Below are 72089 nucleotides of genomic sequence, written 5' to 3'. Positions count from 1 at the left end.
ACAGATCAAACCAACAACTAGCATTAAATCAATTTCTTTATTTACCTTTTCCTTGAATTGGGAATTGAGCTAATATGGTGGATGCTTAACTTGCTTGGCATCTAGATGAAGCTCTATATTCATCTCTCCCAACTCTCATATTCCATTCATTTTTGTGAAACTCTATGGGAATAAATCTTAATATTATTTGAACAGAGACTCAATTTATTTCATGTTTTGTTCATCCGTCACTTATGGAGGCCATCTTGGGCTTCTCCTTTGTTCCCAAATTCACTTTTTACAACTTCATTTATAGGTTGGAGATTGGATATGTATATAAAATTATTTTTTCGTTCAGTTGTATGATTATATAATGGATTTTGGTAATGTTTAGCTGAATTTACAAGTTTTGTTTTATGATTAGAGACATCACTGATTCGATACATCATCATTACCATTTTATAGATGAATCGAAAGCCAGTCTCCATACTACTTCTTCATGGATGGATGAGGAGAGATAATTTTTTATGTGGTTTATTAAATTTCAAATCTATCTCATTTTATTATAAAAAAAGATTATTACTTACTTTGGAATTTTTGTTTTTGATGGGGTTTATTAAATTTCAAATCTCTCTCATTTTATTATTAAGAATTTATTAGTTATTTATGGATTTGTTTAGGTCAATGTGTTTTTTCATTTCTCACTTCTTTACTTTGATTATATAGAAGAGAGTACAAACCACTGAGTGAACTCAATCACAAGGTAATACGTTTTTCCTTCTTAACCTTCCCTATGACACTCTCATATATAAGTGTAGTATTAGACTTGAAATATCTTTTCTTTCAAAACTAGTTGTTTATTTTAAATGTGCAGTAGGCGTAGTCAATGTATTTTTTAGATAAAGGTTTTATATTTATTGCAATTGTAAAAGGTAAAATGATCATGATGTGCCTGAATTTTGAGAGTTTCACTAAAAATCATAACATCCACATAAATAAAATAATATTTTATCCGTAAGAGTTTTTCTCGGTTGACAAACTAGTAATGTTTACGTCCACCTGCTCTTTGTTACCAAGAAAATCAGGAATTTATAGACTTTGCATATTCAATCAATTTAGCACACCTGATATCCTCCACAATAGTTAAGCATATACCTTATATTGCAATCCTAATATGTTTTACCTATGTCAAAGAAATGACTTGTTAATGATGTTATTCAAATTAAAAACCTCACAACAAATCTTAGCATCTGATAAATCCATAGATATGTTGTTATAAACTTCTTGACGAATTTTAAGTATTTTAACATTTATGAAGAAGGCGATGCCAGGTAGGCTTTAATTGCAATGGTGCAAGCTCTGAATCATGCCAAGAATGGAGTCGATATTCTCTTAGGAATCGGGGTACATGTATATTTTTTTTCTTTAACCCATTCAAAGTAGAGATGAATTGGATAGAGCCAAAGTTGAACAAGTATTAGGCTTTTGGGAATTTTAAGGTGGGAAAATTGAGTAGTAATGACATGCTTAATATTTTCTCTCAAATGTTCGAAATCAACCAAAGTCATTATCAAAATTTTACCGAGGAAATATGATGTTTGGGCTCTTTATAGGGAATGGGACTCTACTTGGGATGAGCACATTCCAGTAGAAGTTAGACACAATTATGATATGGTAGAGGTTCTAACAGATTTCACCGAGAAGTTTGGAGTGAGGGTGGTTCCATTAGTAAAGGTTGATGGACACAAGAACATTTTTCAGTGGCAACAAGTTGGTCCTTAGCTTGTTTCTGGATGAGTCGTGCCGAAGACAGAGATTCTTAGGTTTCACATTAGATTCCTGCAAGGAGACTTACAAAAGAGGAGATGCAAAACATTCATGATGTTTGTTGGTAGCTGGATCCTACAACAACCCTAGTTGGTCTTGTATTTAAAGGCATTTTGAAAGGAATTTTGTTTACTAATTTTTATCTTCAATGATTCTTTATATGTCACGATGCTTCTCGAATTTATGCATTACAACGTTTCCTTTTCAAAATCTAGTGCAATTTATAGTAATAAGTCATCTTAAATTGAAAATATGGAGAAAAAACTATAATTCATGAAAAGGGAAAAAATCAAAATAGAAAGGAAATAAAACTAAAAACAAAAAATTAGTAACTAATAGAAATGGAAGTTACTAAAAAACCTATAATAAGACCTCAACCAATCACCTTACAAATAAATCAATTTAAATAATAATAAAAAATTACGAAAATTGAATACCCAATGTTAAACTATGGATAAATAGCATAAATTTTTGGACAAAGACAAACCAATATGTAGTCAAAGGAAAAACTAATGCGTAATACCATGCTTGCGACAAGTATAATAATTCATTAATATAATTTATTATTAAGAAAAATAAAAATAAAAAAAATGATTTATAGAATTACTTCAATAAGCATGGAGATGTGGACTTCATTTAATTTTGCATGAATTTCATTTGTTATTGTCTGCGTTGTGTTTATTGTTGCATTGGGTTGGCATGGGCTTCATTCAATATCTCCATTTAATTTTGGTTGCGATGTGTTTGCTGTTGTGTTTCCATGGAGTTCCAATGCCAATATATACTCAAGAGGGGTCCCCTTTTTAGCAATGAATTTTTCTATGAGTTTATGAGAACATCAAACCTAAAGGATAATCAAAGCTTAAGGATGCCAAGGGTTTGCTTTCAGAAAATAACCGATAACTTACCTATGCTAGATCTTGATATAGATTTGTATATTCAAATATTGTAGTCCTTTATTGTTTACCTATTATTGTTTCAACAGGAAAATAGACAAATTTCAAAACATCAAAGATGAAAGGTTTCAATAGTTTGCTTTCAGAATACAACAAATAGGTTATTTGTGCTAAAATGCGAAGAAAGTATTGTTATGTGTCTTTCTACTAGAACTCCCTGTCATTGGAGACATGCCCACAAAAAAAACATAACCAATATGTTGTTAATAAGATTTAAACCTAGATAAAATCCTCTATTACACATTGTATAAATATTTGTAGGGAGACCAAAAACACCCACATAGGTCGAATAAAAAGCCAAAAAACCCTAAACCATCACAATTATTTAACCATTTATATTAGCGAGCAAATGATTAGTACTTTACCATTAATATTCATAGTTGCACTAAGCCATATATGCCTAACTAATTTAACAACTCTTTTTGAACTCCGTGCCATTGGAGACATGCCCACAAATAAAGATTAAAAAAAAAAAATCCACTATTATATATTGTATAAATATGTGTAGGGAAACCAGAAACACCCGTATAGGTTGAATAAAAATCCAAAAAATCCCTAAACCATCATTGGTATTTTAGCATTTATATTAGCGAGCAAATGATCAGTGCTTTACCATTAATCTTCTTAGTCGTGTTGAGCTATCTATGTACAACTTCTAGCAAGTCTTCTTGAGTCTTATTTAGGTCTATTGTTCGTTATTCCTGCTACTATTAGTATTGGGATTGTTACCACATAGAATTGTAGATTGTTATTGGACTTGCTTATTAGGCCATGCGGTTCACTATAGCTATTAGTCTTTATAGTAATAAATAAATATATATGATTGGCATGCTATTAATTGTACTAGTAGGACTAACATCAAACTTTATGGTGGAATGGTCTATCTAGTGCGAACAAATAATAGTCATAATCCTTGGCATTTCACTGATACTATGACTTCCAGACATACAGTCTTCAACCAGATTATGGACTACATGGTGCTACACTTCTATTCTCTTTCAATTGTAGACAAGCCCACTAGGAATCATCTCATCATGAATAACCATACAAATTATTACAAGAGACTCCAAGTTGCACAAATATAAGCCACAACACAATGAAATAGAATAAAGGCTTCATTATAGTATAATTTACCTACACTTATGACATGTTAGTAGGAAATATCCTATCTATTTGAGAGGTCGCATTCTCTTCGAACAACATCTTCACTACCCTGAAATTTTTCCTTCCTCAAAAAAAAGTCTATTGTAGCATTGAAAAACTCTAAATTAGTCTCCCCTCCAGACTGTTCGAAACCCTCTCCCTATGTCCTTTAAAACATTCGCCATCAATTGTTTCAACAAAATGGGATGATATCTTAATGTTTGCATGTATATATTTGATGGTCACCCTTGGTCTCCGATATGCATCTGCTTCGTTCCACTTGGAACCTCTACCAAACGCCAACTAAATCAAGTTATATGTTGTGTGCTTTGAACTGTATAGGGGTCATTTTTTTGGCTTTTTATCAACTTTCAATATGGAAATAGTTGGCTAGATTATTTCATATTACTCGCCCTTTCTGATGCCAAGTTTCTATTGTGGGACATACGTTTCTCTTGCAACAAATGTTTAGAACCATGAGTTAAAGGAAAGAGGAAACCCTTAGCAATTAATATTATGAATCGTAGTTATTAGAAGCTCAGGAAATACTGAGATTTGTCATAAACTTAGGAAATATTGAGCACCAGAGACAATGTAGTTATACCAGGCTAGCAAGAAAGGCAAAGGTATAATGTTTATGAGCATTTTGCATTCTTGCACCTACAATTCATTCCCATACCTGGAAAATTGATACAACAAAGCTCATGCATATACTTGCTTGTATGCATACAACCATGTTTGCATTCATACATGTATAGTTCATTTGAACTGACAAAGAAAACTTGCAACTGCAAGTATACATGTCTTACTTCTTTCTATCTGGTATGTCTTGCTACTTCTCTCATTTGTTAGTTTTGCTTCTTCTAGCTTATATTTTTCCTTTCATCATTTAGCTTATATAAGTGCTCTGGCACTCCTGCAGTTTGTTACCACTCACTGTAGTTTCAAGTCTGATTGATCTACCTTTAGGTCATTAAACATTAATAAAATTATCTTATCTAACTTTTTTTGCCATTTCAAAATTATACTAAGCTTTCTCTACCCCATATTATGTATGGTCCATGAGATGAACTTAATCACTGTAACTATCCATTAAAAATTCGTAATCTAATTAACAAATATTAAGACTAGAATTACTCTGCTATTTCGTAACGTAAATTGTCTATTCTTTATTTATTTTATCTAACTTTAATTTATTTATTTTTCACTTGAAAGTTCAAGTTCTGCCAAATACTTTCTATGTCAATAGTGTATGGTCCATGAGCTCCATCATTGGAACCGTGCTCTATAAATATGTTAGGCAAAACTAGAGACCTTGAAACTAGATTTGTTGTATTATTTACAGACTTTTTGGTTGTAAATGGAAGAGGTTTCGTGATAGAATAATCCACTTTGATGGTTGAAACCTCTTTTTTTTTGTAGATCCCATTTATTACAATAAATTAATCTTTCATGGAAAAAGGGACTAGATTATGGTAGTCTGTATACTTTAATACTTAGCCTTTTTACATTATTGAAAAGCCCCAGAAGAGTCTCTTTAGAAGTAAAATGACTCTATTAACTCAGAATAAATCCTAGAAGTCCTCAATGGGGACTTTGACCTAAAAAATGATCAGCCAATCATGAAACCCATGCTTTAATAAGTCATAATAATAATAATACTAATTCTTTTCTTTTCTGGATTTGAGCATATATATATATATATATATATATATATATATATATATATATATATATATATATATATATATATATATATATATATATATATATATATATATTCATTAGATTCTTGTATGTTAATATTTACATAACTTCAATTCTTATCTTTTCTCTTATCTAACTTTTCCTTTTTCTGCCATTTCAAAGTTTTGTTAGGTATTCTCTACTTCATGCTTGATATGGTCCACAAGCTCCACCATTTTTATCTATCAAATAAAACTAGTAATTGTCCCAAAAGGTACAAAGAGAGGCTCATAAGATTATTAAATTGGAATTGTTGAATTGGAAAAGTTTTAATTTGATTAAAATAATAATTTTTGTATAAATTCCTACTTAATTAAAAGTTTTCTTTTTGGATACTCCCAATATTTTTATATGGGAAGTTCTCTAGAAGAGATACTGATGAGCAATTTGAGTTGGCTATAGAGTTTTTTATACACTTTCTTGATATGATAAAGAAGGATTTACTTGGTATGGTAGAGGAATCAAGAACAATGGGCAAAATCCACCAGCACATCACATCTACTTATATTGCCCTCATTCCAAAAAACAGGGAAGCTTCCTCTTTCTTGGATTACAAACCTATTTCTATGTGCAATACCATTTATAAAATTTTCTCCAAGATCATAACTGGCAGAATTCAGGGTACATTATCTAAATTCTTGACTCAAGAAAAACATGGATTTCTCCTAGGAAGGAACATCCTAGAGGTGGTTGCAAATACACAGGAAAACCTGCACTCTCTACATTCGAAAAAGATTGAGGCCGCTATTATGAAAATAGACCTTAAGAAGGCCTATGACTGTCTTGACTGGGGCTTTCTAAGATGTCTTCTTATAAAAATCGGCCTAAATTGTCACTATAGAAATTGGATAATGGCCTGTGTTGAAAATGTAAACTATGTTACCTTAATAAATGGATTTCCATCTACTTTTTCCTTGGCTGCTAGGGGTTTGAGACAAGGGTGTTCATTGTCTCCTCTTTTGTTCATTCTAGCAATGGATTCTTTAAGTCTACATAATGAAAGAGCTGTCATGGAGAAAAGATGTCATCACATGACGATCAACAGGGGAAGTTACATTTCTCATAACTTTTTTGTGGATGATATCTTAATTTTTGGAATGTTCTGCCGGCTCTCCTCGATCTGTATACATGGAAAATTGGAAAAATTCCAAAGAGCTACAGGCCTCCTTATAAAAGATAGAAAATCTTCCTTCTATCATGGGGAAGCTAATTCGGAAATTATAGATTATCTGGTACAATTGTTCAATATTGAAGTGAAGCCCATAAAGGATGGTATGAAATACCTTGGTTTTCATCTTAAACCTTCTGGTTATTCAAAAGTCGACTGGTTGTGGATCTCTGATTGATATTTCAAAAGGATAGCTGGATGGGATTACAAATGCCTCTCTATGGCTGGTAGAGCGGTTTTAGCACAATCTGTGCTGGCCCAAATGTTTGTGTATTGGGCCCATCTATTTTACATCCCAGCTAGTATTATCATTTCGCTGAATAGAATGACAACAAACTTGATATGGAGAGGAAATAAAGAAAAAAAGAAATATCATCTGACAAAATTATCTAATATTACCCTTCCTAAGAATCTAGGGGGATGGGGAATCATGAACCTCCAGAAATTCGGGATGGCTTTGTTATGTAAGTCTCTATGGAAATGTGTTTTTGGGGACAACATATGGAGCAGATCCATAAGGAAGAAGTATATGGGCAATAGAGATATCTCCTTTTTTTATAGGAAAGGGACGATAGGGTCTTCCCATGGCTCTGCCATCTGGATGAGCTTACGTAAAATTGAATCGTTTTTCTCCAAAACCTTGCTTGGAGCTTTCAAATTAGTAATAATATAATCATAGGTTTTGACCCTATAATGGGTGGAGGAGATGATATCATCATATCAAGGAAAATAATAGAGTTTTTCCATCGAAGGGGGATTTCTAGCTGGAATCAAGTCATTGCAGATTGGAAGGGTCCCTTTCCCATCTGGAAAAATGCTTCGACTTTGGGCTTAAAAGGAAGTTTGGCTCATCAATGGTCACAGATTCTATTGATAATAAGAAACATGGGCATATGTCGTATTGAAGCTGAGGATGCTCTCATCTGGAAGGGAAATAGTCCCTAACCAGAATCTACTTTTCTCAGTCTCTTAACATTTTCCCTTGGTCATTATGGAAAACTGGGAGCCCCTATAAAATTATCATATTCTCCTAGCTAGTTTTCCACAACAAAAATCTCACATGGGAAAACCTGCAAAAGAGGAATTGGTCTGGTCCCGGAATATGCCTAATATGTAAAGTAGAGGGAGAAAATAACTTCCACATTTTCCTACAATTTAGTCACACCCTTCAGCTATGGGGGAACCTTGCATCCTTTTTTGGTTTTAGTTTTGTGTTGCATTCCTCACTAAAAGAAGAACTAGAATGGTGGAGTAATCAGAAAGCAATATGGAGACCCATTCCACAACTGGTTTTTTGGTCAATCTAGAAGTGGAGGAATAAGTATTTGTTCCAAAATAGGAAGGAAGATTATAAGACTATTTTTGAGAACATTATCACTCTTTAACTCTCTTCCTCCCAAGATTTCTTAGCAGAAAAAGTAAAAAAAGGGAACAAAAAAGAAGTCAGATTAAAATAGGAAGGAAGATTATAAGACTATTTTTGAGAATATTATCACTCTTTAACTCTCTTCCTCCCAAGATTTCTTAGCAGAAAAAGGAAAAAAAAAAGGAACAAAAAAGAAGTCAGATGAGCTTTCCAAGAGCTTTTTTTGATGGGGTTGCACAAAATGGAATGTGTGCCTGTGGGATCTACATATTCATGAAGGAAGATCAGCAGTTTGCCATTTATTGGAATGGTGGGAAAGGCACAAGAAACAAAGTGGAAGCAATGGCTCTATCAGGGCTCCTTCACTTCATCATTTTCCTAGATATTCAATCTCTTCAGATCTATGGTGATTCCAAAATTATAATTGATCATGTCACTGCCAAACATTCTATAAAAAACCAAAAGTTAACAGGATGGATGAACATAATTGATTCTTTCTGGAGGAGGAGGAAGAATTACACTATATATCATGTGGACAGATCTAAAAATACTCAAGCAGACGAGTTGTCCAAGAAAGGGCTCCTAACTCAAATGGGAAAGTGGAAAATGGATATAAAAATGGAAGCCGAAACGTACCAGATTCAGAACTTTTCTCTTCCTGGTACATAATATTGAAAAGTGTGCAACAAGAAATGCTTGTTGAGAATGCAACAAGATGATGGAGCTTAGTGGAAAGGATTCGCCTTCACTAAGTGGGCCTGCAGGCAAATTATGGCACAAGTTCTATTTTTGGATCCCAACAGGGATGATCACAACAGGAGTGACCACAGCAGGGATGATCACAGTAGGAATGACCACAACAAGAGTGATCACAGCAGGAGTGATAAAAGTCTATTTTTAGACTGGCTGTCCAAAATAGAAAAGTCAAATATTATTGTCTCATAATAATATTTGGACTATAAACTTGATCTTACACTCTTGGAGCACTTAAGTTTGAGCTACAGATGTGGCCCATGCAGCTTTCAAAAGGAAGTATGCTTTTCTTTGTGGTCAGTTGAGTTGTTGCATGCATGACTTCAGTTAGAACTCAATCAGTTGAGTTTGGTGGAGTTGATTGTGGAGTTGATGGAGTTGTGTTCAGTTTGACTTGGTTAAACTAGTTGTAATTAGTCTAATTACAAATAGACCAATGATGAGTTGTTAAACTAATTATTAACTCATAATGAAACTATAGAACACATCAGTTAACTCAGTTGCATGTCAGTGCATGTTCAGTTCAGCAGGGACAGGTGTTAGAGGATCGGATTGCGATCAGTTGTGACTATAGTTGTGCATGAGGATTTTCACAATCAAAGGGATTGAGTATGCCAATGAATTGGCCAACACCAAGTATTATATCCTCTGATCACATCTTTCCCAGTGTGAGTGATTCTTTGGAGGTTAAATACGAGTTTGGTAAACCATTCTCATTCATTCTTGAGCAGGTATTGAGTTGTGGAGGCAGGAAAGCAGCGGGGGAGATTTGGAGATCAGATCTGAGCTGTATTATGTGTAGCATGTGGAGATAGTACTGAGTACTTGTGAGGAGTATTTGTTACACTAAAAAATGTCACCATGGCTATTTACAGTTGGTATGGCTCTATCAACAGTCATACTACCCTCTTGAGCAAGTCTTATGCCTCTACTATTCATGTCAAACTCCAAGAAAGAGAGAAAGTCATTATAAACATGTTTATCTCTGGGTAAGCAGGTTCTCTCAAGCCTTGCCTACGGGTACGCACCTTTTGTTCATAAGGTCTGCATCCAAGGACGCTCTGTATCTAAAGGGGCAGGTGCGTCCCTCTGAAAAGGTTAAAATGCGCAAGTTTTATCTTCAAAAACTTACTTGTGGTCATTTCTAGAGCATTCTAGAAGGTTGTTTGATGTGTATTGAGCGCCTCCAGATGGTTCATGCACTCCTATCAAAGAGGAACTTATCCCATCAATAAGGGAGTGATCCCATCCAAAGAGGGGGACTATCCCATTGATGGTGGACCTGATTAACTTCCTCTTGAGCACTATAAAAAGAGGCATTGATCCAGAAGGAAAAAGGTTGAAAGCTATAGATTTCTAAGGGTAAATGCTGCAGGAATTAGGACTCCCATTTAGAAGCTTGTGAGGAGAGATTGTCACCCTTACTTGTTCTATTTGGAAGTGGGTGAGCTTTGTCAAAGTAGAGGAAGACTCTTGTGGACCCTGGAAGGAGCTTGCACAACACCAAGGCTCAGGTTGTAATGGTTCCTTTTGATTACCTTTAATGCAAATTGGTCCATTCTTCTCAATAGCTTGTTGTTAATGGGTTATTTCATGTACTCCTTGGTCTATATGTTGAATATGCTTTGTTTTATGTTATAATCAGGTGTTATTTAATTGTTTGACTGTTGGTGATTGCAGGTTTTGGAGAACGAGAGGAGCTCATCCGGATCAACAAAGCTTGGACATCTACAACAGCGTTTGGACAAAGGTAAGAACGAAACACTTGATTTCTCATATCATAATGTATGTTTAGAGAAGGATAGCTCCAGTTTGTTTTGTTTGTCATTAGAATGTCTTAGACTTCTAGGAAGGTCAGCTGTGTCCGCACCCTTGACTGATTCCGTGTGACAAATTGGTGACTCCACTGGGGATAGATTCCATTGATGAGAAGAGTCTTTTATTTTGTGTGAACTTTGCTTTGAGAAAATTGGTTTATTTTTCTGGTTTTAGCTCTGTGACCTTGTCTCTGGGTGGGTTAGCTTAGGATTAGTTTTATTTTGGTTTTTCTTGAGTTTTTCAGTAGGACGCACCCTCTGAGTGCTGCACAGTGCGTCCCTGGACGCACTGTCGCTGTGTGCACAGTGCGGGCCCGCACCTGTCTTAACGGGTTGCCTGCGTCCCCTGCTAAAATTTGAGAAAATTCCATTTTTTGCATTTTTGCTCTTAGATTTTCATTTTTCTTAGTTTTTACTGCCCAGATCCACTAGTTACCTGCCATAAATCTTCACCTAAGCTTGTTCCTGCTTTAAGCTTTCATCAATTGGGTGTTTTGAGTCTCTTTTTTGAGAAATTCTTAATTTGATTTCCTTTGGTCATTACTTGGAGGTTTGGCTCAGTCTTTTCACAATTTTGCATCTTTTTGCTAAATTGTGTATGAGTGTTAATCGCCTTTGAGTGTTTTTATTTTTTGATCTTTGGAACTCTCACCCAATTTTCTCAATTTGCACTTGATTGGTTCTTAGATCACATTAGAATCGTCTTGTGTTTGAGAATCCTCTTGCATAGATCACATTTGCATAATTAGAATTCTCATTTTCAGAATATTAATGAAAAATGTGCATAGATTACATTTGCATACTTTTCAAGTGAATTGTGCATAAATTACAATTGCATAGTTTACATTCTGAAAAAATCAATTGTAGATTTAGATCAGTTTTCTTTGATTTGAATTTACACAAAAATAAAATAAAAAAAATGGTTTGGAATTGATTTGCATTAGTTTTTCTTGATAAAATTAGTGCATTAGAGAATTTGTTATATTTTCTCTTGGTGATCAATTTTTTGCATTGTTGAAAGTGAATGGAAGCTCTCTCCTTACTTTAGTTAGGATTCATCGAATTGAAAAGATTACATTATCATATTCGATTGCATTCAGTTGAGTCGGGTCATAACACCATTGGTTTCATATCCATTTACCTCTTGAGTAATAACAGCCTTAATAACACAACGCTTAATTAAAATTCATCTAGTAATTTTTACATTTCTAGGGCTCTGAAGCACCAACATAGCTTAGGCTAGTGTCTTGGAGTAGGTGAGTACTTAACTCTCCAAGACAGTAAAACCAAACAAGTAGCTGATCTTGTGATAGAATCAAATCCAATTGTTACATTTACACTCTGGGAAAGCTCCTCTTAAAGGAGAAGCACGAGATCGTGTCCGAACCAGTGAGGGGATCCATCCTCCCTCGTTGGGAAAGACGCCAGACACGCACGTATTACAAACGGTAAACCTCGGATTAACCATTGTCGAGGAGCCAGGGGTCACTTATCGGTAAACCTTGGATTACTGTCAAGGAGCCGGTAAGGGGATTGAGCTTGCTACTCTGCCCTTGCGTGCTGTCGGAGTTTAGACTGTTCCCCCAGGTGTACTTGTGGCCGTTGGTAACCTTAGTGACCATAATCTTTAGGATTCTACCCAAGGTGACGGTGGAGGGAAGATCCCACTGTACCTGGAGCAGACGTCGGTTATACTCACTTGGATTTTCCGGGGGGTTCGCTTCACTTCGAGACGGTTAAAGTGGAGGAACTTGTGCCAGTCTATTCATTAAGCAGGTTGCAGGGGTAACTGTTTCACCCTCCACTTCTGTACTGAATTCGGCGATGTTGGATTTCATCACCAACTAGTGTTTTCGGTCCGGAAGGCTACTGTTTGTGTGTGGTTTGACTCCTAGATTTGATAGCGCGTGTTAATTTGTTTGTTTTTACTTTTAGAGACCATAGGTGTGAATTGTGAATTTTAATTGTTAGATGTGAATTGTGAATTGTTAATTTTAGTTTAAAATTGTTAATAAAATTCACTGAAGTTGAATATAATGGCAAATGTTCCGGAATTTATCAACCTAGGAACCCCTCCTAATGAGAATCCTAGTACTTTTCCTTACTTTGGAAATGTTGGTCCTCCTTATATGGCTACTTTGTCATTACCTGGATTTACAATAGGATTACCGATATGGTTATTTTCAACTTCGTTGGCCCAAAATACTCCAATTGTTCCATCTCAACCGGATGCTTCACCTCAACAGAGTTCACCATCTCAACATCACCAACCTTCTGTTGACCCTTTACCTTCTTCGCCTAATTTTTCTTCCTCCATTTCTTCCTCTTCGCCTTGTAAAAGCCTTGATGCTAGTAACCAGGAGGCTAAGAAGAAGAAGAAAGGGAAGAAGAAGAAGAAAAAGAAGAAGAAGCAAGATAAGAAAGAAGTCAACCAACCAACCATGGCTGTAAGTGTTAGTTGTGTTGAGGAAAATTCCGACATACATTGTAAACCCAAATACCCTTGTAGGCTTTGTAAGGGTGACCACTTCCTTGTCAATTGTCCTGGTATACCAAAGGTCTTGGAAGTATGGTCAGAAAAATCTCATCAACTTTCCGTTGATCCATCAACCAGTGATAGTCAGGTTCCTGGGAAAAAGGGTAAAGTTAGGTTTCCTTGTAAGTTATGCAAAGGGAGTCATCAAACTCATGTTTGCCCTCACATGGATGAAGCCTCAACATTGTTGGAAAACCTTACTGTTCCACAGCAAGAATTTCCAACTGGTTACCGTAAACTTTCTCCCAACCTACCGTCAACTGACGGAGTGATTGATCAAAATTCAAGTACGGTCGATCACACTCTTCCATTGGAGAGTGAAACTCATGTCACTCAGGTTTATGATCAATTAGTTGATCAAGTGGTCGATTCAATTTCACATTCGGTCGATCCCACTTTCCCTTTAGAGAGTGAACTTCATACCGCTCAGGTTCTTCTTGTTACATCAGATTCTTCTATGCCGGGGGGCATTTCACCTGTTTCTACAGAACCCCCTCCAAGTACTGAGGTCTTTTCCTTTGATTGGAGTAGACTGACAGAACCTCGTCTTCCTTCCTCCATCCCTTTCCAAATCATTGTCAAGGCTGGTGGTAGGGACATACATCGTACTCAGGTAGATGAAGGTGCTTCTGTTAGTATTTTATCCTCAACTGTTTGGAAAGCTTTGGGTTCCCCTCAGCTTGCGCCTATTACGCAGAATCTGAAAGCTTTTAACAGAACCATTAGCGAACCTTTAGTGATCCTTCCTAAGTTTTCTATTACCTTGGAAGGTAAAACTGTCTGTATTGATCTTATGGTAGTTCGAGGTCCCTTGGATTTCAATTTACTCCTTGGGCGAGACTATGTTTATGCAATGAAAGCTGTCGTATCGACACTCTTTCGCGTGATGTCTTTCCCTCACAATGGCAGTATTGTGACTGTAGACCACCTTTCGTTCCATAGTCTTGTTTCAACTACCAATAATATGACACCCCTAAATGTTCCTGATTCTAAAGTGGTATCTACCCTGCCACGGGTTAATTATGTGGCAACTGATCCCATGTTTTCAGTTACTGATGTAAGTGAGCCCCTCACTGTTGATTTAGATCCGGTAATTGACATGGAAAAATCTATGGGATTACTTGAACACGATGTTCTTATTCCTTTCGAGTCCCTTGACATGGATTCCTTCCAGAGAACTATTCTTCCTTCTGATGAAGACCTCTTGGAAGCCATGATCAAGGTGTGTCCATTGACATGTCATTCTTCCAGTTGGAAGCCATGATCAATGCAGTGAGGATAGTTCCTTCTAGTCTCAACCTCGTTAAAAAATGAAATTGGAAGTCATGAGCATAGTTCCTTGTCTTGTGTCAAGCTCATTAAAAAATGAAACAAGGAGTCACGAGGATAGTTTGTTCCTGTCTCAACCTCGTTAAAAAATGAAACTGGATGCGTGAGGAAAGTTCCTTTTACTGTGTCAACCTCGTTAAAAAATGAATCAGTGTGTTTGAGGATAGTTCCTGTTACTGAGTCAACCTCATTAAAAAATGAATCAGGTAGATTTTAGGTTAAGTAGGTAGATTGTAGATAGTAGTCATGAGCATAGTTCCTTGTCTTGTGTCAAGCTCGTTAAAAAAATGAAACAAGGGTTTAAGAGCATAGTTCCTTGTCTTGTGTCAAGCTCGTTAAAAAATGAAACAAGGAGTCATGAGCATAGTTCCTTGTCTTGTCTCAAGCTCATTAAAAAATGAATCAAGGATTTATGAGCATAGTTCCTTGTCTTGTGTCAAGCTCGTTAAAAAATGAATCAAGGTTTTTAGAGTAGAGTTTTTGTTAGGTAGATTGTAGAGAGTAGTCTTGAGCATAGTTCCTTATCTTGTGTCAAGCTCGTTAAAAAAATGAAACAAGGGTTTTGAGGATAGTTCTTTTCCTGTGTCAACCTCATTAAAAAATGAAACAACTCCCACAAGTCTTTCCATGATCTTGAAAGTAAAGATTCATTCCATCCACCTTATTGAATGCAATGAAGCTTGGGGGGCATGTACCTCGTTTTGCATCATTATGCTGGGGGCATGTGAACTTATAACAAGCACAGTTTTTCGTTTCAAGCTTGCGTAAACATGAAACCGAATCTGAGCATAGTTCTTTTCCTGTGTCAAGCTCGTTAAAAAATGAAACAAATCCTCCTCTACTTGAGTCGAGAGTTTGACTAGACCTCATAAATGTTAGGTTGTATATTTAGGTTAGTTAGTTTTGCATAATTTTCTTATAGTTTAGGTCGGGTCTTTCAAATGATCTCGTAACTGAACCTTCATTTCATCCAACTGGTTGAATGAAATGAAGCTGGGGGGCATGCGCTCTAGCAGTTACGCTTAGGGGCATCAAGCACAGTTTTATCTGTTTCAAGCTTGTAAAAAAATGAAACTACTTTGAAGCATAGTTTTTATCTGTTTCAAGATTTCGTAAAAATGAAACCTATCTCGAGTCAATTTCAGTTATTTTCAAGACTCGTTAAACTCATGAAAATCTCGAGAATATTTTGCTATCTTTCATTCTCGTAAAACAAATGAAAATGCCGAGTTCTTTCCGTCTTTTCCTGCTCGTAAATTAAATTGAAAGTCGGTCATATGAGTACATTTTTATCATTTTTTCGAACTCATTAAAACTTACGAAAAAGTGAAAACCATGAGTACATTTTTATCCCTTTTTCGAACTCGTTAAAACTTACGAAAAAGTGAAACCTCAGAGTCATCTTTTAAGCCCTTTTCTAACTCCTAAAACATGAAAAGATTGCCGAGCGTTTCTTTTACACTCGTTAAAACGGAATTAAAAGACGGTCCCCTTATAGCTCTTTTCTGACCGTAAAATCAGGAAAAGATTGCCGTGTTTTTGTCGTTTCAAACTCGATACGGAAATAAAACGACGTGTCCTTGATCGCTTTTACTTTTCAGGTCAATGACACTAACTATGAAAGTACTCCTTGGTCGCAAGATCAAGCGGTTCCCCCAGGTATTATTTTATACTTTTTCGGGCTTGAGGGACACAAATTTACGAAAAAGTTCAAACTTGGAGTTTCCTTAAGTTTTTCAGACTCTTTAAAATTGAAAAACGCCGAGTTTCTCCTATACTGGGCTCGTTAAACATTTCACAGTAAAGGACCTGTTCAATTACAAACAGGAACGAACCACTCCTTCCTAGGGTTCGAATCAAAACTGGGTTGGACTCATCTGAAGGATGAGCTTATAATCAAGCATATGTTATCCTCCTCAAGCTTGTTAAAAATAAAGAGGTACTTGCCAGAAATGGTGGGGGAAAAGAGAGAAGAATGAGCCTATTTGTTACCTTTTGTCTCAGAAGAAACTTTATTACCACTCTTGGACACGACACTTTTCATTCACCTGGGTTGGGAAATCCTTTACCTCACAGTTGATCAAACCACTTTTGAAAGTCTTCAACCGGGTTCCAGGGATTAACTTTGAGTTATTTAGCACCAAACCATCTGTCGTGTCGTTATGTGTCCAAGAGGTCTGCAAACAAAACTTTCATCTGCAAAATACTTATCATCCATTTGACCATCCCTGAGTCAGTCCTTACAGCAACATTTCTTCAACTTGAACAATGATTTCGTGTTGTGGGCTTGCCTACAACGGATCACTTTCTATCGACATCAGCACATTATCTAGAGAGATGACTTAGAAATCGTCAGTACCTTGAAGTCTGCATGCATCAATGGCAGGTTTCTCGCCTTTACAGTTGGTATGGCTCTATCAACAGTCATACTACCCTCTTGAGCAAGTGTTATGCCTCTACTATTCATGTCAAACTCCAAGAAAGAGAGAAAGTCTTTATAAACATGTTTATCTCTGGGTACGCAGGTTCTCTCAAGCCTTGCCTGCGGGTACGCACCTTTTGTTCATAAGGTCTGCGTCCAAGGACGCTCTGTATCTAAAGGGGCAGGTGCATCCCTCTGAAAAGGTTAAAATGCGCAAGTTTTATCTTCAAAAACTTACTTGTGGTCATTTCTAGAGCATTCTAGAAGGTTGTTTGATGTGTATTGAGCGCCTCCAGATGGTTCATGCACTCCTATCAAAGAGGAACTTATCCCATCAATAAGGGAGTGATCCCATCCAAAGAGGGGGACTATCCCATTGATGGTGGACCTGATTAACTTCCTCTTGAGCACTATAAAAAGAGGCATTGAGCCAGAAGGAAAAAGGTTGAAAGCTATAGAAGTCTAAGACTAATGAATTGGCCAACACCAAGTATTATATCCTCTGCTCACATCTTTCCCAGTGTGAGTGATTCTTTGGAGGTTAAATACGAGTTTGGTAAACCATTCTCATTCATTCTTGAGCAGGTATTGAGTTGTGGAGGCAGGAAAGCAGCGGGGGAGATTTGGAGATGAGATCTGAGCTGTATTATGTGTAGCATGTGGAGATAGTACTGAGTACTTGTGAGGAGTATTGTACTATGTATTGTTACATGATTCAATCACTATAATATACAGATAGTTGGGGTTTTTAGCGAGATGCTTTCCTTGGGAAAATACTGTGTTGACATGTGTGATTGATGCTTCTATGTACGCCTGTGAATGTTTCTGCTTTTGTAAATTGATGATCAACGTAGAGGAGGTTATGTATTATGCATGTTCCTCTTATAAGTGTATAATCAGGATAATCTCTGTGAATATGTGTCATATTATTCAAAATTTCTACATGGTATCATAGTTGCTTGATTTGTAGAAGAGATTTTTATAGGATATCAAGCGAGGATTGATCATCGGATCTATTATTCAGAAAGTGTTTACAATTTATTTCTTCAGGCAGAGTCTATAATCGGGCTAGGTAGCCTCTGGATTCATCCTTCCTTTGGAAGGTGAGATACCCGATGAATGCCCATACAGTCAATCTCTGTACAAGAAATACTTTGTTCTCACGAATTTTAGATCGGAGGTAGTTGAGTTTTTGAGCTGGTGGAATTCGAATTTAATTCCAAAGCAAGAGATAAAACTCAAAAACATTAAGTGTGATAATGGAGACAGTATGCCCCAGTATCTCACGAAGTTCACCCAATGCCGGGATGAGCTGGGAAGTGTGGGGGTGACTGTCAGATGAGGATGGTGATTCTAGCACTCATTGACCTTCCTAAGAGTTGGCATAGCTACCAGGACTCGGTGAATGGAAGGGAGAAACTGCCAGGATGGGAGAGACTTTGGTCGGATCTTGTGCAGGAGGAGATTAGATGGAGCACCAGAGATGGTTCTTCATCCATGCAGGATGAGGAGAACTGTGCCTTAGTGAGTAAGGTGAAGAAGGGGAAGGAGAAGGGTTCTCTTTCCAAATCCAGTTCTTCCAGTGGTGGGAAGCGGGTTGAAAAATCGAAAGTGTGATGCTTTCGTTGTCATGAGGAGGGTTCATGGGTCAAGAATTTGTATGCTCTTGAGGTTCAAGATGCATGCAAAGCCTTGAGCAGCGAGGCAATTGATGGAGACTTGGTGGTTGAGAGGGAAGGTATGTTACCTTTCAACATGCAAAGCCAGAAGAAGTCTCAGACGATTGTGGAGGAGCCACGATTGGTGCAACAGCTTCAGGAGGTTGTGGAGGAGCCACAACAAGGGAAGCTGAGAGGAAATCGAGTAGAGACATCTACTCATGCAGAGACCTCCAGTAGGGAGAAACTTCGAGCTAGGTGGGCTGAGGGATCACATGCAGCCACACCTCCAAGTAGGAGGTGGGGCGATATAGAGTGATCGTCCCAAGGAGGAGGGGCAGGATCCTTGAGGTACCCAACCTCTTGGATGATACCTTTCTACGGGAGCCCCGATGTGTAGTAGTAGGAACTGACTGATTAGGTAGAGACAGATGCGGATGGAGCGACAGAGAGAGCGACAGTGCAGGGAATCCCAGGACAGCACATAGCTAGCAGGTTGTAGCAATGCGAGAGGCACAAGTGTTTTGCACAGTGCTAGGTGGCACAGAGAGGTGTGCAATGGTGCAAGTTGCATGGAGATGTTGTAGTAGCGCAGATGTCAGAGAGGGAGCACTTGTCATCAGTAGGTAGAGCTTCAACATCAGAGGGTGTTTCTAGCCCAACAAGGAGGTCAGTTGGGAGGTGCAGTGTGGATGCAATGCTGGGAGATAGAACTAGTAGCAGCACAGATGCAGTCAGAGATCAAAGTGACAGAGGCTAGAGCATTCAAATACTGAAGAGCACAGAGATGCATAGTTTTCAATCGACAGAGGCAATAGCAGTCAGAGACTTTGATGACAGAGCAAGTGGACCGGCCAGATGTGTTGCATGGAGAACATTCTAGAGTTACAGGATCGGGTTTGAGAGGAAGCCTTTCTTGTTGAGAGGGAGTGTTGAAAAGTGTGCAACAAGAAATGCTTGTTGAGAATGCAACAAGATTATGGAGCTTAGTGGAAAGGAGTCGCCTTCACTAAGTCGGCCTGCAGGCAAATTATGGCGCAAGTTCTATTTTTGGATCCCAGCAGGGATGATCATAGCAGGAGTGACCACAGCAGGGATGATCACAGCAGGAGTGACCACAACAGGAGTGATCATAGCAGGAGTGATCATAGTAGGAGTGATCAAATTCTATTTTTAGACTGGCTATCCAAAATAGAAAAGTCAAATATTATTGTCTCATAACAATATTTGGACTATAAACTTGATCTTATTCTCTTGGAGCACTTCAGTTTGAGCTACAGATGTGGCCCATGCAGCTGTCAGAAGGAATTATGCTTTTCTTTGTCGGTCAGTTGAGTTGTTGCATGCATGACTTCAGTTAGAACTCAATCAGTTGAGTTTGGTGGAGTTGATTGTGGAGTTGATGGAGTTGTGTTCAGTTTGACTTGGTTAAACTAGTTGTAATTAGTTTAACTGCAAATATACCAATGATGAGTTGTTAAAATAATTATTAACTCATAATGCAACTATAGAATACATTAGTTAACTCAGTTGCATGTCAGTGCATGTTCAGTTCGGCTGGGACAGGTGTTAGAGGATCAGATTGCTATCAGTTGTGACTATAGTTGTGCATGAGGATTTGCACAATCAAAGGGATTGAGTATGCCAATGAATTAGCCAATACCAAGTATTATAGCCTCTGCTCACGTCTTTCCCAGTGTGAGTGATTCTTTGGAGGTTAAATACGAGTTTGGTAAACCATTCTCATTCATTCTTGAGCAGGTATTGAGTTGTGGAGTCAGGAAAGCAGTAGGGGAGATTGGGAGATCAGATCTGAGCTGTATTGTGTGTATCATGTGGAGATAGTACTGAGTACTTGTGAGGAGTATTGTACTATGTATTGTTACATGATTCAATCACTATAATATACAGATAGTTGGGGTTTTTAGCGATATGCTTTCCTTGGGAAAATACTGTGTAGATATGTGTGATTGATGCTTCTATGTACGCCTGTGAATGTTTATGCTTCTGTAAATTGATGATCAACGTAGAGGAGGTTATGTATTATGCATGTTCCACTTATAAGTGTATAATCAGGATAATCTCTGTGAATATGTCTCATATTATTCAAAATTTCTACAAATCTTCCTTGCCATATCTATTCCCCTGGTATGTACCCTAGAACTGTTTTTCTTCTCCATAGTGCATGTTTTCTCTCAGCTGACAAAAGATGCTCCTTTTAAGGTGACTATATCTATCTAGGCGATCTATCTGGTAACTTTTGTTCCTTTATGTGTACTGCATATACATATCATTTGTCATTGTTTCTCCTTTTCTTCATATAGGATTTTAGAAGAAAAAGCATAGAATTGATACTTCTATTAGTCTGAAAAGTCAAGGAATTAACTCATATTTCAGTCTATTCATATGTAATGGGCCTTATCTGTTTTTAATACAATCTCGCTTGGTAAAATTATATTGATAATTCATTGGTTTTACTTTCAAAAACTTGAAAGAATTTGAAGAGAAAATATAAAATTACTTTATGGGATTTGATCCCAAAATCACTTATTTGTAAATACATACTCAATGAAATGTTATTTCGTTGAAACCCTGCACAAATGTTTGATATAAGAAAATAAGCCCAAAAGGTTGAAAGGCTACAACTAAAACTATAATCAACACCCCCGTAATTCCTAATCATTGACAAAATCAAGAAAAAGAAAAAAAAAACACATTCATGATAGCAAAGTTACGAACCTTTCATAGTTTGTCATCAAGCATTGCAGAGTACATAATGAAATAGATCAGCTACCTGATTAACAAATAAGCCTTGTAGAATTTTGATAAAAAAAATTACTTTGATTTTCAAAATTAAGCAAATAATAAAGGATAAAAAAATTATATATGTCCAAGTCATGTAGAAGATTAATTATTGGTAGGGTTGCTTTGTTCCTATATACTGAAGTTTGAGGTTTATGGTATGTTTTGTTTGACAATATATATTATATACTATTACGTTTGTTCCAATTACCTTTTAATTTTTATGTTATATGTGTAGTTGCAATAAAAAATAATAGTATTTTTTAAGTGGAAAGATGCATTGTTGTTGGAGGACTGACTCTAGGGCTGTAATGGGTAAAAAAAACAGTTGCCAGAGGGAGAACTTATTCCACAGATTTGTATATAAAAATTGAGTTTTTTTTATGCCACATGTACAATACTCTACACCAAATAGCCCCCAAAGAGAGGAATACCTCCATAAACATTGGAAACAAAGGGCTTCAATGCTTAATATCCATCTTCCAAAGGCGCTTCAAGGATAAATAATTCTGCAAGAAACACTTTCAAATATGTGTGGGGCCCCAAAGTGGGTACTCCAACCTTCGTAGGCCATTCTTGCATCTTCCTCCAAATGGTACATTCCCCCAGCAATTGAGCAAACAAGTAAACCAAAGGACTGACCTTTTCCACCCTATATTTAAAAGAACAAGCATCTTCCTTAAGAAGGCAATTGAGCAAACAAGTAAACCAAGGGATTGACCTTTTCCAGCCTATATTTAAAAGAACAAGCATCTTCCTTAAGAAGTGAACCAATCAACTTATTATGGAATTTATTTCATTGGAGTGCTCCACCTATTGATGTATCTCCATTTGAATAGGTTCCCTTGCACACATCTCCATGTTATTGGTTCAAGGCACTCACACGTGGAGGCTATCTATTCAGATGATATACTAACTATTGAACCCTTTTTTTTGGAATCAACCAATATGGCTGAAGCATCATTGCATCAATTGACGGTACACAAGGATCTAACTTTTTCAGGTTCTAATACTACTACATAACTTATACTTGGTTAGAAAGGTGTAGAAATATTCTACATGTGATGGCCTAGAGATAATAATATAGAGAGAAGATGACCTTCCTTTTACTCTCTTCCACCAACATGTACAATCTCCAAAGCAAACATTCAATCCAAGAATGCTCAGAACTTTCTTAAAAACAAGGTAGATGCAATGGATGTTCAGAATTTCCCTTTGTTGTTATGTTATCAGATAAAGTTTACAACATGGGGATGATCTTGCAACTCTAGCCGCCCCTGTTATATTGGTGGCAACATGTGTGAATGATACCTACCCCCAGGAGAACTACAAATGATTCTGTCATGAAAAACTGAAAAGTGTATACCTAGGATGAAATTAACAATAATAAGGATATCTAATCATGATGCATAAAATGCATAAGGAAAAAATCCCCAATATGTAGAACATAATAAAAAGTATAAAAGAATAGATGAAAATGCCCAAAAGCGATATGTGATACATTGCATGGAATGCCATTTGAAAAGTCGTACTATAGTTTTCGTTTCTTTTCCAATGTCATTTCATTTTTGCTGCAATAATTTCCATGCACTCATTTTGGAAGAAAATCATGAAGCTAAAGTTAATGGTAATCCTAAAGTGCCCTGTCAATAGGAGTTGAAGTCTTTATTTCATAGGCAAACAACATTTACCAAAAAAAAATATTTATATTTTAAACATGTGCTATGAATAACTAATAATTCTCACATTATGCGTGGAGAATATCATAAAGCAATTGTACTGCTAGTTCCTACTAATGCCTTTGCAAGGGGGCTTAAGATATCATTACTATAAAATGACTCTCTATGACTCTCGAGTTCCAGATAAATGCTCATTGGCTCAATTTGAAGCACCAACAACAAAAAGATTCTATTGCATCTTCAAAAGTACTTACAAAAATAAACTACTCTATGCACAACATGCCTCTTTTGAATTGGAGTCAAGATAGCATATTGACCACGCTGAGAGTCTGAAATGTACTTTTCCTTTTCATTATTCTCCTTTTGCTGCTTGCCAAGAGCGGTGATCTTGAAGTGCTCTGAAAATGATTGACCAGGGCACAGAGGCATCCATTTGAGATAATTCTTGAAAGAAGTTCCCTATCAAAGTGATAGATATAAAATATAGACATCTTAGATTTCACACTGTGAAGTTGTCTCTTTTTGAATTGAAGACACTAATTATTCTCCAAATGCACCAAGGCTATTGATAAAACAGAGACCCCACCTCTAAAATAGAGTTTCATCCTTAGACAAATGGGAAAAACTTGGTAAGGTTGAAAGGGAGAGCATAAAACTCTTCACTTCTAGGATCGGTTTTGAATGAAAGGAACTTATCCCACCAACGATGGCCTCTGTCTTTCCTTGTTGAACTCTCCCCCATATGTAGAGTGTTATCCAAAAACAATGCTACGCTGCCAGCAACTAAAGGTGGTGACGAGAAAATCACATTGATAATGTCATTGAACTGTTAAAAAAGCCATTCAAAAATGTTTAAAGTTAAAAACATTGAAAATTTGAAGAATGAAGGGAATGTTGCCACAACGAACTGCTAGCTAAAAAATTTCAATTTAGTCCCTGAAATAAGTTGTAAGAACCCTACCCATCGTCCATGAGTGTGGGCTAGACCATGACCAAAAGAAACTGTAAATTCATTGAAGTATTGTGGCACCAATAATCCAAAAAATAGAGAGAAGCCCAAGATGAACTTTGTCCTTAAACTATTTAGACTGCAAAATTGAAGGAAACTGAGACCCTCACTAGCTGCTCATCAAGAATACAAAAAATTTCAGACATGAGGCAAAACCCAAAGAATTATTGTTCTACCCTACAATTTTAAAGCTGCATCGTACAAAATATTTGCCAATATAGGTACCCAATGAATTGTTGTGTTACCCTAATATGTTGAAATTGCATTGTACAAACTAAGTGTTTGCCAATATGAGTTAACCTTAAGGTTTTATGTATACATCCATTATACATTATGTCAACAGCTAAGATACTGCTAGTTGACTGACTTTGCAGCTTATCACATAGGATTTGTGTACACTGTATACGTACCAACATAACCAAAGAGGAGACAGTACACGGCAGCGACAATGGGTGCTGGAATAGAAGCAAAGAATGCTCCAAATTTGCCTGGAACACATTAACATGAAATTAGCAATGAAAAATCCTAGACTAGGGAATAAACCCCAAAATGAGAACAATATCCCAACTTGAGTTGATTATCACCAAGAACAAAGAAGAATATCATAAATCCCGCTAATATCTGGAGCACCCTGCAACTCCCAACTCGTGTCAACCCCAAAAGACTAGCATTCTCACTGCAAATTCCCAAGATAAGACAAATTTCAGAGCTAGTATTGCCAGAAATGGGTCAAGTTGCCTGGTTCTTACACTGATACTGTGGACCCATTTCCAGTTCCAAACATCCCATCCAATAAAATTCAAATTCCCTGTAGAGAGGACCATTACATTCCATCAACGACAATGATACAATCTTCCAATTACCTGAAGCCATAAGTGTGAAAGCAACGAATCCATTTCCTTACTTGCCAACCTATACCACGACTAATGATAGATGGAGGGGGAGGTGTGGCACTTGCAAACCTTGAAATAGCATAGAATGTAGCAGTAGATTGCAAATTTATGAAAGAAAAAAAATAGTAGTCAATACCCAATTTTGTTTTTAAATAGAAGCCCATAGATAACTATCAGAAATGTCAACAAGATAAAGAAAATAAAAGAGAAGAAAGAATACCTGATATATGGCAAGTAGGCAGACCTCAACAAGAGACACAAATGCTGCAGCCATCATTGCAAAAGACTTTCCTCCATGAAAAATAGGTCCTCCCCATTGCAATGGATATGGAACACTTATCCTGCAGAATAATAAAGACCATGCTGAGGCTTTGCATGAGAACGTACTGTATGAAGTGACGTGACAATTAGTATGCATGCTTCTTGTAAGAATGCATACCATTTGGCACCAGTAACTAGTCTAGAACGGTCTGTTCGGCAATGGGCTTGGGTCTTTTGAGGGGTATGCTTGTATGCTCCACCTACAGTGAGAATATGGGCATATGCCCACACAATAGCAAATGCAGTTATGATGGAAAAATGATCAAATAAAGGCTTCTTACGAGTCTTGATATGTCGACCATACTGAAAGGGAGGACAAAAGAGTTTAATCAGTTAGTTTCATTCTGTAACAAATAGTGCCACAATCTTTCCAATTACAAATCATTTAATACAACAGATTTAAAAAAGCATGGAAAGACTAGGAACAAGATATATGATATATATCTAGAGAGATACACTTTAGAAGTTTACACATAATGGTAATTGGTTAATTCCTTACCTGTGAAAAGAAGACCAGTGCAATAAGTTGTGGAAGCCCTATTTCAATGCATTTCCCCACCTGTAAATAATATCACAGTACAACACTTCATTTGACTTTTTTTTCAAAAAAATAAGATATATTTTCAAACAAAACAGAAATTCCAATAGAATAGATATTACAAAATATACATCCAAACATAAATTTGAAGGCAGTTAATATGGATATCCAAACATATGGGTGTTTGGTGGAGAAAAGAAATTCCAAGTTTGATGCGAAAAACCTATCAATCTATTGAAAATTGCAAAACTGGTTTCGATAGGACCTAAAACGTATTATTGTAAATGCAAGTTTATCTGGTTGAAAATTAAAATAAAAACTAAGAGTTGGGCTATTAACTAATAGCTGAATAAAATGACATGATTTTGTTGAAGACATATGAGGTCAATTTTAGTCAGTTAAAGTTCATTAAATTGACAACACTTGAGTCAGGTCATTCTTATGCTAGTCACTAATACCTTTACTGCATGTAAATATTTCTGAAATACATTTGAACCAAATGAAAGGACTTCATCTATGCTAGCTACTAAAGTTAGATAGTGTATTAGTGAAAGTAAAATCGAATCCACTGGATTCAAAAAGATTCAGTAGCTATGCCATTTAGTCATTATAGCTTAAATTTTCACAAGAGAAGTTTCAAAACAAACTCGAAATAATTATTTTCAGAACTTACCATGATCCATTTGTGAAATAGTCCAACTCCGAACACTGCTTGTTACTAATGCGATTAATATTAATAAAGATCGTACATAACATGTGATTGTGTTAAAAATTTAAACCTTAAATATATATTAGACAATATAATTAGGAGTAAATCAGGACTAATCTAAGTCAAACATTTCTGAAACATTTTTTATTCATAATACATTTCCCAAAAACATTTTCTGTTACATCTAGTTTATGCAATATATTTCATCCTGAGTATCTATGTAAAAGCAGCTGTTAACTTCCAACCAAACTATCTGTCTAGAAATCACCTACGATGCAGAAAAGCACATACTGCCTCCATTCAAAAGAAGAGTTTGCAGATATCAAATCAAAATATCTATTGCTTCAAGATAAATGAAAGTCCAACAGATGGACCTTGTTTAATAGAAATAGTCATCAAGCCCGTAATTATCCAAGCAATATGGGTGCTATTCAAGTTAGCTAGCATACTTGAGTAGGTCCTTTTGTTCCAAACCAGTTGTAATTTTGAGTACCCTTCAGCTTTCCATATTAACTAACAAAAATGTTGGACTAGGGCACTCCAGCTTAGGAATTATAGAATCTATACCCATATAACTCAAATGCAATTATGACATTCATTGAAACTTGAAGCATATGAATTCTATTCAAGTAAATAGAAAATTTATTTAATACGGAGTGCAATAGGGATCAACTTCTGAAATAGAATTTGTTTAAGCCAAGTGAACATAACAGAAATGGTGCTCAGTGTCCACTTACCCCCGGGAACCCAAGTTCATAGAGCCCAAGAGCAACAAGAGTTACTAGCGGAACTGCTGAAAGAGGACTCAGATACCTGACACGCACCATGCCATCAAGACAACAAAATCAGGATCTACAGATTGTAAATCCTTAGTACATGTAGAAAATTTGAATGAAATTACTTGAGAAAATGCATAGAGATCAAACCAACCTTAAAACAACAGCCCACAGACCACTGAATCCCAGAATGATTTGCAATGTTTCAACTTCTTGAACCAAGATTGGATCTACTTAAATTTGATCGACTTCTACTTTTGTTATCATATATATGAATACTTCTATCATAAAACTGAGTGTTTGCAAGAGGTTGCATGGATTTCAGGGCGCCCATCTACTAAAATAAGAGTAGAATGGGTACGCAGTAAAGAGATTATTTTGATAAACACATGCCATACAAGTAGGACAACCCATAGTGAGATTAGAATGGAAACTCATACCATACGGGTCGGGCAGATCATAAAGAGACCCAAATTAAAACTAATGCCATAGAGGTGGAGAAAATAGTAAACTAAAGTGGGATTGGAATCGAAACTCATGCCATAAAGGTGAAGCTGACCACAGAGAAACTCAAATTTAAAATTATGCTATAAGAATGGGGCAAACAAAAGATAAATTGGAATTTAAACGTATACCATACAGGAGGGGAAGCCTAAAAAGAGACTAAAACTGAAACTTGTGCCATGCAGATGGACCAAACCATAGAGTGATTGGAATTAAAAATCAAGCCGTAGAGGTGGAGAAGACCAACTAGGGCAACCTAGAAAGAGATTTGAATTGAAAGTTGTGTCATACATTGAGGCGAACCACAAAGAGACTCAAATTGAAATGCATGCCTTACAGGTGAAGCGAACCATAGAAAATTTCATTTGAAACTCATACCATACCAGTGGAGCAAACCACAAAGAAATTGGAAATGAAACTCGTCCATAAAGGTAATTGAATTGAACTGCATGCTATACAGATAGGGCAGAGCACGAAGAGAATGGAAATGGAAATCATGTCACACAGGAGGGGTCAAACCATAGAGAGATTGGAATTGAAACTAATTCCAAATAAGTGTAGCAGGCCAAAGGAAAGTGGAAATGGAACTCGTGCCAGCCAGCAGATGACAGAGAAATTGGAAATGAATTCGTGCAATATAGGTGGAGAGGCCACAATGAAATTTGGATTGTAACTCATGGCATAAAGGACGATAGAGAAATTGGAAACGAATTCATGCAATATAGGTGGAGAAGGCCACAGAGAAATTTGGATTGTAACTATGTCATAAAGGACCTCATTGTCTCAGTATAAAGCATTTAATTAATTAAGTCACAGACAAATTAACTTGGGCATCCTTATCGATTATAGGTTCAGGACATAACATAATTGTAAGTAAACAGAGAAATTATCGAATGCTTGCCGACAAACTGACGGAATTTGTACCTGCAAATAGAGTATACTGAGAATGACAGAATGATTTCTCCCTTTTTGAGAACTGAGAGTATACCGAGAATGACCGAATGATTTCTCTCTTTTTGAGAAACTGAGAAAGAGAAATTAGTCCTTACCTAACTTAATGAAATGGAGGAAAAAAAGTATACGAACATCCTTTGGTACGTTCAATTTTTTTGTCCTACATTTCCTCTCATCACCCCCAAAGTCTCTGCAAAAATTTTAAGCACTGCCTTAAAATAAATTGATGGATAAACAGATATAGAAATGAACGAGAAAATATAAGACAAATACAGAAACCGAAGCTTCACGTCTCATATTCTCCGTCCATGGCGAACCTTTCTTCACCTGTTAGCAATTTTTTTAAGCAGGTCAAAACGATTAAGCAAGAACGGCCAAATAATCTAAATGCAATCTCTACGGCGAAAGCCCTTGGTATTTTCCATGTCTTCACTGTGAAATCGAAACAATGAATAAAAATTGTCTGGGAAGTACAGAAAATACCAAACCATTCATCATCAACCTGGACTGAAATGCGATAAAGGGGAGATGAGTTCGGGGTTTCCAAGCCTCACTATGCTGATTTTCCTCCACTGCTAAAATCACTAAGGGAGCAACAAAATGTTCTGTATGTTGTTGCGGTTTTGGAGAGCGAGAAGAACTGGACATAGCATAACAAGGGAGATGGTCCTCTATGACATAAATATTATAGCCAGATGTCAAAAAAATATCTTTTGAGGCTATATTTCAAACAGAAAAGCATTTACCAGATGTCAATCAGAAAATGAAAAAGTAGATGACTAAACTCATTCAGAGGAAGGCCTATCGGCCTAAAAATGTCAGGCTAAATTGGAGATCCTAATACTAGAAGTTCAAGCTAAATTGGAGACCCTAATATTAGAGTTGCTAACCTAAAGTGAATAACCTAATACTAAAGTGGAGAGCAATTATATTATTTCTGTTGTTTTCCCCTCAAAATTCCCCTTACTGGTAAAACAAGATTAGGGCATCTGGGCTAGTGATTTTGAACTCACAATTGTGGGTTGATGTAATAGCCCTGGTAAAAAATCCATGTAAAAACTAATAAAGTGATCAGGTGCTCAAGTTTATGCTAAAAAATCAAAGTGTTAGAATTTTGTCAAACTCGGCTTTAGATCGAAGAGCTCACCATTATGAATCCAACATTGTGAACGACACTCAAATCCGAGCTCGTATGCAAAAGTTAGATCAAGTCAAAGTTCAAGTTTGACTTGCCTACATGGCAGGATTAGATGATGTGGCAAAGGTCCCAGTGAATGAGGAGGTGCCAAGTGGCAGGCTTCCATTGGACCTCACATATCGCATATCCTAGCGTAGGCAGGTTGTGATGCAATCTAATCGCAATCGCAGATGGACGAGTATTACGGAAATCAGCCCCCGGGAGGTTGGGTTGTGATGCTATATCACAATCGCATATTGCAGGAAACACAAGTTCCACTGAAGACTGCCACTAGTTCTTCACTGATTGCGATGAGCGATAATACCCTAGGCGTGATATGTTATGTGTTATAATTTATATGTTGTTGGGTCCACAGATACTTTTGATTAATGTTTTCGCGCTGATTGCCGATTGCGAAATGCAATAGTTCCTAGATGTGATATGTTTATGAGCCACAATTTAAGTTCTTGTTGGGTCCACCAATATCGCATCGCACAATCACACATTTCCACCATGTTCACAGACTTTAAGTCACTGGCCCTTTCCGATTGCAATTTGCGATATGACCGACAGGTTATGGCCTGCGGCGTGACCAAATTCTCATTCAGTTAGTGGATTTTGGAGCGAATTTGTGGGATTATGTCGATTTTGGAGCAATTTGTGGAAAAAATAGTGGGAAAAATAAGAGAAGTCATAACTTCTTCAGTTCTCCAAATTGGATGCAAAATGAGGCTAAATAACCATTTTTTAGCATTATGAACTCATTGAGACATGTTTCAGAGGCATTTGAGCATTGTAAACACACTTTTGTTGTAATTTTGAGCATAATAGAGAGGCCCAAGCATTGGAAGTTGGACTAAGGAGACGTCAGCAGGAGGAGGATGAGAGCAACAAGAGTAGATAAAAAGGGACCTATCCAGTTCATGTTTTTATTTCTCCATTCATTATCCTTCTTCATTTCCTCCATTTTTCCACTCATTTAGCTCAGTTTGCAAGGGTTTTGTGTTTTCTATAGGATTCCTTGTGAACCTACATGATTCCCTGAAAACATACAGGATGATCCTATAAGAATTGCAGTGGCTTGGGAATCCAAAAGGAAGTAACCCTAGAGAAAGGGGATGACCTGCCCATGTCAAAAAAATAAACTTATACTTCACCATCTCATCACCATACCTCTCTTCACCATGATCACCCCCACATTCATCCAAAAAAAGTCAGTTTCAAAAAATCACTGTTTTCAAAGAAAAAACACTGAGAAAAGAGGATGAAGATAGAGAACAAGGGGAAAACACCTAAAGTCTATATCTCTCATCCAAAAATCCCTAGACCCCTTCTCTATCCATGCCAACCATCCTCATGCTCCAGAAGTGAAAAATGATTAATTTTTTTTTTAGGGATAGGTAGTTATAAGACATCTTGTAGGAAATCCTGTAGCAGCCTGTCCCACAAAAAAAATAATCACAGGGTGCAGTCAGCTTCAAGCATGGAGATCCAGAGGTCAAAGAAGCTCCTTCAGATATTAGCAGTAGCATCGGGATCATCAGCATCACTATCCAAGTACCTACACATCAAAGAAAAACATCAGAGGACAATAAAAAAAGGAGAAAAGAACATGCAACAAATACACAGCAAAGACTTCACTCTTCGACAAACAACATCAAGGCATCATTACCACATGTATGTATCTCACTTCCACTCTCTTCTTAGCATAATATGATCAAACATGAGAAAGATGTGAAAGAGTTGGTTTTATAAGCAGAAGGTGGCTAGTTAACTTGGCCACCTTCACTTAGTCAATGAGGAGAAGACATTTAGTCTTTACACACGTGGCTGCAGTCAAGTCAAGGAAAAGGAGAGATGAGGTCGAAAGTGGTCAAGCTACGAATGCTTGAAGTGGGAGTTGATTATGAGGTGAGGAGAATGATGATGTGGTAGTGGGACAAACGGTCCAAAAATGGATACTCGTACCTTGGCTGCCAACACACCACCCTACTCAAATCACCCATATGAGGAAATAACCATTGATCCCCATGCATAGAGGCATTCACATTCTCGAGGCTACACACTAGCAAAGTTTTTCTCGATCCTCAAGCAGTCTACAGGAAAGGAATAATTCATTTTTTCCAGCACAGGAGCGCCTACAGGATCCTACAAGAAATCCTACAGGATTCTACAAGATCCTACAAGAGATCCTATAGGATATAGAACAAAACCTACATGATTGGCAATGAGAAGTTTTAAAAGGGAAAAATAGAGGTTGGCTTCATCAAGTAGTGATAAGGAGGTAGTCTCTATACTTTCCCACATTTTCCAAGTAAAAAGAATATAGAAAAGCCTCTAGTTTATTGAAAAAAATTGCAGTCTACGGCAATTGTATACACATAATTTTCATTTAAAATTCCTCATCCATTAAATTTGGTATCAGAAATATACAACCCTCCATCCATCAGACAAAAATGATAGGAGGATTTAATAAGAGGGAGCCCATCAACACAGTGAGGATTCATCAACACCCTCTTGTACTAGAGATATTCACAAGGCACAATTGGATGGGGTTCTTTGAGAAATTGAGGGGATATGATGATGAAGTAGCCAGAGATTTTTCTCTCCCCTCATTCGACTGACTAGGACCCATACCACTGTTGTGGTAAAATACCTCTCTAGAGAAGTTAGTCCTGAAATCATAGGCAGAATCACCACCCTTCCTTTAGGGATGCCTTGGAGAAAGAAGGATAAGGGTAATAGCCAAATTGCAAAGAAGAAATTCTTTATAGAAGGAGAGGGGGCAATGGAAGACAAAAATGGAGTTATAAGAGCAATCCTACCATATCCCTAGAATGAGATGGAGTTATAAGAGCAAGACTACCAGATCCCTAGAATGAGATTAGATATCACCTTATAAAATAAATATCATATGAAGGTAGGTACAATGTGGTATATGGATACCATTTTAGGATTATCCAAGAATTGAGGTTTGGAGCAGACACATCTCCTCAAAGCATACTCAACATACCCTACTTCCTTCTTCAATCAATGATATATATGAGCATTAAGGTGTAGGAAGGAAACCATAAAAAACTAGCCCATCATGGGTTCATTAGACTTATCATAGAAGATTCCCTCCAAAACCTCAGACTCCCTATCACATGGGAAACTTTCAGAGACATGCAGACATAGGAAGACATAAAAGCCCTTGAGTATGAAAAAATCCCCATTGCCAGTGAAAGGGATGAAGAATAAATAGAGAGGGATGAAAAGGAAATAGATGAGGAAGAAGAGGAAGAAAGGAGAAGGAAAGTGATGAAGAGATAGAAGAAGATGCAAAGGAGGAAACTGATGAACAGAGTGAGGAACTAGAGGGAGAAGAAGAAGAGAAAGAAAAGAGTGAAAAGGGAAATGGAAAAGGGGAGGAATCACCTAGGGTGTCCCTAGAACTCACTGATAAAGAGGCAGCCACTACCCTCACTTCCCTTAGTACCCCTATCAAACAAAAAGGGAAGAGACAGAGATAAACTCCATTGTACTTTAGGGCAAGAAAAAGTACAAGAATAAGGCAAGGAAAACCTCAAACTCCCACCAAGGTTCCTATTATCATTGAAGACTCACCAAAACAGCAGGAAAAGATGGCTCCTTTTATGAAAACTCAAGGAGAAGGATCATGAGGACAAGCCTCTCCCGAGTCTCCTATCACTTATGTTAGAAGGCATGTGACTAGATTTGCCTCATCCAAAGGAAAAGGCCTCCTATAGGAGACACATAAGGACCTACATGAAGCATAAGAAATCCTACAGGAAACTTTGCTAAACCTACAAGAAACTCAGAAATTGGGCAAAGAAGGGAGTATACTACAAGAAACAAAGAAGGAGGATCTAGAGTTGAAGGAACATGTCCTCAACCTAAACTTGAATCCTACTACAGGTTCATTGAAGTGGGTAGGGTCATTCCACATAAATTTTCCATCCCATTATTCTTTGAGCTTGAGAAAGAAAGGGAAAGAACACATAGATGGATGAAAATTGCCAAACACAAAGGAGTGGAGGACATAGGTCACATGGAGGAAAAAGTTAAAGAGATGGGCAGAGAACTGAGTAGCTTGAGGGACAGAGAGGCAATGACGAAAGCTTAGTTTGAGGTAGAAAATGCATGGTTAAAGGGACAACTACTAGAGAGAGAGAATCAATTGGCATTCATGGCTAGTCTACCCTTAGAGGAAATCCAGTGCAGGATGCCAGCTAAGTCCTATGCATTGTACCTTAAGGAACAATGGCCGTAGTTGCATATCAAGACTTTAGCACAGCGAGGAACTATGCCCTTCCAGGATTATAGAAAATTCATTGATCTCTGTATCAAGGAACATTGGAGGATAGGGCTAAGATGTCTAAGTTCTACCTACATAACTTAGCCTTGACATATCTAAATGTATGGGACCCTAATTCAAAACTAGGGGACTTACAGTTCATGGCTTTGGCACTATGGATGAACCATGAGGAAGAAAGGGCTGCATAAATGATGAAAATAATGGAAAAGGAAGAAAGAAAACCTCTCATGATAATAGCTAAGAAATCAAATCCAATGGCTGTGATCATTACACATAGCTTGATTGCAAATGACCCTCAACTTGCACCTAGGTACCTTGCTGCCCAAGAGCAAGCAATCACACACTTTTAGGATATGTTCAGGATGTTAGGGGATGATAGCATGCAAGCTTGCCAAATGAGATGGAACACTTTGCCCTACAACTTGAAAATGAGAGAGTACCATTCTCCTCAGAGAATGAGAGAAGCACTGAACAAGACACCCATGTATAAATAAGCTCTCCAAAAACTCAAAGTCAATTGGATTGGCTTGAGACTTAGTCCACCACTGCTCCTAGGTATGTTGGAAGGAAGGATGGAAGAGGAAGAAAGAAAGTAGTGGAAGGAGATAGAAGGGAAGGCAAGATTCTATGCACAGGAAGAGGAAACAAGAACAAAAGCATGGGATGTTAGGGAGGTCACTAGAGCAAGGAAAGACATGGATATTGATTGAGTTTCTCAGAGGATGCACAACACTTTCAGTAGGGGTGATGATGAGCCTCATAATTAGGTAACTATATGGACCTTAATCCACCTCCTAGCTTAGTCCAATCAACTCTTCTCATAATTTATTACATATTTTGATTGTATTTTGCTTAACGAGATGAGTCAAACTGAGATATTATGCCTAGTGGACTAAAATGCATTGATTGCAGGTTTTTGAGAGAAAATCCTGGAAATTTTGGCTAATTAAGAGCTGAAACTTGAATGAGACAAGGAGGAGATATTGTAGGAGGTATATCCTCCTCATTTACTCCTCACTCATTTGAATATTCATCAATCAATCACACTAGGTCGGAGTTACAAGCAGCCAAGTCATGGAGATCAAAAGGCAACTGACCAAGTGACAATTAAAGAGCTAGTTTATCTTGAGTTTGGAAGCTAATTCTCCCTAGATTTAAGGAAGTTGTAGGGGACTTTTGTTGTATAAATAAAGATGCCTAGAGCCTCATTAGTATTCAAATTTTTGCTGTAAAAACACTAGTCATTTTCAAGTTCAAGACTTGTGGAAGACATTGTTATGTAATTTTTTGTTTTGATAATGAGAATGAGCATTTCCTTGATCTAGCACTGAGTTGAATTAGAGGGCTGAAGCTCTTGGGTTAGGGCCCAACCCTAGCAGCAAAGGCTCCTCTTCTTGTATTTTTATGCTTAGATTGATTTCATAGATTAATGGTTGAATTGTCTTTAGAATTATTTCATTGCAAGTAGTTGTAGATTTGATTAGTTTGCTTCCATTTGTGCTTTACTTCAGCAGTAGCTTAGAAGAGATAAAGGAACATCAAAAAGCTATCAGTAGGTGGATTTTGCCTCACTCCTTCCTTCAGGGATCATGGTTTGAGGAAAGAACCCCTATGTAGCCCCAAAAAGACAGAATTCTAGTTTCTCATGGAATTTAGGGTTTTCTGTACTTAGGCCAACATTTGATTAGTTTGCAAGAATAGGATTTAGTTATCATTTCTTCTATATTCAGTCTTAAATTAGATCTCATCAAGGTTTCATATTATTTTGCAAGGTTTTCTCATGCATGAAATAGGCAACTAGCTCATGAAATTTTGTTTTCCTTAGTTAATTGAAATCCTTCTTGTTTACGTGATTTATGGATAAATGTCAATGTTTGATGTAGTGAAGGAGTTCCAGTAGTACATATATATTTCATGATCAACAACATTATCCAAACTTCATCCATCCATGATCATTCCTTTCTTTCACTAAAACCCTCACCTATTTCATCATTTCACATGAATACATCTCCAAGCTTGTTGAGAAAATCCAGCCATCTCCCAACTCTGGTTTTGAGTTCTGAAGTGGTCCTAGGAACTCCTTTGCCTCATTTCATCCACCATCCACCTTCCCTAAGCCTTCCATCACCTTAAACATCCCTCCTTTTTCTCTTGCCTGTATCCTGTAGGAATACAGGGGATCATGTAGGAATTCAGGACATCATGTAGAATGCATTAGGACATCCTGTAGGTTGACCTGTAGTAGCATGTTTTGAGGCCGAATTGTGGGAAATTCCCCTAGGAAGATAGAACAGGGCCCCTACTTGTATCCCAATCCTTCTGACCATTCACCATCATCCTTAAGCGACCTGTCACATCACCAAAAGAAGTTAGCTTTCACACTTTCACACAAAAAAAGGACAAAAAGAAAAACAAAGTTATTTTATTCATTTACATGCACAACAGTAGAATGTTGGATGTTTCAATTTGCATTCCTAGGATAGTAGGATTTCATACATGTTAACTTAAAATTCTTTTGAAGTAGAACCTCTTAGCAGTTAGTTAAAAGAATGGTGTGTTTTAGCATTTCATTTATGTCTTTTCCTTACTACAATAGACAAGATTTCTCTTAGTGTAGATTTCTCTTTTCCTCATTGGTAATCAAGCTTCTTCTAAATCCATATAAGTATAGTTTGAAAAACCTTAGTGGTATATCATCATCTTAGCAGTGACAAAGAGCAGACCCACCACATTTACTTGTGTATACAACACTGTCACCTCCAAGTTTGTATGAACCCTAGGTTGATAAAGTAAAGTTGGTAGCCCCAGGAGTTGCATCATTCTTGCTGCAATGATGGTACTCATCAGATTGAATTGGGCATTTAAGGTGATTTCCACATCTAAGGTCTCGCTGAATGCATCCAACCAAGTAGATGGGCGATGCATCTAGACATGGGCTCGGTTGGCTTCTTTTAAGTTGTTGATGAAACACCAAAGTATAAGTCACCTCCTAGACCGTTAGTTTGGATGGAAAATTGCTCAAAGGCTACAATGTAATCCTTTACTGTACTTGTTTGCTAGAGCTTAGTGAGATGGCCTAAAAAATTAGATTCCCAGTCAAAGCGATCACATATGGATTTTGAGAACATCTGATAAGTTATTTTTCCTTGATAACATCTCTTATGCCAGTGCCACCATTTCCATCTCTCTTGGTCCAACTAAAGGGATCCCACATGTATTTTAGTTTCATCTTTGCAAATATGATTAAAGGATAAATATTGTTCCATTTGTGCTACACATACTACAGGGTTAGAGCCATCAAATTTGTACATTTCTAACTTGGTTGTCCGATGTTTGGAATGGTGGTGATTTCCATGGAAGTGAATGTGATGGCTAGATTCTCCTTCTATGTGTGCATCAACACTAGGCTCCTCCTGATGAGACTTTGTCATAAGGTCTGTTAATCGTGAGAGTTGTTCATATTGTCCTAGAATTCTTCGAACTTTTTTTCAAGGAATTTGACCCTCTCATAAGTCATAACTTGAGATTTGGTACATAGAATACACCACCCTGGTCAATTATTTAAGATTAGTCTTCTTGGAAAGAGGGTGAGCTCGACAGTCTAATGACGTGGATCACTTGAAGTCATGTCAAAAAAAAAATTTGGGACCACTGGAAAATTGGGGTCTTACAAGTGAATGGTACCACTATGACCATCTCGTCGTCTTGAAGTTGACGGGATAAGTTTCTTGCAAGCATACGGGGATGGTTCCAAACTCTTTTTTTTTTAACTCTAAAAGGAGTTTTACTCCCCGCTGATCAATACTGCAGTGAATGAAATCAAAAAGCTTGACACTGCCCAATGTCATATGAAAATCGGGCTTTGACTGTAGTAACTGAAACCCCAAAGTCTTTGGCTTTCCGAATGTGCTGCGACAATTTGATATGGGCTATGGCGGCCAAAACTCTTACTGCACAAGTAATCTGATAAGCACTGTGAAAATCCAAACTACTGAATCTGAGTTGTGCGACGATGAAAAAACCCCAAATGATGGATCTACTATGGAAGATAAGGTAGAGGGCGATCTTCAAATAATAGAGGGAACTATGGTAAAAAAGGAGTGTTAGGTTCTACAAATCACGATATATGTAGGGGTAGATAGTACTCGACCCAATCTTTTAGGGTGCTAACTAAGGAGTATTGACCATAACCGTAGTTGTACTACCCAACTACCCTATTGTACATGCGAGTAATCTCCCCGAGTGTTGTTCTTAGTGTACTATAACAGCTAGATGGTTGAGAACTTATCTAAGGTTAGGTTTTAGGTGAGCCTAGGAGGCTTCCAATATACCCGAGGGTATGTGGAAGTGCAGTCCATGTGCGGTTCTTTCTAATGTGCTACTAATGAAATGTATACCCACAGGGGTTACAAGGGAGTCCAATAAGCGTGAACACCTCTTGTAGTTCCTGTGTGCATGCTTCCCCTCATCAAATCCGTAAGTTTATGAACTGAATGACAGATCCCATGGTTTAAAGATGCTGGAACACATCTCTAGCCTAAACAAAATACTGTTAAAATTGGAGGCATAACTAGCCCTGGAAAGTGCTCTGATACCACTTGTTATGCCATTGAATTGCGAGAAATCCAAAATACCATAAATACAAAGAAATATAGCCCAGAACACATAATTATCACATGAAATGAGAAAAAATGCAAAGTATTTTATTATTCATAAACCAATTAAATGTTCACTTGCCTCTTCGAGGGGGAAAACTACAGCAAATCAGAGCTCAATTACAATAATACTTGATCATATTTCCCTTACTAAATTAGACTATTTATAGCTAAATGACATCCAAAACCATAACTACTAGTGATCGCTTGCATAACAAGGTTTAAGCACTTTATTTGTTAACTATGGCGTGTATACAACTAACTGTGGTCCCTTTTCTCTGATGCGGGTCAATCACTTACAATTATGAATACCAGCTTTATTGACTCTCTAACTAACTATGACTCTGACTCGGCCCATTGGGCTTAGTGAATAAATAAAGGGGTTAGTGTTGGACCCCAACATTTCCTCTGTGGATACTATTCACACTTTTGTTGAAAAGCCCACTTGTCTTTTTAGTTAGAGTCATTGGGTGGCCAACACTTAGTAAAGATATTATCCATTGCAAAAGGTTAAAAGATGGTTGTTGCGCATTTTTTTAAAGACATACCATTGAAAACATTCTTAGGGATGAAAAGTTGCAGTCTTTAAGGAAAACATAATTTCGAGGGTGCATAGTTGTAGCCTTGAAGGAATGTATAATGTCCGAGTACTCCATTCTCTTTACTTCTTCCATATATTAGAAAAGGGCCATATTTGGAGGAAAATGTATACTCAAGAATGCAACTCTAAACATGTAAGACACCATAAAGTGAACTTCCATCTCATTTTTCTCTACGAGATGACGTATAACATTATTTAATGCCATATAGCTGACTGCATCTAGCAATTACAAGGATGGCGTGAGAAAATGGTTTTGGTTTTGCATGTAGATGTGAATTCAACCTCCACGAGTCATGCATTCATTCTCCATGCATTATATATATATATATATATATATATATATATATATATATATATATATATATATATATGATCGTGTTTGTAACAACCCCGAGTTAAAAGTTCATGTAATAAAGTTAATAAAGGCAAAATAAGACCAAGGCCATGGGACACTTATTCCAAGATGAATGTTGAGTAAAACATCCTAGTGGGTGTTCATTTGGTTTATTATGGCTAAGGGACATTGGAAAAGGCAATGGGAAATTATTTGAAAAGGTAAGAGGCATTAATTGGAATTTTATTTATGAAAATAAATGAAATTAACAGAAAACGAAGGTGAAAGGTCACATGTTGCATGTGAGTAGGAAATTGAAGGAAAATAATGGAAATTGAATGAAATAGAGGCCTCATTAATAAAAAGGCTTCTGAGGATCAGTTCACAACCTTTTGTCAGTTCAATTTTGAAGCTCTCTCTCTATTCTCTTTACTCTCTCATACTCTTGCACACTTAGATCATTCTTGGAGCACTCTAGCTTTGGAGAAAGGAAGACAAATGAAGGACAAGGAAGTAAAGGGAAACAAAGATCAAGAAAGGAAGAGATGGATCAATTGGATCAATAGGATTACTTTCAAGTATCGAGTTTCATGTATGATTTCCTTTCTCGTTTTTCCATGCATGGTACATGCATGTGCGCATTTGTTTCTCTTGCTGTCATTGGCATGGGTTTCTCTAGGTTTGAAAATGGTTTCATCCCTGCCTTTCCTTTTCTAGATAGACATGTTTTGATGGGGTTCTTTTACTTGGTTGAGCTGGATTTCCGGATGGTTTCGAAACTGAGTGGGGTGGTCTCACAAAAATTCCCAAAGGCCTAGGAGTCTCTTGACCAATAATTATAGGATACATGGTAAATCTTGAGGGTGGAGTCATGTAAGTTCCTAACGATTTAGGTGGATATATCCAGAGGAACCCATGCTTTCTTAGGGCCTAGTGATCCTTTGGCTAGTATATGGCGGGATTGTGGTAAAGCATCTAGTGTATGTTCCTTTGTTTGGGCCTAGGAATCTCTTAAATGGTAATGGTGGGATACATGGTAAATCCTAGTTGCATAGATGAGAGTTTCGGGCCTAGGAATCCCTTGAGCGGTAATGGAGGGATACACATTAAAGCTTGAGAAGCCCTAGTCGGTTTTTTTATGAGCCCCACATTCATGCTTGGAATATGGCACGTGGATGATTGGCTGAAAGAAAGATTTGGTTCAACCGAATCTATGGTTGGGTGGCACGTGGAAGTCCCTAACTTGGTTGGATTTTGCATATTTTAATAAGAGCTCTCTTTCCCTTGTACTTCATGAGTAAACGTACCTTCTGTCATGTGGATTTTATGGTTGTTTTATCATTGTTTATGGTTATATGCTAGTTATAAACATGGTTTTATGACAGACTTCAGTTATGGCTCTCATCATGTTTTGATTAGTAAATAATGATTAATGAATGTATGACCTAATAGATGATAATGTAGCTATTTTGAGAGGGCATCAAACCATCTTGAAGAATTTTAGGTAAGTATGAGGCCCCTATTTTCAGATGTGTATTTATAACCTATACACTACATGTTCATGATGTGTTTGACGAAATTCCTATCATGGTTAGGATGGGTTAGGCTAGGTCCTTGTTTAAGTTTTGCATTAGAGGCCTTCTATTCTTGTTATTTATCACTTCTAAGTGTTTCATCAAGTTATAGGTTGAGGTCTAGATCCTATCCCTAAAAATGTGTCTTAGATCTCGCGGATGCTGGCATTGAATTGTCTGAAAGAGACTGCAGTCGTTGGGAAGTAGGCCTGTGGGAGTGACTAGAGGGTTTTATTCACATGGAGGCCTTTTCATGGGAGTGACTAGGGGTTTAGTTTAGTGAAAAGCTAAGCTAACTCAGGGTTTCGATACCTGGGGTGGTTGGTTAGCTCCTGCTAGTCTTGTAGCACCTGAGGGAGGTATGTAAAGTTTTGGTTCATCGGTTCTACTTCCTTAACTGCAATTAGGGAGTTGAATCATATCATAGGGACTCTTCGTCACATATTTATCCCAATGGACTGGTAAGCTTGGGTTAGTGTGGGAGGACGGTGTTACTGTGTTAATGCATGATAATGACAGTGGCATGGTGGAATCTCAATTACAAGAGTTTTTCTTTGGAAACAAAGCCACAGGGGAAATAGTTGGAAGAGTGTAGGATATTTATACATTGGAAAGAGTAGAGCAGAAGATATCTTCGACATTGTTGTTTATGGCTTGGAGACTTGGCCTTGATGTAATATATCCTAAAACTAATATGGTAAGCAGTGACATAGACTTATTCTATGTGTTCTCACCTTTCCTATGTCATTCCACCTGCCAATTGCACAATATGTTGGGAAATGGTACATGTTTTCTTGAGACGTTGAAATCTAGGTCCAAAAGGTGTTTTGCCACATGAATGGTATTGCAAAATTATATTTTATTGGCAACATTTTCTATATGTTGATGTACCTCATGCACCGAAAACATTGCTAGCTATCATTATATAGAAATATGAGAGGTGACTATTATAGACATTCCACATTAAGTTTCAAGAAAAACTGATGATGCCATTAGTGAAGTAGCTAATCTGTCAAAATAAAGATAAAACTCATTGGATTTTATCATAGAATACTGTAGAGTAACTCACTTAAAGAGTCTAAAGATATCAACAAACTCTCTACCTAGAACCTTTCCTTGCATGCATAATCGACGAAGAACATAGTAAAATTCAACAAAAAATGATCATCGCTCACAAGTGCACAACCAAAAAATAACGAGCTTATGCTTTCATTTGCAATAGGTTTAGATTTAAGATTTTTAATTGGAAAAAACAAGGATGGATTCAGAATGGCAGAAATTGAAAAAGAGAACAACTTGCAACACTACTGCAAAGGACTGTGCTTCTCCTCAAACATACATATAATGCATGAAAAAGGGTTCAATTTAAAAAAATCCTAAAGCAAAATAATATGAAGCTTTGGGAGATATGATTGGGAGTGAATACTTAATACATGCCTATGGGCCTATATATTTCTTTCTGTAGAAATTGTGACACGTTGATCAAGTTTTAGTATTGTTGTTCATTCCTATTTCTTAGGCCCACGCTCTCCTAGTCTGGTGTGGAAATTGGATTTCTTGTTTTTTAGGTATTGGATTTTGTGCTCTCTCTCTTCTAGTAGGAAATGCACACTGGAGAATTGTTTGCAACATTGGTAGTGGACCAACAAATGCTTGAATTTCCTCAGTTGTAGCTATGGTCTTCATACGATCCAATAATAAAAGTTGATGATGATTTTGGTATGTTAAATGTGGTCATCAACAACAATAGGGACACATACTTTGAGACCTAAATCATAAATTTAATAGTGACCTATTGATGAAAGTGATGGCTAATTTATTTCCCGATAGTGCATGATAACCTCAATAAATCTGTTATTTTTTTTACTAATTTCTTCAATACTAAAGGATTGCTCTTATGCTCAAAAGGAGAAATAATTTTGTGTTGTACCATAATATGTTGTGATATTGAGTTGGCAAGGAAAGTGATTTACTGAAGCTTGTGATCTTTATTGTACCCATTTCCGTTGATGTCAAAGGGGGAGGTAGGCAAAGGAGAGGATCACAGTGTTTCCATCAATGCCAAAGGTGTTGGGTATGAAGCATGATTATTTAGAGGTCTTTGTTTCAGTCGGATGTATACCCCAGGAAGTTTGTACACCCCTCCAGGTGGGGGGGTGTGGGGGGGACTTGGCTGTGGGGTCTGGGGGCCAGCGGTCCCCTGGCGGGGGTTTCGGGGGCACCGCTCCCGAAGCTAAAAACAAATGTAAAATTGCCTTGTAAAAGTATAGTAATTTGTAGTCAATCTGGACCGTTCATTAGGCGAATGATTTGATGGTAGAACTTATGTTTAGTTTAGGGTTTTTTGCCCTGGAAGGCAAACCCTCTCTTTGTATGACGGCATTTTAATGAGGCTGTGTAATAGATGTGTATTCTCCAAGCGAGAAACAGAGAGGTGAGATTGTGAGAGAAAACAAAGGATATTACAGTGGATTTGTTGTAGGTTGTGTCTCTTCATTTTGCTGGATAATAGAAAGGAAGGACTGGCTGTTCGGGATGGACGTAGCCCAAACTAAGTGAACCACGTATATCTGTGTCTCTCTGGTTTTATGCATTTTCTGTGTTTATATTTATGCAATATTCTATGTCTTCCATTGCTCTGTAATATATAATTTTCTAACAACCGGTATCAGATCCGAACGTCTATTTGGCTAATAAGCTCACAGGAAAGAAGGGTTCCTCGTTCAAATGGGCGCAATGGTGGAATATGGTAAGTTTAGGGTCGAGAAATTTAATGGCCAAAACTTCTCGCTGTGGAAGATGCAGATGGAAGATTATCTGTATTAGAAAGATCTGTACCTACCATTGGGCAGAAAAACAAATATGCCGACGGGTATGATAGATGAAGAATGGAACCTTCTCGATCGAAAGGCACTCAGAATAGTACAGTTGTGCCTCGCAGCGTCGGTCGCCTTCAACATTGCGAAGGAAATAATGACAGAGGGTTTGATTAAGGCGTTGGCGAAACTATATGAAAAACCCTCGGCCTCAAACAAGTATTTCTTATGAAACAATTATTTAATATGAAGATGTCAGAAGGTGGATCTGTTGCAAACCATTTAAATGACTTTAATACTGTTACAAGTCAGTTAAGTTCTATAGGGGAAAACTTTTATGATGAAGTTAGAACTCCTTTATTCTTGTGCTCATTGTGAGAAAGTTGGAATGGTTTAGTCATGGTCATTAGTAACTCCGTTTCTAGATCTAGTACTTTAAAGTTTGATGATGTTGTCAGTGCTATCCTTAGCGAGGAAATGCGACGGAAAAGCTCCGGTGAGATATCAGGTAATGCTTTAAGTGCAGAGTCTAGGCGAAGAAAAATGGAAAGAGGAAAGAGCTCATGATATTGCAGTAAGTCAAGGAAAGGCAGATCCAAGTCTAGATCGGGGATAGTGTTCTAGAAATGCGGAAAGGAAGGACACCTAAAGAAAGACTGTAGGTCTCGGAAGGGAAAAGAGGAGATGCACATCAAGAAAACAATCATGAAGAAAATGTGATAGGTGAGGTTTTACAGGATGCTTTGATTCTTTCTTTCGAAAATATTACTGATTCCTGGGTGGTAAATTTAGGGGGCTCATTCCATGCCACACCTGATAAGAAATATTTTCATGACTATGTTCAAGGATATTTTGGACAACTCCATTTGGGTGATGATAAACCCTATAAAATTGTTGGAATGGGTAAGGTTATTGTAAAATAGTAGAATGGAAACAAATGGATACTAAAGGAGTTAAGGCATGTTCCAGATCTGAAGAAAAATCTTATTTCAACAGGGCAGTTAGGCGGTGAAGGTTGTGTGACAACTTTCATAGATAAATCTTGGAAGGTCACCAAGGGAACCCTCGTAATAGCAAAAGGTGAAAAGGTTGGTACATTTTATTTATGCAATGGTATTTCTAAATCTTTTAATGCTTTAACTTCCAAAGGAGTAGATGCGGCATTATGGCATCATAGGCTCAGACACATGAGTGAGAAGGGGATGAAGATTCTTCACTCAAGGAATTTGTTGCTGGGTTTGAAGAATGTTGATTTGGATTTTTGTGAGAATTGCATTTATGGAAAAGAGAAGAGAGTCAAATTTCTCAGAGTTGGGAAAGAAAAGAAGAGCGAAAAATTAGAGCTTGTGCATACAGATGTATGGGGACCTGCTCAGGTATCATCTCTTGGTGGATATTGTTATTATGTTACTTTTATTAATGATGCAACTAGAAAAACTTGGATTTATTGTATTAAGAATAAATTTGATGTATTTGATACTTTTAAGAAATGGAAAAATTTGGTTGAGATTGAGATAGGAAAGAAATTGAAGTGTCTCAGATCAGACAATGGAGGTGAATATTGCAGCAAAGAGTTTGATAGGTACTGTTTAGAGCATGGAATTCGCAGAGAGAAGACAGTTCCAAGAACACCACAAGAAAATGGTGTCTCAAAAAGGATGAATAGAATAATCATGGAGCGTGCAAGGTGCATGAGATAGCATGCAGGATTGCCTTTACAATTTTGGGCAGATGTTGTAGATACTGCTATTTATTTAATAAACATAGGGCCTTCAAGTTCCTTGGACGGTGGTGTTCCAAAGGAAGCATGGACAGGCAAAAAGGTAAACTACTCCTTTTTAAAGCCTTTTGGTTTTGAGGCCTTTGTCCATATTAATAAAGAAAATAGAACAAAGCTTGAGGCAAAATAAAAGAAATGTACCTTTATTGGATATGGTGTTAATGATTTTGGTTATCTCTTATATGATTATGAAAATCACAAAATCATTAGGAGCATAGATGTAATATTCAATGAAAAGGTCTTGTATAAGAATTAGTTGCAGAAAAAGAAACAGGAAATAGAAAACAAGGAATACACAGTTCTTGATGAGATCACTAAAAAAGTAAAGGTGCCTGAAGATAATAATAATCAACAACCACAACAACAACAACCACCACAATAGCAACAAGCACCCCAAACACTTGAAAGTGGTGTTAGAAGATCTACCAGGATAAGTATACCCCCTTAACAATACTCTCCTTCATTATATTATTTATTGTTGACTAATTTTGGTGAACCTGAATTTTATGAAGAAGCAATGCAGGTTGAAAGTAGGAAGAAGTGGGAGGTAGCCATGGAAGAAGAGATGGAATCCTTAATGCATAACCAGACTTGGGACTTAGTCAGGTTGCTTGCAGGAAAAACTACATTAAAGAATAAATGGGTTTACAAGCTGAAGGAAGAAGATGGAGGAAAACAAAGGTACAAAGCTGGACTTGTGGTGAAGAGGTTTGCACAGAAGAAAGGTATTGATTTTGATGAAATATTTTCTCCTATTGTTAAATTGACTTCAACCATAACTATTTTAAGTCTAGTAGCAGTTGAAGATTTGCATCTTGAGCAGTTAGATGTAAAGACAACCTTTCTCCATGGGGATTTGGAGGAAGACATATATATGTAGCAGCCATAAGGATATGAGGTAAAAGGGAAGGAGAAACTAGTGTGTAGGTTGAAGAAGAGCATGTATGGCTTAAAACAGGCTCCAAGGTAGTGGTATTTAAAATTTGACAAGTTTATGTCTGGACAAGTTTATACTAGATGTCACTCTGATCATTGTGCTTATTTGAAAAAGCAAAATGATGGCAGCTATATTATATTGTTATTGTATGTAGATGACATGCTTGTTGCAAGGTCTAACATTCAGGAAATAAATGTGCTCAAAAGAAAATTGGCAAATTCATTTGCAATGAAGGATTTGGAAGCTGCAAAACAAATCCTTGGCATGAGAATAACTAGAGACACGAAAAATCGCAAATTAACATTGTCTCAGAATGAGTACATACAAAAGGTGTTGAAAAGATTTAATATGCACAATGTAAAACCAGTTAGTACACCTTTTTCTAGACATTTCAAACTTAGTAAGGAAATGTGCCCAAAGACCCAAGAAGACATGGATTATAAGTCTAAAGTTCCATATGCATCAGTAGTTGGAAGTTTAATGTATGCAATGGTCTGCACAAGGCCTGATATCGCACATGCAGTGGGAGTTGTAAGCACGTACATGAAAAATCCAGGAAAGGAACATTGGATGGTGGTGAAATGGATTCTCAGATATTTGAAAGGTATCACAAATCAAGCATTATGCTTTGGTGGTTCAAACATTTCTCTACAGGGATATGTTGATGCAGATATGACAGGTGACAGAGATAACAAGAGGAGCACTACAGGATATGTATTTACTGTAGGTGGAACAACTGTCAATTGGGTTTCAAAAATCCAAAGTGTTGTTGCGCTTTGAATGATAGAAGCAGAGTATGTTGTTGCTACAGAGGCTATAAAGAAATGATTTGGTTACAAAGGTTTATGGGTGAATTGGGTAACGAGCATGATATGGGCACGTTATACAATGATAGCCAAAGTGCCATTCATCTTGCAAAGAACTCAGCATTTTATTCCAGGACTAAACACATACAGCTCAAGTACCATTTCATATGATCAGTGTTGGAAGATGGAGAGTTGAAGCTAGAAAAGATACACACTAGCTAGAATCATGCAGATATGCTAACAAAATTTGTAACCAGGGAGAAACTGAGAATATGCTCAGTTTAAATTGGCCTTCAAGGATGACGATGAAGTTGAGAAACATCCAGGTCCAAAGAGGACTCATTGTCCAGCAAATAAAATAGTGGTGGAGTTGCTACAATCATTCTCCAAGTGGGAGATTGTTGGGTATGGAGCATGATTATTTAGAGGTCTTTGTTTTAGCCGGATGTATACCCCAGGAAGTTTGTACACCCTTCCACATGGGGGGGGGGACTTGTCACCCCCGCGGGGGTTCGAGGGAGCTGATCCCCCTCAACTGGGGGGTCTGGGGGCCAGCGGTCCCCTAGTGTGGGTTTCAGGGGCAGCGCCCCCGAAGCTAAAAACAGATGTAAAATTTCCTTGTAAAAGTATAGTAATTTCTAGTTAATCTCGTCCGTTCATTAGGCGGATGATCTAACGGTAGAGCTTATGTTTAGTTTAGGGTTTTTTTCCTTAGAAGGCAACTCCTCTCTTTGTATGAGGGCATTGTATTGCGGCTGTGTAATAGATGTGTATTCTCCAAGCGAGAAACAAATAGGTGAGGCTGTGAGAGAAAACAGAGGATATTACAGTGGATCTATTGTAGGTTGTGTCTCTTCATTTTGCTGGATAATAGAAAGGAAGGACTGGCTGTTCGGAGTGGACGTAGCCCAAACTGGGTGAACCACGTATATCTGTGTCTCTATGGTTTTATACGTTTTCTGTGTTTATATTTATGCAATATTCTATGTGTTCCATTGCTCTGTAATATATAATTTTCTAACAAAAGGGGGAGACTGTTGGCATTGTTGTCATTGATGGAAAAGGGATAACATGAGCAAAAATGTATGATTGGTATTCTTGATATGTTGATTAGTGATGAAGGTAATAGAAAAGGAGAAAAAATGGAGCAACAAAGGAGAAGTAAAGGAGTGACAAGAGATATTCCATTATTGTTGTTATTCATGGATGCATAGTTGATGAGGTGTTGTGATGCTTATTATTGAATTGCTTACATATGCTTATGTTTTTATTTTACTTTATTATTGATCATTGGTATTCTTGATGACAAAGTATGTTTCTTAATGATTGACGCTTGTTATGCTTATGATAATTGATAGAAGTGTGTGAGGATTTATGAGCATCAAGGTATGTTTGATATATCATCTTTGCAAAACAACTTGGTATGCTTGATATGTTGTAATGTATGTTGTAGAGACTATTGATGCCGAGTAGGTGCTCTCACCATATGGTGTGATGCTATGGTTATTTTATGATATTGTGTTGGTAGGATTGTTATGCTTGTGTTGATGTGATCTCAGTTGATGTATGTAGAGTTTTCTTGGTTAGATGTTGTAGAGTTTATGTTGAAAATGTTGAAGAAGGTGTGATGCAAAGGGTGAAGACAAAGAGCAACAAAATATGATGGCTCAGTTAATGTATGCAAAATTGAACAAGTATTGTTGATGGAATGCTTGTGTTAATGCATGCATTGGAGGTGAAGGAGAGAAACTTGTTGGAGCTTGTATGTTACATATCCTTATTTCTCACACATGCTTATCTGTTTCTAATGATATAATGTTGTATAAATTGTTTTGATGCAAGGTAAAGAAGCAAGGCAAAGACATGATGCAAGGCAAAGACAAAGATAAAGGAAAAGGCAAAGGCATGAAGAATATTTTGGTGCAAGTCTATGGCAACTACAAATGTGTAAAACAAAGAGATGTTGGCTTGCATATGTTAGGCCTTTGGCTATTGTAACCTTTAAAGGTGGACTATACTAATGCATGTTATTTAAATATGTTGAAATTTTTTTTTTCTGACATGAAGAATATGAATGCATGTCATTTGGCTATGGCAAAATTCATTCTATGTATTTTAATATTCAAGAGTTGAAACAATTTTGGAATTGAAGAGACACCCTTGGAATGCAAAAATACAAGTTTTTTCATTTCAGATTTGTGTGTGTGGAATACTAACAACCATCAAAGTTTATTTATAAAATTTTGTGAGGTTTTAGGGTTGAATTCTTAGAGAGATAGAGGACGTGACCGCGGATTGAAGTGCTATCCATTAGTTACCTAGTACATATAGAGAACTAATTTGAAGCAAATTTGAGAGGAAGAAGAGGCAGAGACAGAGATGGAAGTATGTAGAGTTATAGGTCAGGTAAACCAACATATGGTTTCTTGTATGTATCAGGGGATTGTAGTCTCCTTTCAAGTTGTAGCTTGATAAATAACACGTTGGAGCCTATTGAGGCGAAATTCTCTCGTGGGTTGTATCTCAAAGAAAACTTATGGGAGTAGGATGTTCCTTACATTTGTAGCTTGCAGGAAAATTGAGGTAGCAACATCCTACAAGTTTGAGTCTACAAAAAATTGGATTTAAAAAGGTGGTGGGTGCTTGCATTTGCATCACAACAATAACAAAGTAACGATTTTCTCCCTTTATGGGTTTCCACTTATATTTGGTGTCCATATGTGTTGTTGTTATGTGCTGATGTGATGTTATGGTTTACTTATTACTTGCTATTCACGTATTAAATCTCTTATTCATAATGTGTTAAGTTTTTCATTTAAAAGTTAAATGAATGAGTTTAAAATAGAAATTTATGTCCATGAATGTACTAAAATGATTCACCCCCCCCTCATTTTAGTCAAGTTTCCATCATATTGTTCCACAAGAAGACATCTTCACTAAAGCACTTGTAAGAGAAAATTTTGAAAAATTCAGAATGATGCTTACACTCACAAACGCACTTTCGTATTAGGAGGGGAGGGACGTTGGACACCCAATCCTTGGGGATTGGGTGAATAACTTGTAAATATGTAAATAAAGGGAAATATGAACAATTAGAATAGGATCTGTACTTGGAAGATGAATCCGAAGCATCACTCCTCTACATTATATAAGTCTAAAATGCAATTACAATCCAAATTTAGGAGTTATTCCTTGGTTTGAAATTACCTAATAGGAATACACTCAAAGTAAAAACAAATCATGATAGTTTTACATACTTCTTGTAGAAAAAAATATCTCCAGGAGAGCCAATAAAAGGGTTACAAATATGATTATGATTTTAAAATTATCTATAAAAAGGGAAAACATAACATGGTGGAAAATGTACCTTCAAGGAAAGAACATGAATACAGTGTTTACTATGTGATAATTTTTTTATGCAATTTGATTGAGTGCAAGAAGCAAGGACTAAATGGAAGTAAGAGCAGAAGGTATGTAAGATCATTGAACAACTAGAAGAGGGCCCAAGTACATTAAATAAGTTTGTCTGGAAGAATATTTTTTTGTGGTATCAAGATCACCTATATTTATGTTAGAATTCCCATATCAAACAAAATTTCATTTTCGAATTGCACACTTCTCCTATTGAAGATAATTTAGGATTCTTAAAAACTTACCATAGGTTCAAGAAATAATTTTTATAGGAAGTTCTTAAATTTGATGTTTAAACATTTGTGGTCAAATGTGTGGTCCACCAGTAGAGTAAGGGAGAGAAAATCAAGACCCCATGTATTCTACAATCATTATCCATACCAAGTCAATGTTGGGTAGAAGTTTCAATGAATTTTATTATGGGCTTAGCAAAATTTGAAGGAAAGAATGCCATTAGGGTAATGATATATCGACTAAAAAATTAGCCCATTTTCTCTCTCTCTCATCCTTTTAAAGTAAGTATAGTAGAAACATAATTCATGGAAACAATTCGAAAGCTACATGGAATACAAAGATTATTATAAGTGACAGAGATACAATTTTCACCAGGAATTTTTAGATTGAGTTATTTTCTTGTTTGGGTATTCAATTGGTTCAAAAATCATCTTCACATCCCTAATTCTATGCACGAACTAAGAATTTGAAGAAATGTTTAGAAGGATATTTTAATTACTTTGCATATGATAAATAGACACAATGGGTCAATTGGTTTCTCTTGGTAGATTGGTGGTATAACACATCCTTTCATACTTCATAAAAAAATGCCCCCATTTATGGAACTTTATCGATATCATCCCGCACCCATCACATCACCTTGAAAGGTAATGCAAAGGCTCAAGTAGTAGAGGACCACATAGGGAACCAAAAAGATGTTCTCAAACTCCTGAAGGAGGGCTTGGTTATAACACAAAATATTATGAAACAAAAAGCATATCAACATCACAGTGAAAGAGATTTGAAGTGGGGGATTGGGTAATTTTGAGACTACAACCATATAAATAGATGTTCCTAAATCAACATAATAAGGAAAATAAATTAGCTAATTGATGAAAATATCAGAGTTTCAACTATTTTACTACAGATTGATGAAGAAGGGAAAATCCTACTAGAACTATAAAAAATCCTGGAAACAAGGATTAAACAACTGAGAAATTGATAAATTACTAAGTACCTCATAAAATGGAAGAACCTATTGGTGGAAGAGGTGACATGGGAAGATGCGTTATTCATGCAAAACACCTACAATTAGTCAAGTGTTGAGGATAACCATGTTTAAAGGAGAGGGGAATGCTAAACCCTAAACAAGCCCCATATTAACTTGTTGTAGTGGCTACAACCACCCTCCAAAATTTTGCCTTAGCTTCATTTTGGAACCTCCCTATCGACCATCCTTAGAAGCATGTCTTGCATTGTCCAAGTACACATGATTTAGTTTAGTTTCAGTGGCTTATCAGCTTGTGTTTGCTAGCTTGTTTGCCTCCCACTCGCAGGCTGACATTCCATAGCTTAGTCATTTTCTGGTTGTTATGCTTACTTGGAAAATTGTGCAAATCTGGAGGGGAACCAACCTTCCTCTCGAGAATTTCACAAATCATCTAGGAAACCCGTTGCTCTCAAAAAATGAGCAGAGTATCCAGGTAGCCTTGTTAGGATATTCCAACACATAGTAAATAGTTAAGTATAACTTGGTCTAGTGTAGAGTTAGGTAAAGTGTGTTTCTTTACTATGTACTTTTGTAACTTACAATCAGATGGTCACGATATGTTCTAGACATGAAGTGATATGATGGTTCATTCTCTCCTCAGTATTATCGAAATTTGATCTGTGGCTTGACACTCGATTGGTCCATGATCTCTATTTAAATGGCATGGAGGGTCATTTGTAGGGTGACCATTCATGAGAGAAGCTTATGTAATTTTTATTATTTATTAATAAATTGCCTGAAGTGGCCGTGTTGGCTCAGGTCGTGGACTGTTTCCCTCTTTGGGGGTTTTAACCACGTCAAGAATATTGGTGTATTGATGTGTTATCTGTTTCTGAGCGGTGTCCTTTGGTGTTTTATCTGAGGAAATTACCTTGTAAATTCCTACAAGCCTTCCCTCTTGAAATTGCACAGAGTAGCCCAACACTGGGTTTGCTCTCAAAAATTGCGCAATTCTGGTTGACAGCTAAGGCTTCAGTCCAGAAATTGCAAAGAGACTGAGGGACAGCCAGATTAGCTCAGCCCAGAAACTGTGCAAAAGTCACTCCAAGGCTTGCAGGATATTGCATGTGCTCCCATGTTGACCGGTTCCCTCTAGGACTGAGAAATATTGATTTTCATGCATAGGCTGCTTTTCCAAAAAAAGAGAAAAGAAAAAAGAATCCCTATATTTTAGGGATCCATTTTTAGCAGCTGGAGGTTACATGCAAAATCCGTTTTAGAAACCTCTTACCAAGTGTTGTTTATTCCTAGATTTGTGGCATGCGCATTAAAAACCTTTATCTTATAAAAGCTATTTATTTGATGCTTTAGAGCTCATTATTCACATCAATATTGGAGATCTGGCTTCCCACATTGCATCTAGGAGCATTCGGCACACTCATCTCAGCTTTTTTCGGTAAGTCCGCATTTCATGTCTTTTGCTGCTTTTCTATCACCTTTTGTACTTCGGTTTGTGTGAGTGTTGTTTGCTTGGTTTTGTTGAACGCTTTTTGTCATTTTAATGCATGTTGGCTTGTAGAAGCACTGTTTTAGTTTTTTGTTGCATCTCATTTTTGTTGCACGCATAACACTGTTTCTACATTGACGGTTGTTGTTGCGGCGATTCACTTCACACACTTACTTTTTTTCCCATTTTCTGAATCCTGCACTCACTGTTTGCATGCATATCATTCACTCTTTTCTGCACTTAGTTTCGCCATGCATTCAAGATTTTTATGTTTTCAGTCGCCCGTCGATGGGTCTGGGCTGCCTTGGCCCAAATTGCACTGCACATTTCTAAGAATGAAGGCTCTGCCTTCCTCCCCAAAATTGTGCAGAATTGGCCCAAAACTGGCCTCCAAGATTTATTTGCACAATTCTGAGAGGAAGTGCCCTACTGGGCCCCAAAATTGCGCAGATGCAATTTTTTGGGTTGCAGTCATTATTTACTAGAACTACGCATTTCACAGTTTTAGTCCACAATAGGCCAAGCTAAACTGTGCTCTACACAATTTCAACAATCAGTCAGCCCACTGACAGTTTGGACTGTGTTCTGCACAATTTTAACAGTCAGCCTCCTAGGTGTGTTGCATGTGAGTCCTCATGTTGTTTTTGTTTTCAACTCACATTGTCCTTGCCATGAGTGTTGCTCTATCTCCAAGTATCACAGGTTTTCATCCACCTCTCAATAGTATAGGTACAATGGCTTCCAGGAGAGCAGGGTCAAAGGAAATTGTGGAGAATGCAAATGGAGATGAAGTTGAGAAAGTGTCTATAAGCTTTCCCATCTATTAAGACACCAAGCTATTCATATAAGGAGATAAAGATGAAATGGCAGGACATCAATGACACCTTTTCAAGCATAGTTGAGGAGAATCTGGAAAATTGCAGGGTCTATGTCAAGATACACAAGTCTCGCTTGTACCGGATTACATGCAGGTATCCTGCATTTCCATGCATTAACATGATCCACTAGATTGTCTCACAGACTGATCCAGAGACAATGGTGTTGAGCAGTGTTAGTGGAATAGAACTTGCTACCTTCATGGTGAAGTATTTTCAGGGGATGTATCACTTGCCACAATTGGTGATCATGATGGATACACCCTTCACTAGACTCAGCAGTAGTGCAAACTCAAGAGACATCTTGAATAGCTGGGTGAAAGAGCCATCCAAGTTTAGGACAACACCCTACCAAGTTTACAAGACAAGGATACTATTGAAGGCATACAAGCTCTTGGTCATCTTTGCATGTTGCTTATATAGCCAAGAGAGCACAAAAACCTTCTTGCAAAGTTGGGTGATTGTGTTGGATCAATTGGCGAGCGAAGAAAGACCTTTCAACTGGTCTGACATGTTGGCTCTGTAGGTTTTAACCCCATACATAAATTACCTGCATACGAATTCTAAAACATAGAAAATAAACAATGCGAGAGCATAACACACAAAACACATATACACAAAGATTTTCCCTTGGATCCCAAAACCGAGACTACCAGATTGATTATTCATTATGTTTCTTTCATTATTACAGTATATATATATATATATATATATATATATATATATATATATATATATCTATATCTATATCTATATATATATATATATATATATATATATATATATACATACATGTCAAATCATCCAATACCATGGACCGAAAACCATCGCGCCCAAAATCATGTGTGAAAACCATGCACAAAACCATAGGTAGGTTTGCCCCACCTAATATAGGGTCCAAAAAAAAATTCCATAGGGCACTACCTCGGACCTTGTAGAGTGGGGCTAGCCACCCCCCTCAAACCCCCTAGATGGGGGGGCTGCCATCCCCCTTGTGATGCCCCCACTGTGCAATAGCGCAATGAAGGGGGGGTGCCTCCCCCCCTCTAACCCCCCAGTTAACTAGGGGAGCTAGTCGTGGAAAGAATATAACACAACCCAATATTCTCCCACTTGTTGTTTTCTTTCCACAGGGGGCCACAGGAGAGATTACTAATTTATCCAGTCCTGCAATGCCCATTATTTCTCTACACGAAGAGAACTTCTCAGAGCTCACAAGTTTTGTCAATGCATTTGCAATATTCTTCAAAGTTTCCACCTTTACCAGCAACACCTTTTTGTCTTCTATCATATCCCTCACAAAGTGATACTGAACATCAATGCGTTTTTTCTTTGAATTATAAGAAGGGTTCTTTGCCAATAAAATTTCACTTAGGCTATGATAGTCTATCCTTATAGCTCCCTATACTAACCCCATACTTGAACACAATCTCTGCAACCAAACTACTTCCTTGCTTACATGAGTGGCTGCCATGTATTCTGCCTCTTTAGTTGATAGTTCCACTACAAATTGTTTCTTACTCATCCAACTAACTGCACCTCCAAATAGGTTAAACACATACCCACTTGTAGATCTTCTCTGATCTAGATCTCCAGCCCAATTTGCATCAACAAAGCCATGAATATCCAAAACTCTGTCCAATCCTGGTATTCCTTGGTAGCACAAACTATAATCACTAGTGCCGCGCAAATACTTGAAAGCCCACTTCACTACTGTCAAATGCTCCTTTCCGGGTTTTGACATAAACCTACTCATTAATCCCACTGCATGTGCAATTTTTGGTCTAGTACAGACCATCACATACATCAGGCTACCGACTGCACTTGCATTTAGAACATGAGACATGTCCTCTTCCTCTTCTTGTGTCTTGGGACATTGTTCTGCAGATAACTTTACAACAATAGGAATAGGAACCTTCACTGGTTTACTATCCTGCATATTAAACCTCTGCAGTATTGTCTCGACATATTTCCTCTGGTTTAACCATAGCTTCCTGTTTGCCCGATCTCTTTTAATTTCCATGCCCAAAATATAGTTTGCAACACCAAGATCTTTCATGTCGAATTTGGAGGACAATTGGGTCTTCAAATCCTAGATAATTTCTTTGTCATTTCCAATCAATAACATATCATCCACATACAAGACCAAATAAATAACATGGTCACCAATTAATTTAAAATACACATAGCGATATGCTTTGCTTCTGGTGAATCCAAGTGCCCGTATAAATGTATCAAATTTATGATACCGCATCCTTGGTGACTATTTTAGCCCATATAGAGACTTCTTCAACTTGCATACCAGTTCTTTCTTACCCTTTACTGCAAAACCTTCTGGTTGCTTCATGTAGATCTCCTCTTCCAGATCCCTGTGGAGAAATGTTGTCTTCGCATCCAGATGTTCTACCTCAAAATCAAAAGCAGTAACAACAGATAAAAGAAATCTAATAGAAGCTACCTTGGCAACAGGAGAAAAAATATCACCAAAATCAATTCCTGGCACCTGGGAATAACCTTTTGCTACTAACCAAGCTTTGTATTTGTCCACCTTTCCTTTTGCATTTGTCTTCTTCTTGAACACCTATTTTCTACCAATGAGTTTCCTTCAAGCTGACAACTCCACCAGATCCCAAGCCTCATTTTTGTGCAAAGATTCCATTTCATCAACCATGGCCTCTTTCCAGAGTTTTTCATCCTTTGAATCTATTGCTTCCTTCATAGTTCTGGGATCATCATCAGTAATAGATAAAGCAAAATTTGAATAGAAAGAAGATGGACTATATCTTTCTGGCTTCCTTCTTTCTTGAACTGATCTTCTCACAATTGGAGTTTGTGGCTCTTCATCTTCTGATTCCTCTTTTGTTGTAGAGTCTGATTCTTCCTCCTTTAGCTCAAACTCTATCTTCTCAGGTTCCTTTGATGGGACTTCATGTACCTCTCTGAACATCACATCTCGGTTGTACACAACCTTCCTTGTTACTGGGTTCCAATGCTTATAACCCTTTAAACCATCCTTATACCTAATAAATATGCACTTTTAAAATTTACTATCCAACTTTTTTCTTTTCTCCTTTGGAACATGTACATATGCATCACATCCAAATAGCCTCAAATGGGTTGCGTTATATTCTTTCCACGACTAGCTCCGCTATTTAACGGGGGGTTTATTCAAGCCTATTTTGTCTCACATGGGTACATGTGCATATTATAATGTAAACATGTTGTAAAAGTGAAAGACCAAGTGTCAATAGTAGAATGTAACAGTCATGTAGTAGTTGAAGAGTTATGAGGGTAGGTGAAGAGTCACAAAGGGGAATGTCAAGGGTCAACCCACCCTTTTCTATTTATAAAACCTCATAGCTCATTATATAGGCTCTTGGGAGCTAAGATTCCTATAAGATAACTTAGAGAAGGCTTGGAGTGTATTATAATGAGCCTTGGCTTCTCCACAGTGCAGAGCTAGTACATCTCTTTGGAGGAGTAGGTGGCAGTGACTATAATGTTTCGCTATCTAGGCTAGTGGAAGTCATGGTTGTACGGATGATTGGATATTTCACTCTTTTAATATAACAGAGCCAACATGCTTCATGCATATGTTTTTATTGTAGTTTGGTTATCCTAGTTACTCTAATGATGTATGTAGCTATTATTTACACTTGTATGTATGGACTATTTTGTATGTGTTTGTATGTATGTTACCGAAGCGTGTTGTCGATTTAATCCATCACTTTGGATCATCAGATATCCTTCTTTCTATATTGTGATGTCATTCTGCTTGTGTGTTACCTTTCAAGCTACGTGCTATAACAGATTTCTGAGGGGAGCATTCTTCCCCCCTTTCATGTGTTAGAGCATTTCATGCATCTTCTTTGACTTGCTACAAGGTCACACCCTTGCTACCAACAAGGACATCTTACTTACCTCTGCGCTCAACCGTAGTCAAGGCGATACTGTACAACCCACTTTTTGGACTCCTACTCCAAATGGCTTGAGGTCTAGCTAGGATTTCTTAATGGGGAGATGCCTTGACATGTTGGCGGGTCCAAAACTATCAGCATAACTCTAAAACCCTTTATCAAAGCCTAGATATTGAGTTATTACATTTCTATTGTTTTATTATTATGTAGGACAAAACATTTCATTGTAGACTTTCATTATGACTTTACCCTTTGTATCTTACACAAAAAAAGACCTAGTATTAGGATCATTATATCTTGTCTTGTACTGCATTCATTGTAAAGTGATGTTCCACCCTCAAAGTGGATCGTATTCCTTGACTTTATATCATTTCTAAGGTGCAATGTTCATAAAAATTTATCATTAATATAATGGGATAGTGTGACATGCTAAGTGATCACCTTCAACCCTCTAAATCTTGAATATCCACATACTACTAGGGTTCCATAAAAGAAATACATATCATGGTGAAGTATCATTGGTATAGGACGGTTGCTAAAAGATGAAATGTCATAATTAACAAGGTGAAGTGGCTCTCCATTTTCTTATACCATTTGTCTATGGTAAATTTTTGCTAATAAGAGGTTGGGACATTTTTTGGTTGGTAGAATAATTTACCCATTTAAATTCGAACCTAAATCAAGATCATACAAACTTCATTGTAATGATTTGAATGCTCATGCAAAGGAATGATAAATTCATTTATAAAAATAATCTGAACTTATTGCAAATGGAAAGGGAGAAATTTATGATCTTGAAATGAAATAGAGTGAGTTATAATTTGAAGAATTGGCAATTTGGTATTATCACCCTTTTTCCTTAGTGTATCATCTAAAATCATAATAATTATGTTCCTACATTCTTAAAAGAAACGTTCAAAATAATGTGACATTTTAACTTCAAACAAAGCTTTGAAGGTACTCTTTAAGAAACTATTGCGCTTCATTTGCTTATACCACATTGGTGTGTATTGGTATTCTAAACACATAGATGCATATAATTATGATACACACTTAAAACTAGCCTCTATAAAGGAAAATGTCCCTAAATTGTAATTGTGAAGGCTTTAACTCATATTTTCATCTTACATTGTTTAATTGGTGCATTTATGTCAACATACTCCATTGATGCAGTTAAGTTTATAACATGCATAGTTAATCAAATTAAAAGAAAAAAATATTGAATGCCTTTATCATCAATGCACCAAAATATCAAGTGAACAAATGAAAAGAATTCATTTTGTAAAAGTACGTGTATAAAAGAGAACCCTAGATCTTATTCTATTTTTTTTCAAAATGTTAATGGGAGACTTGTTCAAGAAAGATTTACCATGTAATATTTTGAAATCAATATATTTTTTTGAAGAGTTGAAATTGCAAGGAATCATCATAAGTCACGACATATGAATCTACATAGTAAAAATTCAAACAATATAACTTCATTTTATTCATATGAAATTACCTTCATGTGTTTCAAAAAAATTCATAATTTTATTTATTGATTCCTCTTACTATTTATGAAGCAATTTCAAGAAAACAAAAGGATTTAAGAGTTACATCAACACTTCAAGCACTAGATTTCTTGTTAAATCCCTCTCTCTCTTTTTTGCTAATGCAAGAGACGGACCTTCCCATTCCTTAAACAAGAAATATAATACATAGAGTTACAACAAGACCATCAAGGTCAAAGACCAAGGAAAAGGGCCGAAGCAAAACTTTTCCTTACTTTAAACCAACAAACTTAACCATACTAAAGGAGAAAGAAAAAGGAGATTCGACATGGTTTCTTAAAAATCCAAAGTGAAAGACAGGACGAGGATGCTCAACTGCTCGAGAACACGAACCATGACAAGCCCTCTTGGGAAAGACAAAATGGTCCAAGAACTCTTTGTCGTGCTGCAAACCCTTACCCTGGAGACCACAAAACTGTACGGGTGATCTAAGCCGTAGAAACTCCCTGGGCCATCCGACGGAGGATAACAATATCACACCAGCCAACGAGCCCGGAAGATATCTCGCGATGTGGGTGGTTTTTCCCCCGACCCCACCACCACATGGAACTAATTGAAGGTGCTCACATCCTTAGGGTGAAAACCACTTACCGTCTGAAGGGGTCGCGATAACCACTTTCGCGCCACAAAACTGCTCTTCCCCTCCAGACCGTCGGATGGCTTAGGAAAAAAAAACACGGATGTGCTTGATTTCGCTCAGCCATAACTCACGAAACTTTAAGGCGCGATGGGGGTAGTTCTCAAATCCGTCCCACTACCACTTGTCACTCTTTAATTGGAGTCGTTGTCCATACTTTGAAACCACTTTTTTATGGATAGCTATGCGAACTCCAGAATACCGCTCAACCTGCTGCCTGCTCGCTCGACTATAAGAATTGGGCATTGAGAGCCCCCATCTCCACTGCCAATGATAATTGACCAAGGCCTTTTTCGGGCATGGGGAAAACTTGTGCCAAACCCTGAGGATTATAGGCGAAGAGATAAACCATCCGCCATTATCCACTAGGGCCATTCTTTTGCCCGTTTGTCGCAAAACAATGAACCCAGCCAGGCTCTCCACACTGAGTCAACAGGGGAAACTGATATGATAGCTGAAGGAGCCATTCTCCCGCCACTTCCAATCTGACGCAAGCCCCATAACTGCAGGAAGATCTGAAGAGGCAAAAGGAATTGTTTCAAGACCATCCGCGAACCAATAACACCCAAAGGGTAAGTCAAGAGGCCGAGGAATCATTGGCTGGGGACACTTCACCTCTGCTAGAAATCCTCCCACAACTACAGGCCACCTTAATTTCCTCTATCACTTGGTTATAACAAATAACCTTTAAACGATTTTGGGGCATATCCGGCCACTTCTTCACCATCCTGCAATCTTCATTGTTCACCCCTTGGTTGGCTAGAATGTCTGCAAGCTTGTTAGCATTTCTGCAAACATGATTGAAACTTACCGACCCTAAATCTTGAAGGTGAGCTTGAATCCTTTGATAAACCTGGATTAGTCTCCAATGCTTTGAGACTTTCTCCGGTTTGGATCCACAGCTGATTCTTTTAACAGAGTTGATCGTGATTTCGGAGTCTGCCTCAATAATTACATTTGAGCTACGATTTATGATCAGAATCTCTAGGCCCTGCTCCATTACCATTAATTCCGCCATGTTATTGGTTGCTTTACCTAAATGGTTGTGGAAGATTAATAGGATTCTTCCCTTTTCATTCCTTAAAACTCCTCCAAACCCAGCGACTCCTGGATTACCTTTGGAGGCTCCATCAATATTGAGTTTCAGGTAGTTTTTCGGAGGAGGCTGCCAGCAATCTTTCTCTATATTCATTGTCGTTATCTTTTTTCCCAGCCCTTGTGGAATGATCTTGAGCAATCCCAGTAGTTTGAGAATTCTCAACTCCATTGTTGAGGGCGGAGTCTCTGGGCTATAGCACCCTGATGTGCTGACAGTTTCCCTAATCTGCTTTAGAATCAAATCATATAGCTTCTGAGGGTTTTCTTTTTCCTCCTTGAAGATCCTCTTATTTCTTTCTTTCCACACATTCCAGATAACGAATCCTGGTGTGAAAGCCCATGCCCTATTAATCGCCTCATTCTCTGAAAAGATCCTCCTCCAATTATTTAGGGTGTTTGTGATACTCTCTTTGTCCCTGTCAGATTGTTGGAATATGTTATAGAAGGAATTCCACAACCAGTTGGTGTAAGAGCAGCCATTGAGGATGTGCTCCATAGTCTCCTCTTGCTCTTCACAAAGGTGAAATTTAGAAGGCCCCAAGGCGCCCCTTTTCCTAATATTGTCCCAATTCAAAATTTTCTTATGGTGCACCAGCCACATAAAGAGCTTAATTTTCATCCATCCTTGATGAGACCAGAGTTGCCTCCATGATTTTTCTGGAACACAGGATTCCAGCCCCAGGAGAATGTGCTTTGCTTCTTTGAGATTGAAGGTGCCTTTATTGTTATTACCCCATCTCAGTTGATCCTGCCCCTTTGTGACCATGATCATCCTCTGTTTTAAAATTCCTCTTAATTCTTTTTCTTTTGTTGATATTAGGCTGTTATTTCTACAAACAATGTTGCTCTAGTTTCTCCACTTGTCCTGGCCTTGAGGGAAGATCCAGAAACCTTTAACTTTGTGTAATCCTTGGGAATCTGTTTCCTGTTTGAGGCTTATGAAGTCCTCCTTTAACAACACCAGTTCTTCTTTCCATTTGTCCTCCCAAAAGAGTGTGTGCTCCCCATCTCTGATTTCCCAGAAACTGTGTTGTTGCACTATATTTCTGTTCTCCCAAGCCCTATCCTAGATACGAGAGCCTCTTATATCTCCCGACATTCTGATAAGATTAGTAGTGTGCCATGAGCTAGCATATTTTTCTTTCCAGACCATTGCCCAAAGGGCACTTGGCTCTTGCACCCATCACCACCAAATCTTGGTTCCTAGAACTTTATTTAGAATCTCCAGATCATCTAAGCCTAGACCCCTTGGCTTTTGGGTTTGTAGATTTTTTCCCAGGAAACCAGGACCCATTTCTTCCTTGTTTCCTCCATACCCCACAGAAAATCCCCTTGAATGTTTCTGATTATTTCTAAGACTCCTTTGGGAGTTGGAAGGGTAGATAACATGAAAATCGGGATGGATTGAAGAACTGCCTTAGTCAGAACTAATCTTCCCGCCAAGTTCAAGGCTCTGAAGGTCCATTTTTTAACTTTATCCTGCAACTTAATTATCATAGAATCCCAAATACTTTTAAGCATGGGTTTGTCTGTGAGAGGTACTCCCAAATATTTTGAGGGGAGGGAGTCCCTTTGGAAACCTAGGATTCTTGAGATATTCCTTTGAATAGCAATGTTAGTATTAAAGAAGAATATCTTTGATTTGATGAGGTTAACTTCCATACCTGAAGCCTTTGCAAAAGCATTGAGGATTTGTTTGTAGGCAAATGCTTCTTTGACTGTGGGAATACCTTGCAGCATGGTGTCATCTACAAATTGTTGGTGAGTAAGAGTCTGACCATTCTCCGAAACTTGAAGCCCCTTGAGTTTGCCCATATTTTTGGCCTGCTTGATAGCCCTGCCCAGTCCTTCCATCATTAGGATGAAGAGAAAGGGAGAGATCGGGTCTCCCTATCTCAGGCCTCTTGAGGGAAGAAGATGACTAAGGGAGAGCCATTAACCAATATAGATAAGCTGGAAGTAGTTACCAGAGCCATTACCCATCTTATCCAGTTGTGATAAAACCCGAAGGCTATGAGTATCTTCTTGATATATCCCCAATTGACCTTATCATATGCTTTAGCAATATCCAGTTGCATGATCATCCCCACCTTCTTTTTGCTTTTAAGAGAGTGAACCACCTCATGAGCTTGAATAATGTTATCCAATATTTGCCTACCTTCCACATATCTAGATTTCTCCTCAAACACTAATTTAGGAAGGAGGGGTTTGAGTTTGTTAGACACTATTTTGGATATGATCTTGTAGACCACATTGCACAAAGCTATGGGTCTATACTTGTCTGCTGTTGGAGCCGATTCCTATTTGGGAATCAGGGCGATGAAGGAGGTATTGAGGGCTTTCAAGATAGATTTATTGACATTGGAATCCTCCACAACATTTACAATATCCCGTTTAACTATATCCCAACAAGCTTTTAAGAAATCCACATTAAAACCATCGGGGCCTGGTGCTTTTCCATTCTCCATATCTTTGAGAACTTTGCTAACCTCCTCTTCAACCACTGGTCTGTTTAGGTTGAAATTTTCCTCTCTAGACACCAGCTTAGGCATGTATCTAGTAATTTCCTTTATGGAACCTTCCTTGTGTGGATTGTTTTCTCGATAAATTTCTTGAAAATGTTGAACAAGCACTTTTTCAATTCCCTTATGAGTATTCTGAGGATCTCCCTTTTTATCCCTTATTGTCAAGATTATGTTGAATGCCCTATTGGCCATGGTGGATCTATGAAAAAACCTCGTATTGCGCTCCCCTTCTTTGAGCCATTGCACTCTAGATTTTTGTCTCCAGAATATTTCCTCTTTCTTGCAAAGATTTTCCCACTCCTGGTGTAGCTTATCAGACTGTTCATTTATGTCATTGTTAAAGCCTTCTTGGATCAGCGTCTGGTTGAGTTCCTGCATTTTTCTTTCCACCAATTTCTTGTCCACAAAAATGTTTTTGAAAACCTCCTTATTCCAGTCTTTGAGTTTTCTCTTAATATGCTTTAGTCTTTTGTGAAGGAGAAACATTTTAGACCCATGGATCTATAAGTACTCACTCCACTACTCTTTGATATTACTCAGGGAGTTCAGGTGCGCAAGCCACATATTTTCAAATCTGAAGGATCTGTTCCTTGGAGAATACAAACCCTTCAATTCCACCTATACCGGCCAGTGATCCGAGCCCCCAAAGGGAAGAATTCTTGCTATAATTCCATTGTTTATAAGCATAAGTTGTTCTGATACCAAGAACCTATCTAACTTGGAGGCTACTTGGGTGTCCCCTCCTCTCTTGTTGTTCCAAGTAAATAGGCTATTCTCTGAGTCTGGGTCGACCAATTTCAAGTTCTCCGTGAACACTTGAAATGCGGAGGAGTCTCTATTTAGCACTCTGGTACCTCCTTTCTTTTCCGAAAGAGATTTTATCATATTGAAATCCCCTCCCAAGATCCAGGGGATGCCATTTTGTCTGTTCCTGAGATCAGAGAGGGATTCTAACAGTTTGAGTTTATCCTCTACTCTTTGAGGACCATAAACATTAGTGACTAGGAAGGTTTCAGCCACCCCTTCTGGTTGAATGACTACGGACAAGTAATTTCTGGATGCCTCTGCATCCAGAACTCTAACTTTTTGAGGGTTCCATAGAGTGAGAATGCCCCCCGCTGTGTTATCTGCTTTGAATTCTAAAAACTCAAATCTTTGAAGCCATTTGCTATGGATTTCTTTTATTTTCTGTATGGAACACTTCGTTTCCTGAATGAAGATTATATCCGGAGTATCCTATTTCATTCTCATACTTAGCATTCTTTGCTTTCTTTTACTACCCATGCCTCTTATATTCCAAGAATTTAACTTCATTATTAAAGATTTGTGAAGGAGTAACTGGTCAGGTATTTCATCTTACCTGAATCGATCATCAGCTTCCCCAACTCAATTAAAAGCTCCTTCTGCTTCTTTCTTCCTCGTTTCTTACCTATAATTTTGGTTGCTAAACCTGGATTAGCTTTCATTGTTTTCACTCCTCTATTTTCCTGCCCTTTGCTGTTGCTTCCTCTAACTGCCCCCTTTTCCTGGGTTTTCCACAGAAACAACTATTGTATTCGATTGCATTCATCTGGAGGTAACGAATCTATCCTCGCCCTGGTTCCCTGTTGTAGAAATCCTTCCAGATCTAGGTTTTCCTTATCTAGAATTTCTTATAGTTCATGATCCTATAGATCTATTTCGCTCTGGACCATTTCCTGGTCCATTTCTGGCTCTGTTTCACTCATCCTGGTTTCTTTCTCTTCATTGAGATTAAGTTCTGGAGTGTTGTTTTCCTCTTTTTCCTTCTCCTTAGGGTCTTTTCCCATAGACTGGTTTTCAAATGGCATATCTTCCATTTCAACCAGCGCTTGAAATTTGTTTTCACTGGTCTTTTGTCCCTCTTTATGTTGTTTCTTTGGTTCTTTTTTGTTTCTTTTTCCTCTACTTAAAACTTTCTGAAAGCTTTCAGTATCCTTCTTTTCCTTTAGTTTACTTTGTCTTCTTCTTTATTGAGAGGGCAGTCTCTGATCAGGTGTCCATGTTCATGGCATTTACGGCATCTGAACGGAATATGCTCATAGTCCACTGTTTTCACCCATTCCTCATCAAAGACTTCCAAGATGACTTTGTCCAGTAGAGCACCTGAACGGTCCATCTCCACACAAATCCTTTCATAGGAAGTGTATTTGCCTCTTCTGGTGGCTTCCGAGGCTTTAATAAAACGACCTAGTTTGTTTCCTATAGCCGCTAGTGATTCATTTTTCCAATAATCCAGGGGAAGTGAAAAAAGCCTTACCCAAACAGGAACTGAGGTGAAGGTCTCCTTCTCTAGAACAAAGTTCATCACCTAAGGCCACATATAGAGGCTTGTTGCTGCAAAAAAGTAGGACCCTCCTTCGAATATTCTATCCTTGTCTTCGATGTTTGTAAACACCACTATAAAGAAACCCTTGGACCCAAGGTGAAGATCGATGCTCCCCTTAGGTTTCCATTGGTATTTGATCCATGTTTGCAGAGCTTTCTCAGTGGGCCATACCCCCATGAATTTGCATATGATGGCATACGTTTCCATGTGTTCCCTGTGCTCCTGCAGTGCCAGATTATTTAAAACTACTCATGGAGTGATGTTCGCTCTAGGTCTACACGGTCCCTTTTGATTGACTTCATCTTTTTTGCCTCCCTGACTTTTGTCTTCTTCTTCCTTGTCCTTAGTGTTTCCCTTTTCCTTTGACTCTACCTTATCTGTCTCCTTCTCCTTACTGCTGTTTTCTTCTTCCCCTGTGCCTCTGACATTCCTCAGATGGGTCTTGTCTTTGCCGGCCACAACTTCCTTGAAGGAGGGAGTGGAGCTCCCTCCTCTTCGGGCCGCCATTAGGGTACGCTCCCTCCTCTACAGGCCTGCGAGTTTCTATGTTCTACTCGCTCTTCCGTTTCCCGCCTGTTCAAAAGTTTATCTTCTTAAATCCCTCTCTCTTTCTCTCTCTCTTTTCATGTTTCTAAAAACTATAGGTTTGAGGGTTTATTCTCCCTACCACTTCAATAAGATTTTTTTTTGGGGATTTTGATATTTAATGAATTTGGATAGCTTATGCATTGAATCCTAAGCCTTATTACTATCAATTAAAGGAAAAAATGTTGCAAATTGCAATGTGAACTATATAGAAAAAATGTACCGATGCATTTTTTATTAAAATCACACCAATGGATATGAATTTATATAATAATTCTAGCATTAGAAATTCACAATATACATTATGATAATTCTAGCATTAACAACTCATAATATACATTAAACACAATTACTAACTTGATGAGAACCCTCCAAAGTTATATTTTTGAAGAGGTCATATTTAGTGACTATTTTTATCTCCATTTCAAAAAGTGGTCTTGCTAGTAGAACCCTTTTATTTCTAGGGAGGGGAGGGGTTGTTTAAAACTTCAAAATTTTGTAACCATGGTCTATAAAATCACTATAAAAAACCTTAAAATTGCAACATCACCATTTTGTTTGGGGAAAATGGTGATTTTCTTGAAATGGTGGCCTTAATAGCTAGTACAATTTTAAACAAAAGTATTAAGATCAACCCCAAAAATGAAAAGTAGTACTAGAAGTAGCACTCCTTATTTTGGAGGGTCAACTTACAACTTATTTGAAACTATGGCATGAACAACTAAAATTTTGTGAACCAAAACTTCAATATCGAACACGTGCATTGATGCACACACACACACACACATTATAATGGGGAATTCCTTTGAGTTCAATGGCGATAATCTTAAGTTTTTCATGAGTTTGTTTACTTTTTAGGGTGAATAATTATTGTTTGTTTAATCCATATTTCTAATGGATAATTTTCTGGACTTAATATCTGATGGAGGGGAGGATCTAAGCCCCCTAGCTATTGGAGATATGTTATCATGCTATGGGTTCCAATGCTAATTGCACTAAGGACCACCAAACATCTTCTTGTTGGCCCTCGATTTTGATCAATTTTGCTTACTAAAAATCCACTTAACTTCCATCATATTCCACCTTATATCATCCATATATGCCTTATTTTGTCCTTATTATGCATATTCAGGTAAATGTATTATTTTTTTCCAATTTTTATATATTTTTGCAAAAATTTGGTTTTGAGAGTATTTTTGGACAAAACTCGAAATTCCCGTAATAGCTCCGTTAAAGTGATATATGCAGGACACTTGGGATCGAGATAAATACATATTTGGAAAGCTTAGGAACTAAGTATGGATGAAAAACTATTGTCTCAGACCAAATGAGCAAATATAGGCCCGAACAACGTAGGTCAAATTTGACCTGTCACCGGGACATTCCTATTAAAAAGGGGCAGTTTTAGGATTTTTTGGAATTTTTCCATATTTATTGTAACTAATGGATGGCATCAACCTGATGAAGCAGGATAACATTAATTATGGTTGTTTCAAACTTTTTATCTTGTATGGTTGTCATTTTTCCTATTTAAAGAGAGGCATTCATAGTTAGATTATGTAGACAAACTTACTATTTTTGAGCTAATTCAAGACAAAACTTTTGTTTCATGATTTCTTTATGTTTTCTGGAGTGAATGAGTTGTTGTATCTGAGTATTTTAGCAGTGTAATAGCAAGGTTGGAGGGCCCGCATCCAAGCTAAGTACACTTTGTTGTATCATGTTTAGATTTGTGTATATGCTAGCTTCATTTTCCATGTTTATTATATTCATTTGCTGTAATTCTTTGTAAATATCTTAATTGTGAATTTATTTTATGAAATGTGTTAAGCAAAGATTGCTTCCTTTTAGTGATTATCTTGAATGTGGAAGGACAACTAGGTCTCTTTAAGAGAGCCTCTTCTCCGTGAGCTATGACTAAGACTGAACAAAATTCACTTCTTTCAAGTTTTCTTAGATTAAGTTTTTATTCTCTCATTACATGATTTTATGCTTACTTAGATATTGGCAATGTCATTATATAATTGTTGAGGGAGGACAACCAGGTCTCTTTGAGAAAGCCCCTTCCTTTTTTTTCTAAAATAGTCTAATTTCATTGACCAATAATGCAGGCTTTTATCAAATAGACTTAGATAATTTTGCTTAAGTTGCGAGGGGTGATTTATAATATGTATTTCCATTATTAGTATTAGTTATGTAGAATGATTTATATTTGGAATATGCACTTCTATTCTCATAACTACTTTCTATATTAGTTCTTATCCAAAAATCCATAAATTGTGGTTTGCTTCTAAGATTACCAACCTAGATTGATAGTAAAATACATGTCTTAATTTACACAATAAATTGAGCTGACATTTTTGGCATCCTTTCCAGGGAAGAATATTTTGGATATAACTAATTAGGAATATTATTTGAAAAGAAAAACATAAAATAAACAAAAACATAAAAAAAAAATATAGATAGGATTTTTCATTATGGTCATTTATGCCTAGATATAGAGATGAAAAGGGTAGATACATAAAACAAGACCCCCCAACTACTAAATCATTAGTAGAAGCAGGTCTGCCTCCATTTGAATTAACTACACCAATTGTTGGAAAACCAACTTTGGAAGAGTTAGAGGAAAAACAACGTTCAAGACAAAGGTTAACTCTTGTTGAAAGACAAACTTTGTTAGCCTATGAAGTGAAAAGAAGACAAAAACAAACAGAAATACCTTCCATAGGAAACCAAAGAGAAACAAGAAAGCTAATTGATTAGCCCACTATTGAAAAAATAGATCAACCTATCTTTGAAAACATAGAACAAGTTGAATCTCAAATTGCTATTGAAATAGTTGAAACCACTAAAAAAGATATGGAAAAAGAAGGGCAAGGATCCACCATCCTCACTCCTGAACAAAGGTTACAATATGAAAAACAACAAAAATAATGGCAAAGAAGAAGAGACAAGAAGAGAAGAAGAAAGGAAAATAGAAGAAGATCTTAAAAGAGAATACGATCATACAAGAAGACAAGATGAAGAAAATGATGAAGAAGCTACTTTTGGATTTCCAATTGTAGATACTATAGCAATTCTAGGAGAAGAAGTAAAAATGGAGAATATTCCACCTTCAACTTTACCAAATTTTTATGTCATATCTACTGAAGATCCTGATTCGTTCATGTCCAAATTTGATATCTTATGTAGAACTTATGGTTACACCGATGATACACATAAACTTCGTCTTTCTCCTGCTACTCTTAAAGTAGCTACATTAAAATGGTTTATGGGATTACGAGAACACTCTATTACTTCTTGGGACGAAATGAAGAAATTTTTTCTTAAGAAATATCAAGCCTATTGCAGGCCTAGAGATTCAAAAGAAGATATTTTCAGAATGTCTCAACAAGAAGATGAGAACTTGGAGGAATATTTGGAACGATTCCTTTACAACGTACAAAAATCCAAACAACATTCTCTAAATCCTGATACCCTTAGAAATTTTTTTCTTAAAGGAATAAGATATGAGTATCTTGATATTCTTAATGTAATGGGTAAAGGATATATTTCATACATACCATTTGATGAAATAGCTGAACTATGTCAAAAGTACTCTAGAGGTATATCCAAAATAGGAAAAAGATATGTAACTTCTAGAGCTTCCAAATCTGCAGCATGAGGAGTGACAAGAGCAGAAATAGGGAGTTTGTTAGAAAACTTTAAAATATATCTTTTGAGTACCTTAGGAACACAAGTTGATTTATTAAAAGCAAAGAAGAAACAACAACAACAAGAACGAACAATGTCAATCTTTTATCCGAAGTGTAGGAAGAAGCATCTTTTACGAGAATGTCCTTTGGATAATATACATGTTTGTGGACTATGTACAAAAAATCATGTTACAGACGATTGTTCAACTTTAAAAGAGTTGCAAGCAAGTAAAATAGCAGAAACTCAAGGATTTTATTATATGGCACCAAGAAGAGCTTGACAACCATGTTTTGCAGGTACATCTCAACAGTTTCCTCAACAAATTCCCCAAAATTTTCAATATTAGAATTCATGGAATACTCCTATGCCATGGAAGGTTTGGCCTCCTCAGAAAAACCAAAACCAACCTTCACAAAGTTGGCGAGGATATTCTTATGGAGCCCAACCTCCTCAATTTTACCCTCAACAATATCAATCGTATGCATCATATCAACAATCATATCCTCAACAATCATTTCCATATCAACAGTTCCAACAATTCACTCAATAAAATCCATTTACACAACAATCAATGCTTGCACTAACTCAACCTCAACAGCTTCAACTACCTTCTAATCAACTACCACCCAAACCAACTCAATTAGCAGCCCAACCAAATTCGAGTAATAGAGTGGAAAGGCCAGCATATAATATGGAAGAAACAACATTATTTCCTACATATTATATTCTTCCTATACAAGATGTCCAATTAAGGTATGGGAAACTATTACACAAAGATTATCCACCAATCATAGAAGAGAAAACTGAACAAGGAGGAAAATCTGATAAATCTCATCTAGGAAATCAAATTCAGA

General features: G+C 37.3%; 1 pseudogene; it reads right to left on the bottom strand.

The window, feature by feature from the left end:
• Positions 1-23788: 23788 nt before the first annotated feature.
• On the bottom strand, positions 23789-61532 carry LOC149160638 (nucleobase-ascorbate transporter 6-like; annotated as a pseudogene).
• Between the last annotated feature and the right edge of the window lie 10557 nt (positions 61533-72089).

The sequence above is a fragment of the Pinus tabuliformis genome, chromosome 5_2, assembly GCF_031772625.1.
Source record: "Pinus tabuliformis cultivar Carrire ecotype Pingquan chromosome 5_2, CPIR1, whole genome shotgun sequence".
Lineage (NCBI taxonomy): Eukaryota > Viridiplantae > Streptophyta > Pinopsida > Pinales > Pinaceae > Pinus > Pinus tabuliformis.
Note: the sequence above shows the minus strand (reverse complement) of the source record. Positions and strands in the feature narration are given on the sequence as shown.